The sequence below is a fragment of the Amblyraja radiata genome, chromosome 38 (assembly GCF_010909765.2).
Source record: "Amblyraja radiata isolate CabotCenter1 chromosome 38, sAmbRad1.1.pri, whole genome shotgun sequence".
NCBI lineage: Eukaryota > Metazoa > Chordata > Chondrichthyes > Rajiformes > Rajidae > Amblyraja > Amblyraja radiata.
This window is the reverse complement of record NC_045993.1, coordinates 12,450,974-12,508,339: the sequence shown is the minus strand read 5'-3', so window position 1 is coordinate 12,508,339 and position 57,366 is coordinate 12,450,974. Positions and strand designations below refer to the sequence as shown.

At 50.8% G+C, this 57,366-nt stretch overlaps 3 protein-coding genes and 1 non-coding gene across 4 annotated transcripts; 1 reads left to right on the top strand and 3 right to left on the bottom strand.

Moving 5' to 3' along the window:
- Positions 1-3,259: 3,259 nt before the first annotated feature.
- adsl (adenylosuccinate lyase) lies at positions 3,260-25,650 on the bottom strand. The gene is made up of 13 exons (XM_033013455.1): positions 25,380-25,650; positions 22,561-22,764; positions 19,652-19,696; positions 19,479-19,558; positions 18,362-18,533; positions 16,087-16,133; positions 13,633-13,723; positions 13,304-13,373; positions 11,785-11,932; positions 11,100-11,190; positions 8,878-8,967; positions 8,251-8,427; positions 3,260-3,858 (listed from the first exon to the last, which is right to left on the bottom strand). The coding sequence occupies exons 1-13, from the start codon at positions 25,551-25,553 to the stop codon at positions 3,772-3,774; spliced, it is 1,476 nt and encodes a 491-aa protein (XP_032869346.1). The 5' UTR covers positions 25,554-25,650; the 3' UTR covers positions 3,260-3,771.
- A 3,361-nt stretch (positions 25,651-29,011) lies between these two features.
- On the bottom strand, positions 29,012-34,572 carry tomm22 (translocase of outer mitochondrial membrane 22). The gene is made up of 4 exons (XM_033013179.1): positions 34,486-34,572; positions 32,165-32,283; positions 31,136-31,253; positions 29,012-29,326 (listed from the first exon to the last, which is right to left on the bottom strand). Exons 1-4 carry the CDS (start codon positions 34,549-34,551, stop codon positions 29,249-29,251), a joined length of 381 nt encoding a protein of 126 aa, XP_032869070.1. The 5' UTR covers positions 34,552-34,572; the 3' UTR covers positions 29,012-29,248.
- Positions 34,573-36,390: 1,818 nt separating this feature from the next.
- On the top strand, positions 36,391-36,541 carry LOC116967133. Its single transcript, XR_004410151.1, has one exon. It is a non-coding gene; the product is annotated as a U12 minor spliceosomal RNA (small nuclear RNA).
- Positions 36,542-40,157: 3,616 nt separating this feature from the next.
- Positions 40,158-50,031, bottom strand: rrp7a (ribosomal RNA processing 7 homolog A). The gene is made up of 7 exons (XM_033013222.1): positions 49,925-50,031; positions 49,659-49,798; positions 46,618-46,743; positions 44,462-44,579; positions 43,358-43,455; positions 41,583-41,781; positions 40,158-40,441 (listed from the first exon to the last, which is right to left on the bottom strand). Exons 1-7 carry the CDS (start codon positions 49,974-49,976, stop codon positions 40,356-40,358), a joined length of 819 nt encoding a protein of 272 aa, XP_032869113.1. The 5' UTR covers positions 49,977-50,031; the 3' UTR covers positions 40,158-40,355.
- Between the last annotated feature and the right edge of the window lie 7,335 nt (positions 50,032-57,366).

Here is a 57,366-nt window from a genome sequence, read left to right as displayed (position 1 = left end):
GATCCAATTTTGTGATTCCAGCTACAAAGACAGATGTGTACAGCAATTCGTTCTTCCCGCGCACAATTAAAGCACGGAATAATCTCCACCCAACTATAGTTACCCAACCAGATGCAACTAAATTTAAAGTAGCACTTTCTTCCCAATAACCCTTTCTGGCTTAACCCCTCCCTTCACCACCTCCAGTTTAAATTCCAGTTGGAATATTTTGGAGGACCAAGTAACCAAGAACCAAGAACTTTTCTCCAAGTTGAATTCGTAACACGAGGGCTGGCGGCGTTATGGCCGTATTGTCCCAGACAGAACAAAAACATTCTTACTTGCAGCAGCAAACCAGAATATGTAAACATTGTACTCTGTATATTTATTAATAATAAGAGGAAAGAAACAAAATCCAGTGTGTGCATATTTATATATGCACCTTAAAAGCTGGAGTAACTCAGCGGCGACGTTTCGGGTCGAGACCCTTCTACAGTGTGTATGTATATAATATACATATACACACACACACATATATATATTCAGGTAGAAGGTACAGGAGCCTGAAGACTGCAACAACCAGGTTCAGGAATAGCTACTTCCCCACAGCATCAGGTTATCATCCTGCGGGCATGAACATTGAATTCTCCCAATTTTGTTAGCCCTTGCTGTCTCCACCCCTTCCCCAGCCCTCGGGCTGTCTCCTCCCATCCCTCAGCCCTCGGGCTCCTCCTCCTTTTTCCTTTCTTCTCCCCGCCACTCCCCATCAGCCTGAAGAAGGGTTTCGGCCCGAAACGTTGCCTATTTTCTTCGCTCCATAGATGCTGCTGCACCCGCTGAGTTTCTCCAGCATTTTTGTGTAACATCAGGTGATTAAAATTGGCCCGGACAAAACTCTGAACATTAATAGCCCATTATCTGTTATTTGGACTTTATCAGTTTATTTATTCATGTGTGTATATATTTATATAATGGTATATGGACACACTGATCTGTTCTGTAGTCATTCCTACTATGTTCTGTTGTGCTGAAGCAAAGCAAGAATTTCATTGTCCTATCAGGGACACATGACAATAAACTCTCTTGAATCTTGAATATACATACACACACACACACAAAATGCTGAGGTTTCTCTGGTTTCCTCCCGCACTCCAAAGGCATACAGGTTTGTAGGCTAATCGGTTTGGTAAATTTGTACATTCCCCCCAGTATGGGTGTAGGATCGCCGGTCGGCACGGACTCGATGGGCCTGTTTCCGCGCTCGATCTCTAAACTAAACCTGGCGTGACAGGCAGCATCCCCGGAGAGAAGGAATGGGTGATGTTTCGGGTCGAGACCCTCTTCTTAGGATGATCTTCTGAAGAGTCTTGAGCCTTCATGCAGGTCCCTGTGACCCGCCACATACCTCCACCTCCCTAACAGTTCTAACCACCTTCATCAGCAAACATCTTGTTTGCCTGCTGTGCTGCTGCAAGCAAGAATTTCATTTTTTCCTTTCAGGATATATGACAATAAAACACACTTACCTTGGCTGACGTATTGAGTACTGAGTGGGTACTGAGTATACACCTGCAATTTCCATGGTTCACTTACCTGACAGAGTTTAACTGCCCCATAATACGCCATTTCGCTGTCATAGACATTGTCCCACCCATTACACTCTCCTACCTTCTCTGCAACCTAGTTTTCTCTCAGTTCTGATGAAAGGACTTTGACATGAAATATTAACCATTTCTCTTTCTACAGATTATGCCTGACTTTACTAAGTTTTTCTGTTTTATTTCAGATTGCTGGCATCTGCATTCTTTATTGTATTTATTTCTATTCTACTTGTATCCGCTGCGGTGAAGATTGAAGCAAGATCCTTTCTACTCATCTACCATCGCCTCGTTTCTGATTATTAACATAGAAAATAGGTGCAGGAGTAGGTCATTCGGCCCTTCGAAGCTGCATCGCCATTCAATATGATCATGGCTGATCATCCAACTCAGTATCCTGTCTTCTCTCCATACCCCCTGATCCCTTTAGCCACGAGGGCCACATCTAACTCCCTCTTAAATATAGCCAATGAACTGGCCTCAACTACCTTCTGTGGCAGAGAATTCCACAGATTCACCACTCTCTGTGTGAAAAATGATTTTCTCATCTCGGTCCTAAAAGACTTCCCTCTTATCCTTAAACTGTGATCCCTAGTTCTGGACTTCCCCAACATCGGGAACAATCTTCCTGCATCTAGCCTGTCCAACCCCTTAAGAATTTTGTACGTTTCTATAAGATCCCCCCTCAATCTTCTAAATTCTAGCGAGTACAAGCCGAGTCTATCCAGTCTTTCTTCATATGAAAGTCCTATTAATTCCCTAAGGTTCAATGCAGCGGTAGAGTTGTTGTCTTACAGCGCCAGAGACCCATGGTCGATCCGGACTATGGGTGCTGTCTGTATGGTGTTTGTACGTTTTCCCTGTGACCTGCGTGTTGCAAAACATACTTGGCTAATAAAGTATGATTATGATTCCATAGATGGAGAACGCTAGATTTTTGTAGGTGAAATGAAGAAGGTTTTATTGAATCTTTAGCTCTTTACAATAGTTATTCAAATGAGGATTAAACACTCAAAGCTGTTCTGTATACAAAATTCCAAGAGGCCTTTATTTAAAAGAGACAGAATCTCTCAGCTGCACAGAACTACCCTGAGCACCAGCATGGGCAGTGATCTCCCAACTGGAATAAATTGGCACAAGGGCATGAAGTGCAGCCAGACTACAACTCCCACAGAGATCATGCTGCAGGCTGGAACCCCCACTGTTAGTCCGGCTGGAGTCACCTGTGGTTTTGAGCGGTGCTTGGTGGTGGGGTTTGGAGAAGATGCCTCTTCAATCACATTTCCACACGAGCTGGGAAACAGCCTCATGGACTGCGGCTGACATGAGGATTTCTATCCAGAGTAACACTGCAGCTTCAGCGGCCCTGACTAACACTTCCAATCATCAACACCCTGCCATGGACAGATACAGATCCTCCCAGGTTACAACAGGGCTCCATTCCTGACTATTGTGCATAACCCAAGTTTCCACCATTAAGAAAAAAGACAAAGTGCAGGTCAGACAGAATTCTCTAACTTCAAGTAACCCTTGCTTTCCCTCTCTCTGTCTCTCCCCCACCCTAGTTCTCCAACCAGCTTAACTGTTAATTTTACTGTTTGTAGGCCTCGTTGTCACCTTCCCCTCAACCAACAATGGACCATTTTACATTTCTTTGATCAACGTCAGATCCTACACATCTCTGGAGAACATGGATAGATGATGCTTCAGCTTGAGATGCTTTTACACTCTCCCAACCCGAAACATCACCTATCCATGTTCTCCAGAGATGCTGCCTGGCTCACTGAGTAACTCCAGCACTTTGCTCCATTTTTTTTGGTAAACCAGCACCTGCAGTTCCTTGTTTCTAATATATTAAAAAAGCGTTGGCCTATTAAGGCCATTGTGTAGTTAAAACTAGGGGGTTTAACTCAGCTAGATTTCTCTGCAAGATGCAATGATGTTACCGGGAACTGAGTTCCCACACAGCAGAATCTTTCTGTAATCCACCTTGCCGTCCCCAGCACTCGTTCCTATGTGTGGGATCTCTGTATCGTGAGCTCTCGTAAACCTTGGGAGAACCTGTACACATTAACACTCTCTAGTCAAGCAGAACACAAATCAAAAGCATGATTCCCACCCGTGCCTTGCCCCGCATGTCTTGAATGAACGGCAACACCGAGGTGCGGGGACCACTACTGTTCTTCGCCGTTTCTCACAGCTCCAGCTCCACCTTTCCCTCCATCTGGCTGGCGTACCGGACCAGCATCGGCCGCACCTCTTGCTCCAGGAATCGGACAACCTGCCAGGGCAGAAATCAGCTTCAGTTAATCCCAACGCATTTTATCGGCAGTCTTTGATGTTCACGCAGTCGCTTGGGGTTGTGTACATTGAGAGGTTGCTTCACGGCCAGGTTCAGCAACTCGAACGCCCGGGAACGAAGGAGATCATAGGGTTGGATCCTGACTACTGGTGCTGTCTGTGTGGAGTTTGCGCATTCTCCCTGTGACAGCGGGTGCTCCAGTTCCCTCCTGAATTCCAAAAATGTGCAGGTCCTAGGTCCGTCACAGAGACTGACCTCCGCCTCAAAATGGCAGGCAATATCATTTAAAAACCCTGGCCACGCTCTCATTTTCTTTCTTTTCTCATTCACTGTTCTTTTTACAATCCATGTTCTCGGGGTATCTAAATCAATATTTTATTAGTTATTTATGTTATGACATCGGATGGAAGCTGCATACCAAATCTCGTTGCGCTTATGTGTAATGACAATAAAAGATATTATTATTATTATTATTTTGCTCCTACCATGAGGAAGGAGGTACAGGAGTCTGAAAACAGTGACCAGCACAGTGGAGCTGGGGTAGAGTTGTTGCCCTACAGCACCAAAGACCCAGGTTCCATCCTGATTACAGGTGCTATCTGTGTAGATATTGCACGTTCTCCATGACTGCATGGGTTTTCTCCGGGTGCTCCGATTTCCACTACATTACAAAAATATGCAGGTTCTAGGTTAATTTGCCTCGATAAAATTGTCCCCAGCGCCAACCAAAGAGATGGTGGTTAACTTTGGCAGGTCCAAGCTCCCCCTTCAGCCGGTCAACGCTGCAGGGGCTGACATTGAGGTGGTGCAGACATATAAATACCTTGGAGTGCACCTTGATAACAAACTGGACTGGTCTGTCAACTCTGACTCCCTCTACAAAAAAGGCCAGAGCAGACTCTTTTTCCTCAGAAGGCTCAAATCCTTCAATGTGTGTAATGAAATGCTGCACATGTTTTACAACACTGTGGTTGCAAGTGTTATTTTCTACGCTGTTGTCTGCTGGGGCAACAGCATTAGTGCAAAAAACAACAAGAAGCTGGTCAAACTGGTTAAACGAGCTAGCTCAGTGCTGGAGGGGAGAGTAGACTCTGGGATGGATGTGCTTGAGAGGCGTATGAGGCACAAGGTGCAGGTCATCCAGAAAAACCCCGGGTATCCCCTCCATGTAATTCTGGAGTCAAAAGAGCACTCGGAACAACAACCGGCTCCTCTCCCTGCCCTGTAGAACGGAGCGGTTCAGGAGATCCTTCACCCCTGCAGCCATTAGATTTTATAATTCGGACCGCTAGGCTGTAGGGGGATGCATTTTGCAATTTTTAATTGTTAATTATTGGTCTTTTTAAGTATTTATTGCTCTCAGGTAGTGTCCACATTGTATTCTAGGTATTTTCTGTCTGCGTTCGTTTTGAATCTGTGGGTTTGTTGGTTGGGGGCTTCTGGACATCTAAATTTCCCTGAGAGGATCAATAAAGTATTTATTATTATTATTATTATTATTTTATCGTATGGGTGATCATAGATCGGTGTGGGCCGAAGGGCCTTTCTCCACACTGTAGCTCTAAACTAAACCATCAGGCTTTTGAAAACTACACGATACTAACCCCAGCGATGAAGTTCATGAACTATCTTTGGTTGCACTAAGGATTTATTTTTGCACTAGTAGAGTGTTTATAGTGAGTCCGAAGAAGGGTCTCGACCCAAAACGTCACCTATTCCTTCGCTCCATAGATGCTGCCTCACCCGCTGAGTTTCTACAGCATTTTTGTCTACCTTAGTGTTTTACTTTGTTTATTATATGTGATGGGATAGAACTTTATTTATCCCAAGAGGGAAAGAGGGAAATGTTCCCGATGTTGGGGGAGTCCAGAACCAGGGGCCACAGTTTAAGAATAAGGAGTAAGCCATTTAGAACGGAGACGAGGAAACACTTTTTCTCACAGAGAGTGGTGAGTCTGTGGAATTCTCTGCCTCAGAGGGCGGTGGAGGCAGGTTCTCTGGATGCTTTCAAGAGAGAGCTAGATAGGGCTCTTAAAAATAGCGGAGTCAGGGGATATGGGGAGAAGAATGGAGTGGGGTACTGATTGGGGATGATCAGCCATGATCACATTGAATAGCGGTGCTGGCTCGAAGGGCCGAATGGCCTACTCCTGCACCTATTGTCTATTGATCTGCCAACAATCATAAAACACAAAATACATGAAACGTGTGATTAAAGTGACGAGTGGAATGGATTGAGGATGTGCAGGGGGGGGGGGGGGTGGGGAGAGTCAGTTTACCCGACGACTGAAGGGGTAGTTGTACAGTTTGATAGCCACAGAGAAGAAGGATCTCCTGTGGCGTTCCGTACTGTGCCGTATATATGAATAATCTATGTGGACTGAGTTTACAAGCCTGTTAAGTTACTGCAATTTAATTGTTGCATTGTTGGATTGTATTACAATGAAATACTCTTGACTTGAGGTTCAATTTATGGCAGTGTGCCTCACCTCAGACAAGATTAACCACCAGAATATTACAGGCAGACCAGGGGAGAGGGGCATGATCAGAGTGCCGGACGGAGGAACGGTCTCAAATCTCCCATTAGGACCGCATTGAAACGTACAGAATAGTGAAAGGCTTGGATGTGGAGAGGATGTTTCCACTAGTGAGAGAGTCTAGGACTAGAGGTCACAGCCTCAGAATAAAAGGACGTTCCTTTAGGAAGGAGATGAGGAGAAATGTCTTTAGTCAGAGGATGGTGAATCTGTGGAATTCTTTGCCACAGGAGGCTGTGGAGGCCAAGTCAATGGATATTTTTAAAGCAGAGATACAGTAGATAGATTCTTGATTAGTACGGGTGTCAGAGGTTATGGGGAGAAAACAGGAGAATGGGGTTAGGATGGAGATAGGTTATCCATGATTGAATGGCAGAATAGACTTGATGGGCTGAATGTCCTAATTCTACTCCTATCACTGATGACCTTATGACTCAGTACATAATGCGCGATGCTGATACAATATGCAAGGTTTGCGTTTCGTCAAGAGCTCAAGGACGTTCTATCTGTCGATGGTTCCGCCTCTTTGATTACATATGCAGCAACATTAAGGAGTCTCGACCTCTTGACTGGCAACGGAGATGGCATGATGCTGCTGAAGTCAGCGGCAGGACAGGCAGTGAAGGCGAGGGAGAGAGGGGACAGGGTCCCCCAGGTACAGCAGTGAAGATGGTAGCTGGGGACATGGAGGAGTCTGGTCTCAGCACCTTGCTCCGTATGTGAAATGTGTGGTGTTCTTGAAATGATATTGCAACCTAGCGTGTCAGAGCGTAGCTGGTGTACACGTGCTCGAGCGAGAGCTGTGGTCCATGTCTGTGTGTCAGTGAGAGTTGTGGCCTGTGTCACACAGCAAGCCCACATGCAAGATGAAGAGTGGTGGGCTGCCTCTGTGTGTCCCCGCAGTGTCACACCCAGAGCCGTTCAAGGTCCACGTGTCACAACCAGGGCCGTATCCAGGTGTTAGAGCGAGAACACGTGCCGTGCCCGCCACGTGTTACCGTGTGGCCCCAGTGTGGCAGTGAGAGCAGGGGGCCTTGCCAGTGTGTTACCGCATGGCTTCAGTGTCACAATGAGAGCCCCAGGCTGTGTTACTACATGGCCCCTGTGTTACAGTGAGAGCCCCAGGCTGTGTTTCTGCATTGCCCCTGTGTTACAGTGAGAGGCCAGGCTGTGTTTCTGCATTGCCCCTGTGTTAGTGAGAGGCCCAGGCTGTGTTTCTGCATTGCCCCTGTGTTACAGTGAGAGGCCCAGGCTGTGTTACTGCATGGGCCCCAGTGTTACAGTTAAAGCCCCAGGCTGTGTTACTACATGGCTTCAGTGTCACAGTGAGAGCCCCAGGCTGTGTTACTGCATGGCTTCAGTGTTACAGAGATCACCAGGCTGTGTTACTGCATGGCCCCCATGATAGAAAGATCACCAGGCTGTGTTACTACTGCATGGCCCCCGTGTTACAGTGAGAGGCCCTGGCTGTGTTACTACTGCATAGCCCTTGTGTTACAGTGAGACCCTCAGGCTGTGTTACTGCATGGCCCTTGTGTTACAGTGAGATCACCAGGCTGTGTTACTGCATGGCCCTTGTGTTACAGTGAGAGCCCCAGGCTGTGTTACTGCATGGCCTGTGTTACAGTGAGATCACCAGGCTGTGTTACTGCATGGCCCCCATGATAGAGAGATCACCAGGCTGTGTTACTACTGCATGGCCCCTGTGTTACAGTGAGATCACCAGGCTGTGTTACTGCATGGCCCTTGTGTTACAGTGAGAGCCCCAGGCTGTGTTATTCGGACAGTGAGCGTTTACGGTGCGGATTGCTGCTGCCTGCCTGCCTGCCCTCACCTGCTGTGGGGCGCGGCCGATGAAGGAGCTGGGGCGGAGCAGCAGCTGCAGCTGCCCGTGGATGGGGCTGAAGTAGGGGTCGCTGCGTATCCTGCTCATCAGGTCGTTGTCGCCCCCCTCCTGCTTGACCACGGCCGCCGCCTGCTGGGAGAGGACGCGGATCCGCTCGTGGCAATCCTGCGGCGGGGAGAGAGAGCGGAATCAGTGACGCACCAGGGTGACCCCGCCACAGGGAAAACAAACCGCACACGCCACCACCCCCTGCATCCCCACAACCCAGTGCTGTGTTTGCAGAATGAATCATGGCCACTCATCTCTCATTCACAGGAAATGCACACAAGCCCAGAAGGGTGTAGGAAGGACCCTACGGGTTTGCCCCTACCCGCCTCACCACTGACCCCATGCCCAATGACCCCTGCCACCACCTAAGATCCTCGCCCTCTGACCTTCCTCACCCTCTGACCCCCGCCACCACTGACCGGTCCCCGCGACCTATGACCCCCGCCACCACTGACCGGTCCCAACGACCTATGACCCCCGCCACCACTGACCGGTCCCTGCGACCTCTGACCTCCCACCACCACTGACCGGTCCCCGCGACCTCCGACTCCCGCCACCACCACTGACCTGCCGGTTCCCCCCGGCCTTCACCATGGCCATGATGATGTTCTCGGTCGCCATGAAGGGCAGCTCCTGAAGGATGTGACGCTCAATCACCTGAAACAGAGGATTAAACGGTGAAGGGAGGCCAGTGGGGGGTGTGGGTGGGGGAGTGAACACTGAGGAGCTGACGATGAGCACGGGGCTGAGAATGACGACTCTAGGATCACGGGCAAAAGGAGGAGAAGATAGACAGAAGGTGAAGGGCAGGAGGTTACATCTTACTCGTTACTCTCAGCTGTTCCAGAGATGCACAGCCTTGAACGTGGATCCTGTTGATAAGCCCAGGCAGGCCACCCGCAGCCTACTAACAGGACACTAGTTCTCCTATGAACTACCCTACAAACTCCAACTAAACTGGCAGAACTACAAACATGGTGGACACAAAAAGCTGCAGTAGCTCAGGCAGCATCTCTGGATAAAAGGAATAGGTGAAGTTTCGGGGCTAGACCTTTCTTCAGACAGAGTCAGGGGGAGACGGAAACGAGAGACATAGAAGTACATAGAACAAATGAATGAAAGGTGTGCAAAAAGGACAAATCAAAGCCATGAACGATGATCAAGGAAAGGTGGAGCCCACAATGCTCCATTGTTGGCTGTGGAGAAGGTGATAATGAGTGAAACAAACCATGAAACTCAGCAGGACAACTTGGGTGGGGGGGGGGAGGGATGGAGAGAGAGAGAGAGTGAGAGAGAGGGAGAGAGAGAGAGAGAGAGAGAGAGAGAGAGCGGATGCAAGGGGTACTTGAAGTTAGAGAAATACTGCTGGCTTGTAAGCTGCCCAAGTGAAATATCGGATGTTGTTCCTCCAATTTTCACCGTAGCTCGGTGTACGTGACAATAAACGGAACTAAATTGAAACTGAAACCAAGCTGCGTTTGGCTTCACTCTGACAGTGGAAGAGTCCTGGGACAGAAATGTCAGTATGGGAATAGGAAGGGAAGTAGAACTACAAACTGCCTCGTGACTTGGGGCTTTGCACTAGGGACTTTTGGTTTTGTTTTTGTTCCTTTTTAAATTTATTGAACTTTTTTTGTTTTATTATATTTTCTATTGAGCACTAAATATTTTCTATTGAGTACAACGTGTTGTGCTGCTGCAAGTAAGAGTTTCATTGTTCCGTTTTGACAGTAAAACACTCTTGACACAATTGAAACATCCAGCCAGCACCCTTTGTGTACACAAGTCACTGCATATCAATTTTATACAAATATCTCATGGTGAAAATGGCTCCATTACCACCCACTTCACTTTATTCTTTGCAAATCACAAGATACCTGATTTACTTCTAAGAAATACTTAGGGTCAAAATTTTTATAGTTAACACCTATTAATCGTGGGGAAAGAAACATTTTATATTGTCACATTTCTTCAAGTTCAAGTTCAACTTCGTGAGTTTATTGTCACATCTCCTCAGTTCTGTTTTAAGATTACAATCCATTGCCTTCAAACAAAAGTCCCCCATTTCCTTAAAAAAAATTAAAAGCCTTCCCATTCTGTAGACTAAAGAGATATAGCAAGGAAACAGGCCCTTCAGCCCACCGAGTCCACACCGTACACCTACACACAAGGGACAATTTATAATTTTTTTTACCGAAGCCAATTAACATACAAACTTGTACGACTTTGGGATGTGGGAGGAAACCAGAGAAAACCCACGCAGTTACGGGGATAACGTGTACATTTATGGTCAGGATCGAACCCGGGTCTCTGGCACGGTAAGGCAGCAACTCTAGTAAGGGAGCAGTTCCACTCTGCTGCCATTTTGACCCTTATTCCAATCTCCCAAACTCTTTCCCAGGTGCCTGGGATTCAATCCTTTGGGGCTCTTGATTTTAAGCTATTATAGCCTTTGTCGACTTATTTGGCTTCAGTAAAAATTGTAAATTGCCCCTAGAGTGCAGGATAGTTTGAGCTGATTGCTGGTTGGTGTGGACTCGGTGGGCCGAAGGGCCTGTTTCCACACTCTATCTCTAAACTAGCAAGGTTAGGTTCAACGATCTCTCCTGTCCAAGGAGCTGAAGAGAGTTTACTGGACTGGAAGCCATGAGCAGCACCAGTTGCACGTGCAGCGTGGAAAGGCAGGCTCACGTTACGTTACTCCGGCCTGTCAGCTCTGGCTGCAGACTCAATCCCACCACGTTATACAGACGTTAGCCCACGGCCCAGCTCCCTCACTGCCAGCCTACCTTTGGGTAAACGACCAGCCCCTCCGTGATGTTCTGCAGTGTGCTCAGGATCACGTCTGCCGTGAGGAACGCCTCGGGCAGACAGATGCGCCTGAAGAGAGAGAGAGAGAGAGAGAGAGAGATGGGGGAGGTGTCGGCCAGAGGATGGGGGACGAGGTGTCCCAGCGGGCGGTGAGGTGTCAGACGGAGGGTAGGTAGGGGAGAGAGGAACTGAGAGACGGGACACACACACACATGAGTTATCTCGCAGGCAGTGAGGTGTTGGCCAAAGGGGTGAAGTGGGAGGAAAGGGAGGGAGTGAGAAGGAGGAGGGGAACACGATCTCGGCAGGCAGTGAAGTGCCAGCCCGAGGGGGGTGGAGAGTGTTTGGGGGTGGGGGGGGGGGGGGGGGCGAAGTGTCTTGGCAGGTGATGGCGTGTCAGCTGGGGGGGGTAAGGATGGGGGGGGGGGGGTAAGGATGGGGGGGGGGGGGGGGTAAGGATGGGGGAGGAGGGTAAGGATGGGGGAGGAGGGTAAGGATGGGGGGGGGAAGGTAAGGATGGGAGGAACGGTATGGATGGGGAGGGGGGTAAGGATGGGGGGGAGGGTAAGGATGGGGGGGGGGGGGGAAACGGTGGGCGGTGAGGTGTTGGCCAGAGGTGCAAGTGTTGTGAGTTTCCCCGAGGGGGGTGGGTGCGACGCCGACCTGTTGGCGCTGTCGTCCAGCGTGCGCTCGAACCACTGCACGGCTGCGGTCTGCAGCGGGTCCAGGACCAGCATCATGAGGTGGCGGGCCAGGCTGCAGCAGCGCTCACTGCGCATCGGGTTCCTCTTGTAGGGCATGGCGCTGGAGCCTGCAGACAGTGGCACAGGTGAACAGGGGCTCCCTCCACACGGGGATGTCCCCCACCCCCAATCCATGCAGGATGCCCCTCATCCCACGCCCCCTTGCCCTTTTGCCCGCACGGGATGCCCATTGCCTGTCCCCATTACGTGCACGATATCCTCATACCAGGGGGCACCCATCAGAATCCCCTCAAATCCACGCAGAACAGGGACAACACTCGCCCTCCAGCCACACCCCCCAATACGCATGGAACACCCTTCACGACCCACACACCGCACCACCTCCCTCCCCCCCCAACCACAACAACCTTCACCCTGCACCCAAACCAGGGACACCCCTCGCCCTCTGCCTGCCCCTCCATTCCCCCCATCAACCTCCACCCACTGTTGAGTGGTGGGTGCCTGGAACACGTTGACAGGGGTGGTGGTGGAGGCAGGTGCGATGGTGGTGTTTGAGGGGCTTTTAGATGGGCACGTGGACGTGCGGGGGAATGGAGTGATGTGGATGTTCAAGAAGGAACTGAAGATGCTGGAGAATAGAAGGTAGACAAATTTCCTTAGTTCCATAGATGCTGCCGCACCCGCTGAGTTTCTCCAGCAATTTTGCTACCTTGGAGTGATGTGGAACACGTGCGGGCATTTGATGCAGCCACATGAGAACACCTCACGCAGGGAACTACACTCCAGCATTTTAAATTGAGCCGACTGGTGGAAAGCCATCCATTCGCCCACAGTAGGGCGAGCTTGACACGCACCTCCAGGGTCAGGAACAATTGCTCCCCAGCTGTTATCAATGGACCTTTCATTGGTTAGAGATAGACACAAAGTGCTGGAGCAACTCAGCGGGTCAGTAGGTATCCCTGTAACAAAATGGATGGGTGACGTTTCGGGTCAGGATCCTTTTTCAGACCCAACCTGACACATCACCCATCCTTTTTCTCCAGAGATGCTGCCTAACACGCTGAGTTACTCCAGCACTTTGTATCCATCTTCGGTATAAACCAGCATCTGTAGTTTTTTGTTTCTTCCATAATCTAGGGTGCAGTCCCCATCTCCCAACCCACCTCATTACAGCGCTTACACTTTTTTATCTCTGCACTTTCTCTGTAGTTGGAACACGGGAACACTATACTCTGCACTCTGGCATTTTTCTCTTTGCACTATTTTGTAGTACGTGTGAATGGCTAGCTGTCCAGTGTGAGTGGAATGGGTCGCACACGACCAACTGTTACCCACTGTACGGTACAGGCGCCAATGATAAACCAATGATCAGCAAAGGCCCCCAGCCCCCACCCAGTGGAGTACGAGCCTGCCCCCCCCCCCCCCCCCCCCCCACCCACACAGGGGAGCTGCTCCCCTCCGCCCACTGCCTTGCTCACCGATCTGTTCTTTCTCAAAGGGCTCCTCCATCTCCTTCAGATTTGCCAGCAGGCGGATATCAGTGCAGATCTGTAAAGATGCAGGGGGTTACCGGGCACTCCGCACTCGGTCAAACACCTCCCCGTGGTCCCACTGACACTCCTCCCCCCCCCCCCCTGGTCTAGAACAGATGAACCTCCCCCGTGGCCCAACACACATATTCCCCACAATTACACGCTTCCCTCCCTCCCTTCCAGGCAGGCACACCCTTGCTCCTGTCCTCCCCCACCCACCCTGACACAGCATCCAACCCCCTCCCCAGTACACACTGACTGGACACTCCTCTGACCTTGTGCACTGAGGCTCCAAGGCTGGAGAGTACGGCCACAGAGTCGATGTCCACCTTGCGACTGTACGTCTGTCCCGTCACCATGTAGGTCCTGCGGGTACAAAACGGCAACGCTGATTGTTTCCCCCCCCTCTCACGGTTTGTGCAAACCCGACGTTGGCAGACCGGTCTGGAGCCGGCAGCAGCGAGGAGGGTTCCTGCTGCTCTCTGACCCCACCAGAGAGGGGGGGCGGGATGAGAAAGGCCCAAAGGGAGCAACCATGGGGGAGTGGGAGAGGCAGGAGGAGGGGAGAACGAGGATGGGGATACGGATCGGCGACGGGATGGAGGGGGGAGAGAGGACGGGCCAGTGGTGCGGGCACAGAGAGCACATACTCACACACACACACACACACACAGAGTTTAATCCACGCTGGTGTGAGGTGTCGGGAGGTTGAATGTACGGGGAAAGTGGACAGCTAACGACAAGACTGTGGCGCCGTTGGTTTTGCTTTCTGCTGGTTACCGCCGGCAATTCGCGAGTAGCCTCACGAGTGGCCCAGCCACAAGAGCTCAATCACAATTCCAAGGTAGAGAAAAATGCTGGAGAAACTCAGCGGGTGAGGCAGCATCTATGGCGTGAAGGAATAGGTGACGTTTCCGGTCTCTGAGTGCTAGATAGGGCTCTTAAAGATAGTGGAGTCAGGGGATATGGGGAGAAGTGGGGTACTGATTGAAGATGATCAGCCATGATCACATTGAATGGCGGTGCTGGCTCGAAGGGTCGAATGGCCTACTCCTGCACCTATTGTCTATTGTCCTTCGCTCCATAGATGCTGCCTCACCCGCTTAGTTTCTCCAACATTTTTGTCTACCTTCGATTTTTCAAGCATCCGCAGTTCCTTCTTAAAAAAAACAACTCCAAGGTCAGACGCACTAATCAGCCTTATCTGCACACGGGTTATGATTAGTGAGATTGTGGGTAAAAGAAGCTCTGGAATAAACAAGACACGTGATGTCTGGCTCAGCTACGTGTCGACTGTCCTTGGCTTTCTGTGGTGAGATTCAGCAGATTCTACCACTGGTGACCCCGTTGCCACACGCAATCTTCCGCTCACTCGCGGATATGACGATAAAAGTGACACGGTGGCAGTCGACCAAGTAAACCTGTGGCGCCTGCACGCCCGCGTTGGTTTTGCACACAGCCCGTTACTGCAGGCGAGTCGCCAGCTGCAACCGGCTGCATGCAACACCAACGTGTGGGTGGGAAGGCGCCACAAGAACTTTAACAGCATTGATGAGCAGAGGGCTCTTGCGGCCCAAGTCCATCGCTTCCCGACATTGGCAACACAAGTAGACAAAGCGGTAAAGAAGGCGTATGGCACGCTCCTCTTCATTTGTTGGCGCACTGAGTATAAGAGTCAGGAAGTCATGATGCAGCTTTAGAAGGGTCTCGACCCGAAACATCGCCTACTCCTTTTCTCCATAGATGCTGCCTCACCCGCTAAGTAACCCCAGCATTTTTTGTGTACAGTTCTGGTCGCCTTATTGCTGACAATATGTGGAGGCTTTGAAGAAGGTGCAGAGGATGCTGCCTGGATTGGAGGGCGTTACCTATAAGGCAGGCACGTGCCGTGAGTAATTATTCAGGGTAGGCAGTTAGTCGGCTTTAAAAAAAATCTTAAACCGCCCATGCGCAGATTGTTCTCCTCTCCGTAAACATAAAGAATAAAAATAAAGAAAGTAACAATTCAATTTGCCCAAGGCTTCTAAATCTCCTTCATTCTGAATTACTGAATGGGTGGGGGGGGGGGGGGGGGGGGGGGGGGGGGGAGGGTGACGGCAGGTGGAGAGATGGTGGGAAAAACGGGAGCACACCGGGACAAGTTGAATCAGTTGTTATCTTATTGAATGACAATAATGAATGAATGAATAAGTTTATACTAATACTAGTTCAAGGGACCAATTGGGGGGAGTGTCCCTTTCACAACGTGTGGTGAGTCTGGCCAGGGGTAAAGTTGCGAGGAGGGCAGGAGCGTTGAGAAGGAAGGGGTCGGTAGAAGCAAAGTCAGTCGCAGATCACAGTTTTGTTTATCTATTGTCACGAGTACAGTGAAAAGCTTTCGTTGTGTGCTAACCAGTCAGCGGAAAGACAAAACATGATTACAATTGAGCCATTTACAGTGTATAGATACATAATAAGGGAACAACGTTTAATGAAAGGTAAAGCCAGTGAAGTCCAATCAAAGATAGTCCGAGGGTATCACAGTTAAAGTAAGAAATGTTGCTGTAGGAGTAGTTTTAAAAGCGTGGAGCGATTGTAATGTGTGATTGCGTCTGTGGCTAGCACGCAAATAGTCGCCTGGGTTGGACGCTACCAGGGAGTGTCGGGCTGAGGACAGAGACCTGCCAGTGTGAACGGGAGCACTGACCGCCGGTGGTCGACATGCCGTGTGGTGACGGCTGATAACTCACTGTTGAAATCCGGCCATCTCCGTCACCAGGCGATCGAGCTCCTCGACCTGAAAGAGAGGGAGCCGGGGGGGGGAGAGAGAGCGTTAGAACCAGAGCGGGTCACTGAACACCGATCTCCCGTAGTACCGCAGGCAGACGCAGTGGCCAGGACTGCCTGTCACGGTATCACACTGTGTAACTCAACAACACTGTATTAGTAACTCAGCAACACTGGGCAGAGCTGGGAGGGCTGGAGGAGTCAGAGGAACACTGGGAAGCTCAGGGAGTAGCAGCACTGACACACCGAGCAGCTGGCTGGGCCGAATGCCCTGTGTCCACTCTGCATGGTTTCAGCATTCGGATGATTAGACAATGAAAAAAACTACAGAAAATGGGGAAGATTTAGGAAAGATGCAGATATATATTTTATAGAAAAGCAAAGACATGCATCTTATACACTGTCTTTGCACAAACAGATCGTCTCAGAGGACTTCACAACTAATATAGTGTTGTTGAGTTACACAGTGTGATACCGTGACAATGTGCACATTAACACGGTACTGAGAGCGGCCACTCAGGTTCAATGTTTCAAGGAGTAAATCCTGGCGTGGGGTTGTGGGAGAACCAGCCTGCTATTCAGCAGAGTAATGCAGGGGTGGGAGATTGCAACCTTCATGTGGTCCGCCCTGTTTCGACGAATGCAATCAACCTGGCGTGAACAATCGAGTAAGGTCAAATAGAACAAGTTGTCCTACAACTTTAGGCTGTGCACCCCATACGCAAGAAGAAGAAGCAGAGTAATGCAGTGTGATTGTCCAACAGTCAGTGGCAGAGTTTCTGAGTTGGTCTACTCAGGCATCTACATCGGGACCTCTAGCTTCCTTCTTCAGAGGGAAGTTCCTATCCTGGTGATCAACTATGGATACAGGAATGTGAAGCCATACGTTGCGCTGAGGGTGTTGAACCAGAGTCCATGCCAACAGTGAACAGATCAGATAGGCCAACATCCAATTCAGCCATAAAGCAACTGGAAGGAATTAAAACACTGTTGCAACTAATCAGCTCGTTGTGTATTCTTGCTGCATCTGCAACGGCCAGGTTCAGGAGCAGTTTCTTCCCTATAATCATGAGGCTATTAACCACTATAACCTTCAAATAAAGCTCTGAACTACATGGACTTGGGCATTGTTTAGTTTAGATTAGAGATACAGCGCAGAAACAGGCCCTTCAGCTGAGTCCCCGCCGACCAGCCATCCTCATAGACTAACGCTATCCTAATCACACTGGGGACTCCAGCTGCTCCTCGACCTACGATGGGGTTACGCTCCGGTAAACCCATCGTAAATCAAAAATATCATAAGTGGAAAACGCATTTAATACAATTTGACCACGTGACCGGAAGTGAGCTGCGGCTCGCTGCCGTTTTGCCCAGCATCGTAAAGTCGAAGTATTGTAAGTCGAAGCATCGTACATCGGGGAGCATTTGTATTTAGAATTTTTTTTACAAAGCCAATTAACCTACAAACCTGTACGCTTTTGGAGTGTTGGAGGAAACCGGAGAAAACCCAAGTGGTCAGCAGGAGAACGTACAAATGCCGTACAGACAGCACCCGTGGTGGATCGATCCCGGGTCTCTTGCGCTGCAAGGCAGCAACTCTACTGCTGCGCCACCGTGCCGCGCCCCCACACGTGCATTGGTTTTGTCTTTACGCATTTTGATTGCGTGTCTGTGTGCGCGCACACGTGCGTATACTGAAGTTTTCGTTTATTACATTGTTTACACAGTACTATGTTTACATATTCTGTTGTGTGGCTGAAAGTAAGAATTTCATTGTTCTGTTGGGGACATATGAGAATAAAACACTCTTGACTCTTTGCTTGGAGTACTGCTGAAGGAATTAAGTGATTCAGCTCACTGCCCGGCAAAGCTCGGTCCATAGGCAGGCCAGCTGGATCGGGCAAATGCTCATGGAGCAGAAACCCACTGCTATTTACAATCAACCTGGGAGAGCACTACCCCTGTCTGCGTTGAGTTTGCATGTTCTTCCTGTGACCGTGTGGGTTTCCTCCGGGTGCTCCGGTTTCCTCCCACATCCCAAAGACGTGTGGGTTTGTAGGTGAATTGGCCTTTGTAGATTGCCCCGAGTGTGCGGGGAGTGGATGAGAAAGTGAAGATAACACAGAACCAGTGTGAACGGGTGTCGGGCGGTCGGAGTGGACGGTGGGCCTGTTTCTACGCTGTATCGTTCAATTGTTCAATCAACCCCCACGGCCCGGGGCAGCCGCCACCATTCACCTTGCAGTGGTCTCCCTCGAAGAGCTGCAGGAAGCTGGCCTGGGTGCCCGTGGTTCCCTTCACCCCCCGGAAACGCAGCTCGGAACGGGCGCGCTCCAGGTTCCTCAGGTCCATGCACAGGTCCTGGATCCAGAGGCAGCAGCGCTTCCCCACCGTGGTCAGCTGGGCCGGCCTGGACAACGACAGCGCACACACACACACACACAAGTTATGTGGAGACTCCCCCCACAGTGGCTGAACCAGTCTGACCCTGACGGACCCCCACCGCACACCTTCACCAGTGATAGGAGCAGAATTAGGCCATTCGGCCCATCAAGTCTACTCCGCCATTCAATCATGGCTGATCTCTCTCTCCCTCCTAACCACATTCTCCTGCCTTCTCCCTGACACCTATACTAATCAAGAAACTATCTATCTCTGCCTGAAAAATCCTTATAGGATAGTGTTAACATGCGGGGATCGCTGGTCGGCGCGAATACAATGGGCCGAAGGGCCTGTGTTTGAGCAGTATTTAACCTCGAGAACATCCCACAGATCAGGAGGTCTTTGACCCTGTGGAGTGACCTCCCAAACCATTCACTGGTGGAACATTTGGGGATGAAACATTAGTGACGTTTAGCTTAGTTTATTGTTACATGTACCGAGGTACAGAGAAAAGCGTTTCATTCCGTGCTCTCCAGTCAGCGGAAAGACTATATGTGATCACTATTGAGCCATCAACAGTGTGCGATATAGGAGAGTCGAGGACTAGCGGGCATAGCATCCGAATTCCTTTAGGAAGGAGATGAGGAGGAATTTCTTTAGTCAGAGGGTGGCAAATCTGTGGAATTCTTTGCCACAGAAGGCTGTGGAGGCCAAGTCAGTGGATATTTTTAAGGCAGAGAAAGATTCTTGATTAGTACAGGTGTCAGGGATTACGGGGAGAAGGCAGGAGAATGGGGTTAGGAGGGAGAGATAGATCAGCCATGATTGAATGGCGGAGTAGGTTTGATGGGCCGAATGGCCTAATTCTACTCCTATTTCTTATGACCTTAGGTCCATGTGACACGAGTGTATCATTCAAAGTTTCACACATTCGATCTTTGGGGTGTGTTTGTAAGTTTTCCTTCACACTTACTGGTAGTGGGTGAAGCCGAGGGTTGGGAGAGTGGCGTGCTCCTGGGCAAAGTCCGCCAGACGGCTGATGACTCGCGCCAGCTGCAGCAGAGGGATAGAGGGAGATAGTCAGTCAAAGCGGCTCAAGGACAGTGGCAGGGGAAATGCAGCCGCCGCCAACAGCGAGAGTCTCACCTTGGGCAGGAGGATGTCGAAACCATCGCGGAGAACGATCAGATCCTGCCGACGAAAAAATCAATCATTAACGATAAAGTACCAAGGCGTGGAGGTGGGGGGAGCAGTTGAATCATCAGTCTGAAGAAGGGTCTCGACCTTTAGTATTCTGTTGTGCTGAAGCAAAGCAAGAATTTCATTGCCCTATCTGGGACACATGACACTTGAATCTTGAAACGTCAACCATTCCTTCTCTCCAGAGATGCTGCCTGTCCTGCTCGCTGAGTTACTCCAGCATCTTCGATTTAAACCAGCATCTGCAGTTCCTGACTACACAAGAACCAGCACGCTGCTTGTGAGGCTGCAGCAGGGGGAAAGGTCAGGGAACTATGTTTAGAAAGAATGCTGCAACACTAAACCAGCCAGCACAGAATGAACAGCTACAAGCTCAGATTAGTTCAGAGATACACCCATGGAAAAAGGCCATTCGGCCCACTGAGTCCAAGCTGACTATCATTTACCTGTCTACAAGAAAGAACTGCAGATGCTGGTAAAATGGAAGGTAGAAACAAAATGCAGGAGTAACTCAGCGGGTGAGGCAGCATCTATGGAGAGAAGGAATTGACTCCAGCATTTTGTGTCTACCATCATTCACCTGTCTGTTGCTGGTCTGTGGTGCGGCGGTCTCACCTGTCCGCAGCTGGTCTCTGGGTCGGCGCGGAGGTCGATGAGAGCACTTGTGGTAGAGGTTGGCGGGCATCGACGGTCGAGGATGGGCCACGTGGGAGCCGGAGGGTGCGGTGTGGGGGAACCGCTGTGGGGCGGGTGGGGGTTAAAGATCAAAGGAGGACCCGGCGTGGAGTACTTTGTAACTTGGTCGGTGTCCTTCATGTAACGACTATTTGCATTCCTTGGGTATGCAAAATAAAGAATTTCACTGTGACTTGACACATGTGACAATAAAGTCATTCATTCATTCATTCCTGGTCAATTGTGCTTTTTATTGTCACATCAACACAGTGAAATTCCTGTCCTTCAAAACAGTCTAGTAGAGCATCACCCCACCCCCGAGCAGTAAGTGTACAGGAATAATCTACTGAGGTGCCACTTTCAAAGTCCACCCTTCAGATTTTACAAGCGGTGCCCATACCAGCACTAGTTCTATGTTATCCTACTTTTTCATCCACAATCTGGAGGCCAATTAACTTACAAACCCATACGCATTTGGGAGGTGGGAGGAAACCCGCGTGGTCACACGGAGAATGTGCAATCTCCACACTGACAGCATTTCGAGGTCAGGATGAAACCCCGGTCTCCGGGGCTGTGAGGCAGTGGCTCTACCCGCTGTGCCACCCTTTCAGCATCTTAGAAAACAATTTAGGGTGCACGTTCGTACGGCAACATCAACGCAGCATTAGAAGCTTGCATCTTGTGCATCTTATACACACTGTACATGCCATTTCTACCCCTGCAGTTGAGATCCCTGCCATACGACAGCTGGAGCTGTACGAGTAGAGGCAGTCGCGGTGGCCCAGCGGTAGAGTTGCCGCCTTACAGTGAATGCAGCGCCAGCGACCCGTGTTCGATCCCGACTACGGGTGCTGTTTGTACATTCTCCCCGTGGCCTGCGTGGGTTTTCTCCGCGATCTTCAGTTTCCTCCCACACTCCAAAGACGTACAGGTTTGTAGGTTAATTGGCTTGGTAAAAGTGAAAATTGTCCCTAGTGGTTGTAGGATAGTGTTAATGTGCGGGGATCGCTGGTCGGCACGGACCCGGTGGGCCGAAGGGCCTGTTTCTGCGCTGTACCTCTAAACTAAACTAAGAGGATCCATTATTATCCACTACAATAGTTTCTCTTTTACTTCTGTATGAGTGTATTCATGTATAGAATGATTTGACTGGACAGCACGCAAAACTAAGTTCTTCATTGTATCTCGGCACACATGACAATAATAAACTACTCTAATTAAATTAAACAATTAAGTGCCCCATTTACTTATAACCTCTCAGAAACTTCCTATCTGCATTTGTCTACAAGGGAGGGCTTCCCAACACCGCCGTGTTTGGTCACCCCAGGCACATCATTGCACCTGTGGTTAGTGTAGTTCAGAGTTACAAAATGGCAGCAGGCCCTTCGGCCCACCGAGTCCACGTCGACCATCGATCACCTGTTCACACTAGTTCTATGTGATCCCATTTTCTCAATGTTTTCTCGATAATGTTTTATTATTGTTTAATATTTTATGTGTCATTTCTCATGGTCACTGTATGTCATGTTGTCACTTAATAGAAAAAAAACATAGAAAATAGGTGCAGGAGGAGGTAATTCGGCCCTTCGAGCCAGCACCGCCATTCACTTGCGGGCGGAGCACCAAGGCAAATTCCTTGTATGTGAATACTTGGCCAATAAACGTATTCATTTATTCATCCACTCCCTACACACGAGGGGTAATTTTACAGCGGTCAATTAACGTACAAACCCGCACGTCATTTATGAAGTGGGAGGAAACCGGAGCACCCGGAGGAAATCCACGCATCCACAGGGAGAACGTACAAACTCCACACACAGACGGCACCCGAGGTCAGGATCGAACCGGGGTCTGTGGCACTGTGGCTCTACCAGCTGTGCCGCTGTTCCGCCCCAATGCACCCGACTCATATTCCCGAAGGATAGATGGGAGAATGTCTGGAATAAGCTGCTTGAGGGTAATGGAGCAGATACCTCCACAACATTAAAGCAGCACCCAGACTTTTATCAGCAAGACACAGCAAGGTGGATGCAGGTGAACGGGTTTAGTGGGATTAGGTACAGTGGTGGCATGGACATGGTGGGCTGAAGGGGGGTATTAGTGTGCTGTACAACAGTGTGTGTCAGGTTTGGAGGGTGGGGGGTGCAGTAGGGGTTAGTGAGTGCGTCACATCATCTCACCGTGTTGTCCCCGACGTAGCAGGAGGTGGCTCCAAGGTGGATGATGGCAGCGGCCTTGGGGCAGCAGTGGGCAAACGTGTGGACGTGGGCCATCACATCGTGACGCAGCTTCTTCTCCTCCTCGACAGCCATCTTGTAATCAATGTTTTCCAGATTTGACTCCATTTCCTGGAGCTGCTCCTCGGTGATCGGCAATCCCAACATCTGCAGAGAGAGGCAAGCGAGAACTGGAGTGAGGATTAATCCGCACACCATCCAAGAGGATGCACATGGTCACAGGCAGAAGGTGCAATAGTTCAGAGAGGGGTCAGAACAGATGGACTTTCCAAACTATCAAAGAGTTCGACAATGCGCCCAGGATGAAACTATTTCCAAAGATAGACACAAATGGCTGGAGTAACTCAGCGGGACAGGCAGCATCTCTGGAGAGAAGATATGGGTGACACTTCGGGTCAATCTGAGGAAGGTTCTCGCCCCGAAACGTCACCCATTCCTTCTCTCCAGAGATGCTTCCTGTCCTGCTGAGTTACTCCAGCAATTTGTGTCTTCCTTCTATTTAAACCAGCATCTGCTGTTCCTTCCTACACATGAAATTATTTCCTCTAAAAAGTGGACCAGAAGCCAAATATTTAAACAATGGGCCAAGAACTAAAGAGACAGAAGGAAAACTTTCTGCAAGGATCACAAGACACGGAAGAAGGTCATTCCTAGTAGATGAATAAAACCTGGGACTCAACATTTGAAAGGGCTGGAGAATTGATTTTCAGAAACGTTCAAAAGTCAGTTTGGACAATGGAACAAACACACTGGGGATCATTATGAAGATCGCTTTCAAAGAGCCAGCACACACACAACGGGCCGAAAGGCCTCCCGTGCTATTGTCAGACATTGTCCATCGTACCTTTTCGAATAGTTAACAGGTATTGGTCCGCAGCCTACACATATCTATCAATTTTGCTCCTTGATAACATTAACATTTACAACAAAAAATCTCACATATCCCTACACCTACCCAGAGTCTGTATCTCGTGGGGGGGGAGAGTTTAAAATCATCATGCCCATTGTGTAAATGCTGTCTGACATTACAACTTTCCCCTATTTTCAGGATGTGCTCCCTAACCTGTCCATAACTCCCTCTCACTGCTAAACCAGAGGAAAGTTTCTCCAAATGAACTGCAATAAATTCTTTAATCATCTGAAGTTCAATTAGCTAATTCTTCAATCGTTTTAAATTAAGGGAATATGAACCCAATCTTCACCACATCAGCACATGTTAACCATGTTAGTCTGAGGATTGTTATGGTAAATTGGTGTCATAAGAGATAGGAGCAGAATTAGGCCATTGTGGCCCATCAAGTGTGCTCTGCCATTCAATCATGGCTGATCTATTTTTCCTTCTCAACCCCAATCTCCTGCCTTCTCCCCGTAATCTTTGACGTCATTGTGGGCTGGAGGGCTTGTTCCTACGGTGTTTTGTTCTACGACCCTTCGAGGACAATACATCTTGAGACAATCAAAGCTTTACTCCTTGTCCAAAAAGGACACAAAGTGCTGGAGTAACTCAGCGGATCAGGCAGCATCTCTGGAAAACATGGATAGGTGACGTTTTGGCTCAAGGCACTTCATCAGACTCCATGACCAACACAAAGACGACCTGCACTAGTTAGTATTGTCAAAAAGGAGGGGAGCACCGGTCTGAATGTTTTGGACGACTACGCAAATACAGTGACACAGGCAGGTGGGACTTGTGTAGATGGGGCATGTTGGTCGGTATGGGAAGGTTGGGCCGAAGGGCCTCTTTCCAGGCTGTATGCCTCTATGACTGCCATTCCTGGCTGGACATGCTCACAATTAGGCCCTTGTCAATCTATTAACTGGATTACAGAAAACATCACAAGACAGGAAATTAAATTAAAACATTATAGAGGGCATTCAGGGCAAGCAGCGCAGAACACGTTGACACAAGGGCACGTGCTTTAAAACAAAAAGCACCCCGAGTTTAAAGAAAATTATGGTGCATGGGGATGGGGATAGTGGTGACATCAAAGATCTAGCCAGTAAAGCAAGGCGATCAAACATTTCCTAATATTTTTTCTCCTAGGGTAGACACTCCATCAATTTCCACCACCTTTGCTAACAAATCCTATAAATTCTATCCAAACTTAGTTTCCCAACCTTCTGCTCCTCACTCCATGCCTCCTATTTGCGCAGTCGTCCAAAACATTCAGACCGGTGCTCCCTCTCCTTTCATTGCCCCTCCTCCCACTCCCCTGCTGCTCCCCACCCTAATCCTCCCTCCCCCAGTCTTCTCTCCCCACCACCCATCCCCCTGCTCTCCACCCCTGTCCCCAACCAACCTTTCCCCTCCTCCCTCCTCCCTCCTCCCCTCTCCCCTCTCCCCTCTCCCAGTGTCCCTGCTCTCGCTCGCTCTGATACCAAATAGTGAAAGGCTTAAATAGAGTGGATGTGGAGAGGATGTTTCCACTAGTCGGAGAGTCCAGGACTAGAGGTCACAGCCTCAGAATTAATGGACATTCCTTTAGGAAAGAGATGTGGAGGAATTTCTTACTCAGGGAGTGTGGTGAATCTGTGGAATTTATTACCTGTGAAGGCCAAGTCAGTGGATATTTTTAAGGCAGAGATAGATAGATTCTTGATTAGTACAGGTTATGGGGAGAAGGCAGGAGAATGGGGTTGGGAGGGAGATAGATCAGCATTGATTGAATGGCGGAGTAGATGGGCCGAATGGCCTAATTCTGCTCCTATCACTTGTGACCTTATCACCTTCGCCCCTCACCCAGACCCAGCCGGCCTCTCACCCTCTCGCCCCTGGCCAGGTACAGCCAGAGCCGGCGCCACGTGTTGAACTTCTTGGCCTCGCTGAAGTTGAAGGCCATCTCCGGGGACGAGTACCGGCTGACCAGGGGCGAACGGTAGCGCCCGAGGTCCGCGTCTCCGCCGCCCCCCGCTTCTCCTCCTGCAGGCAGCGCCATGACACCCGCTAGCAAAGATCGTAGTGTCTTTGCCCACTAGCCCGCCCTGGCCCTCCAACGCGCGCCTCCGCCACACCGGGCACGTCACCGCCCCCAAATGCGCGTCCCCGCCACACCGGGCACGTCACCGCCCCCAAATGCGCGTCCCCGCCACACCGGGCACGTCACCGCCCCCTCCATCTGCCCCTTCCAAGTGAGCCCCGCCCCTCCGTGCGTCATCAACCCCGCCTCCAACGCCAATCCCCGCCCCCTCCATGCGTCGTAAACCCGCCCCCATCGTGCGTCACCATCCCCGCCCTCAACTCTAATCCCCGCCCCTCCACGCGTCATCAACCACACCCCCTCCGCGCGTCACTACCCCGCCCCCACCGCCAATCCCCGCCCCCCTTCCCGCGTCTCCCACTCCGCGTGCGCGGCTCCTCGCCTCTCAATATTGGTCACCGCCCCCGCCTGCGCGTCACCACCTCACCCCGCCTCTTTTCACCTCACCGCCCCGCCCCCTCCGACCTGCTGTTTCACTGTTTGCACCCATTCGTTACCTACTTCCCCACAGCCAACAATGGACCCTTGTGCTCTCTACCTTTCATTGATCATCATGAGTTGTTATTTTCATTCATTCGTCTGTTCTTTGTACCTTTTCACATCTCTAGTTTCCCTCTCCCCTCACGCTTAGTCTGAAGAAAGGCCCCGACCCCAAACATCACCTATCTCCTTTTCTCCAGAGATGCTGCCTGACCTACTCCAGCATTTTGTGTCTATCTTCTGAGACATCCTGGGTGAAAACCTGGCAATAGTGCATGAAGATGTCTCTCTTGGCAAAATCTGTGTGCTCCTCACATTCACAGATTGTGTTTACACATCAGTTACATAGGGCAGTTCTGCGCAAGAGTTTAAGGCTGCATCATAAATTCCCAGGTCACTTGTAATCTCTACATATCCACTTTCCATGTGTGTGCATGGAATATGTGAAATTGCAGCCAGCTTTGAATAGTTGAAGGACAACTCAAGTTCTGAATGCACATCAGGCTCATTCTCCCAATCTCTAGCATTTGGTGGTGGGGGGGTGGGGGGTGGAGGAGTAGGTCAGCTCTTTGTTGTTCTGCTCCTGGGTCCAGTCCAGGTGGCTTTTTCATCCTCAGACACAATGTGGGCGGCACAGTCGCGCAGCAATAGAGTTGCTGCCTTACAGCGCCACGGACCTAGGATCGATCCTGACTCCAGGTGCTGTCTGTACAGAGTTTGTACATTCGCCCTGTGACCACGTGGGTTTTCTCTGGGTGCTCCACAGTTTGTTTCACATTCCAAAAACGTACAGGATTCAAGGCTAATTGACTTTGGTAAGTAAAATTGTCCCTAGCCTGTATGTGTGTCTGTGTATGTGTTGGCACGGACTAGGTGGGCTGAAGGGCCTGTTTCCTTGCTGTATCTCTAAAGTCTATGCTTGAGTCTAGAGAGGGGGCACAGGTTTACTGGAGGCCACACAATTGGAATCTGCTGGGGGTTGAGTGCATCCTCAACACTAAAGTCAATATTATTAACTAATGCTGTTGTTTCTAATAGTTATTTAATTTTAAAAAAGTGGAAAAGGGTTAGAGAGCAAAGCTCTGCAGTCCCAGCACACCCAGGACAAGGACAGACAAACTAGATACAGGGTTAAAATTCCTCTCGGCTGTCAGTTAGGATCAACGTCATGATTGGGAGTTGGTGAAGGTGGTGTCGTTTTGGTGCTGGAGCTTCAGTTGCAGGTGTACCAGCAGAGTTGAACGAACCTTCAATGCAGCCCATTTCAGTTGAGATACCTATCTGAACATTGCTACCAGCTACAGTATCCATCTGCATGGAATTGAATAGTCAAACCAGACCAGAGTAGCTTTTAGTTTCCACACTATGTTAGTGAGCAAGTGGGAAAGGGCAGGCCAAGACCTTTTGGCCTCTCTCGGCCCTGTGCAGTTGCTCAGCCTTAGTGCGACTGCTTTAAGTGCCAGACCAGTCACTCCTGTGAGAGAATGTGAGTGTGTGTGTGTGCACCCTCTTTCAATTAGAAAAGTTAACTCTTTCACAATCCAGCACCAGAGCTTTATTACAATACAAATCAATCAGTTCCACGTCAACTTATCGCCAGTCTGCATGCAGTTCAGGCTGGTCTCTGAAATATTGTCCAGAGTCATGTATCAGCAATGAAATACAACCTGCCCCATCTCTTTCACCCTGCACATCTCCAGTGACACCATTCTGTCAGCCTGGTTGCCCAGCAATTAGTCAGGGAGGCACTAGGCTACAGGAAGCAGTTGGATCCCTCTTTGTCTCTCGAATATCTTCGAGAGACACAAAATGCTGGAACTCAGCAGAACAGACAGTCTCTCTGGAGAGAGGGAATGGCCTCGTCAGTCTGAAGAAGGGCCTTGACTCAAAACATCATCCATTCCTTCTCTCCAGTGATGCTGCCTGTCCCGTTGAGTTACTCCAGTATTTTGTGTCTATCTTTGGTGTAAACCAACATCGGCAGATCCTTCCTACGCCTGTCTCGTTTATCAGTGTTGGCACCCTGACTGTACACGAGTCACGTACGCCATGCTCTAACTGTGCCTGTCTTTGCTGCAACCAGCACATATCAGTAGCCTTGCCCTGCTTGTCACATCGAGGCAGACAGATGCAAGCTGATTAGTACGGGTGTCAGAGGTTATGGGTGGAAGGCAGGTGAATGGGGTTCGGAGGGAGAGATAGATCAGCCATGATTAAACGGAGGTACACAAACATGCTGGAGAAACTCAGAGGGTGCAGCAGCATCTATGGAGCAAAAGAAATAGGCAACATTTCGGCACGAAACGTTGCCTATTTCCTTCGATCCATAGATGCTGCTGCACCCGCTGAGTTTCTCCAGCATTTTTGTGTACCTTTGATTTTCCAGCATCTGCAGTTCCTTCTTAAACAACATGATTAAACGGAGAAGCAGACTTGATGGCCCGAATGGTCTAATTCTGCTCCTATCACTTATGAACATATGAGCTGTTCTCTGCTACGAGAGTTCTGAACTGGTACCTCTGCTCCTTACACCCCTCTGCTGACCCCCCACCTCCCCCTCCCCGGCTGAACTTGGTGAACACGGCAATTTCATTCATGAATGACTGGTGCCCGAAGCTGCTGAAGAATAGCTTGTACACCTGCTGATGAAGCTGCTACGGACGATCAGATTGCAGATCACGGGTGAGAGGGCAGGAGCACTCGCTGAGTTGTCTCCACCCCCTGCCATGAACTAGCCGGCAGATATTGGTACGGATATCCCCCAAACCTCCCCCATCCCGAGAGACTGGCAGTGCCTGCAGACCGGGCGCTCAATGTGTTGGATGTGGTTAGACACAAAAAGCTGGAGTAACTCAGCGGGTCAGACAGCATCTCTGAAAAGAGATAGGTGGCGTTTCGGGTCGAGACCCTTCTTAAGACTTGTCTCGAGCCGAAACGTCAGCCATTTCTTCTCTCCAGAGATGCTCTCTGTCCCGCTGAGTTACTCCAACTTTTTGTGTCTATCTTCGGTGTAAACCAGCATCTGCAGTTCCTTCCTGCAGGTTGGGTGCGGTTGGTGGGTCCAGAGCTGGACGGCCGGGACCAACGCAACGCTCCCTGGCGACGGGCCGCGGGTCCCGCGTCTGCACGTGCTGTCAGATCCCCAGCGCTTCCCGCTCCGAGGGTCAGCTCCGTTATATTTTCCCTGGAAGCGGAGGCGGCAGCAATCCCGCCATTCCACCCGACATCCCCGTGTTCGGGCCCAACAGAATCTGGGAACGAGAAACACCCAGTGAGGAGAGATCAGGAAACGATGCAGATCACATTCATGAACAAAACGACAGACCCATTGCCCACCCCGACCCGAATCCCGTGTCTAACCTGACCCGACCTGACCCACATCCCGTGCCCAAAACCACAGCACCATTCCCAATCCCTACCACCCTCCCTACACGGGTTTCATTCCATTTCGGGAAGGAACGCCCTTTATGTGGCGACTATTTGCATACCTTGGGTACGCAAGCAAAGAATTTCACTGTGACTTGGCACATGTGACAATAAAGTTTTCATTCATTCATTGTCCGCACTGAACTTCCTGCAACCAACACGAAAGCTGCTTGCCTTCTACGCCCTGGTGATAAGGGGATGACACTTTCCCCTTAACATCAACAGGCATATCTGTACACTGTAAAAGGCTCGATTGTAATCATGTATTATCTTTCCGCTGACTGGTTAGCCCGCAACAAAAGCTTTTCACTGTATCTCGGTACACGTGACAATAAACTAAACAGAAACTGAGGCTGTGTGGGTAGAGGGGTCAGGGCCAGGAGTCTCCACGGTCGTCATTGGAAGGGGAGACCGGGGGGGGAGGGGGTGATCGCCACCCAGTTTACTCCAAGGCTGTCTATGGTGAGAGGGGCTGTGAAGGTTGACTGTGGAGGCTGTGGCTGAGGAAGAGGCAAATTAACCTGCCTGCCTGCCCACCTGATCACTGGGCCCTATGGGTGGAACCAGCAGGGACAGGCAGGTCTGCCAGTGGCGCTAAACGCTATTTGGATGGTTACCAACTATGGCAGCACCACGGTGCAGTGATAGAGTTGCTGCCTTACAGCGCCAGAGACCCGGGTTCGATTCAGACCACGGGTGCTGTCTTTACAGAGTTTGTACGTTCTCCCTGTGACTTGCGTGGGGTATTTTCCAAGATCTTTGGTTTCTTCCCACACTTACAGATTTGCAGGTTAATTGGCTTGGTACGAATATAAATTGTCCCTAGTGTGTGTAGGATAGTGTTGGTGTGCGGGGATCGCTGGTCGGTGCGGACTCAGTGGGCTGAAGGGCCTGTTTCTCTAAACGCTCCTTTGAGACAGGCACTCGAGTTAAAGAGAGGATTCCCAAACGAAAATCATACTGTGAAGGCCAGTGAGTGCAGGGAGGGTACGGAGTGGAAATAGTCCAACTTCCTGACTTAATGGGAAATGTTTGCTCTCTAACATTTTTAAGTCGACGGCTGACTTTTCGGGGAAAAAAACGTGGTGATTTTTATGTAAATATAATTAAAGCCCAGGAGAGAAGCACAACTCGTTTGAACGTTGACCAGCGGATTCAGTAAAAGCTACAAAGTGCTGGAGTAACTCAGCGTGTCATGCAGCATCTCTGGAGATTGTTGTGGACAGCTTTGTTTCGTTGTGGATGTTTCTGGTCGGGACACTTATTCAAAATGTCACCAGTCCATGGTCTCCATAGATGCTGCCTGGTCCAAGCTACTCCAGCACTTTGTGATTTTGCTCAAAGTTCCAGCGTCTGTCAGCAGAGTCAGTACGAGCTTCCCTTCCTCAGTCACTCATTGCTCGAACGCCTCCAGTTACAAGACACATGTCGCGCAACAGAGCTTCAGCTCCACTTTCTGACGGGGGCACATGCCTCAGGCTCACCCTTCAGGTGGGCAAACACTGGCCACTCCACACCCTGCACCGAGCTCTTGCATCTCCTCTGGCCCCAATCCCACTCCCCAAGGCCATGCCTCACACCGCAGGCCCAGCTTCTGTTCCCTTCTCCCCACCGTATCAGAGCCCAGTACTGACCTGTCTCTGTTGCTGGATCTGTTGCTGTTCCAGCTGCAGCTTCTCCGTTTCAAACACCACCGGCAGCACCAGGATCATGAAGGACGTGGTGCCCACCCACAGGGCCGAGCGAGTGAAGCTGCAACACAGGTCCCGAGCTCAGTGTCATGGCCTGGTAGACACTGTCTCTAGCCCCGCGCAGCGTCTGGCAGACAGTCTCCCCCACGCACCACCGGCAAACAGCGTCTCCACCTGCACCCCTCCCCCCCACCCCCGTACAGCATCTGGCAGACAGTCTCCCACACACACCACCGGCAAACAACGTCTCCACTCCACACAGCATCTGCCAGACACTCTCCCTCACATACCACATGGTAAATAGCAGACCCCTCCCCCCCCCACACACAGCACCCACTGTCTCACCCTCTCCCCACACACTGCACCCAGCATACAGCGTCTCTCTATCCCCCCCCCCCCCCCCCCACTCCAAAATTCCCCCTACACGCAGCCAGGGCAAGGGGCCTTTAAGGTCATAAGGAATAGTAGAAATAAGCCATTTGGCCCATCAAGTCTACTCCGCCATTCAATCATGGCAGATCTATCTCTCCCTCTCAACCTCATTCCTCTGCCTTCTCCCCATAACCCCTGACACCCGTACTAATCAAGAATCTATTATCTCAGCTTTGAAAATAACCAAAGACTTGGCCTCCACCATCGTCTGTGGCAATGAATTCCACAGATTCACCACCCTCTGGCTAATGAAATTCCTCCTCCCCTCCTTTCTAAAGGTACGTCCTTTTATTCTAAGGCTGTGCCCTCTGGTCCTACACTCTCTCACTTGTGGAAACATCCCATTAGTGTTTAGTGGGCTGTGCGCCAAATGGGTCGATGGTTGGCATGGAATAGTGGGGGCCAAAGGGCCTGTGTTCTGTGCTGCAAAACTCCATCACCCTCTCCTGTACCCTTCACTCTGCTACTGTCTCTGTTAGCACTAGGGTGGTTGATGTCCCCGCCATCTCCAGGAACCACGTTGCACTGCCTGCTTCACACCTGTAAAGCTTCTTGGCTATCGTCAGCGAGCAGCTTGCGGCTACCCCGGAGGCATTCCGCATTCCCTCTGGGAACATCTCTGACAACCCCCACAGTCTCTCTGCCAGGGACTCGTCGAGCTGCAATCACAAGAAAATTGGCAGAGTTAATCCTTTATCCGCGTGTGGTGGTGGCCCGTGGTAGACGATAGCATAATTGTGCAGTCTCTTGTCTTGTGTGATCGAGTGTGGTTCTCTAGTCCGATGCACGAGCCACACGCGGGAGCAGTGGGGGCACATGGAGGCCGCTGTGGGAGGATTTAGGGTTGCAGCCTTCCTCCTGTCTCTGACACTAACGAGTTGGCTTCGGTGACCATGTTCCTAGTGCTGGTGCGCCAGCCAGTCCTGTCACTGGCACGGGTTTCCAGTTCTTTATCAGCAGTGCCGTGCTAAGCTTGTATCAGTGATAAATCTCAGAGCCAAGATGAAAAACTGGTGGGTTGTGCTCAGGCTCAGGTTCTGGTAGGTTGGTGAGAACATTATGGGAAATTAGAGAGGAAATTGCGGGAGCCCTGGTTGAAATTTATGAGTCGTCTTTAAATACAGGAGAGGTGCCGGAAGACAGGAGGGTGGCAAATGTTGTGCCTCTATTCAAGAAGGGCTGCAGGGAAAATGCTGGGAACTATAGGCCAGTGAGCTTAACATCTGTAGTCGGAAAGTTACTAGACAGTATTCTGAGGGATAGGTTGTACAGGCATTTGGATGGACAAGGGCTGATTAGAGATAGTCAGCATGGTTTTGTACGTGGGGGGTTGTGTCTCAAAAATCTGATTGAGTTTTTTGAAGACTTAACCAAAAAGGTCGATGAGGGTAGAGCTGTTGATGTTATATACATGGATTTCAGTAAGGCATTTAACATGGTAGGCTGCTCTGGAAGGTTAGATCGCAGAGGATCCAATGAGAGATAGCTGAATGGATAGAAAATTGGCTAATGAAAGGAAGCAGAGAGTGAAAGGTTGCTTCTCGGAATGGAAGAATGTGACTAGTGGTCAGGGTTCGATGCTGCTCCTGTAACTGTTTGTCATCTACATCAATGATTTGGATGAGAACATACATGGCAAGATTAGCAAGTTTGATGATATAAAAGTGGGCGGTTTTGCACATAGTGAAGACGGTTGTGAAAAAATTGCAGCAGTACCTTGATCGATTGGCCAGGTGGGCCGATGAAAGGTTGGGGAAAATTAATACAGAAATGTGAGGTATTGCATTTTGAGAAGTCTAACGTGAGCAGGACCTATACAGTGAATTGTAGGCCTCTTGGGAGTGTTGTAGAGCAGAGCGATCTAGGAGTGCAGGTGCATGGTTCCTTGAAGGTCGAGTCACAGGTAGATAAGGTCGTCAAAATGGCTTTTGGCACATTGGCCATCATCAGGCAGCATATTGAGTATAAAAATTGGGAGATCATGTTACAGTTGTAAAAGACGTTTGTGAGACTGCATTTAGAGTATTGTGTTCAGTTCTGGGCACCATGTTATAGGAAATATATTGTCAAACTGGAAAGGGTACAACGAAGATTTACTAGGATGTTGCCATGACTAGAGGGTCTGAGCTATAAGGGAGAGGTTGAGTAGGCTGGGACTATATTCCTTGGAGTACTGGAGGATGAGGGGAGATCTTATAGAGGTTTATAAATATGATGAGAGGAATAGATCGGGTAGATTGCACAGACTCTCTTGCCCAGAGTAGGTGAATCAAGGACCAGAGGGCATAGGTTTAAGGTGATGGGGAAAATATTTAATTGGAATCGGAGAGGTAACTTTTCCACACAAAGGGCGTTGGATGTATGGAACAAGTTGCCAGAGGAGGTAGTTGAGGCTGGGACTTTTAAAAACAGTCAGACAGGTACATGGATAGGACAGGTTAGGAGGGCCAAACGTGGGACTAATGTTGCTGGGACATGTTGGCCGATGTGGTCAAGTTGGGACGAAGAGCCTGTTTCCACGCTGTATCACTCTATGACTCGATAATATTATGCTCCTGGTTCTGCATTCTCCTGGTTCTGAGATCACGGAACGGGGTTGGGGGAGATGGGACAGGGAAGGGAGGTGGAGAAATGGGACGGAGTGGGGGAGATACGGAACAAGGAAGGGTGGGATATGCAACGGGGAGGTGGGGGAGACGAAATAGGGAGGGTGGTAGCAGGAAGGGGGTGGGTGAGGGAGGTAGCGTTCCCGTGGTGGGGCTCAATGAGGGAGCGGGAGCAGAGACCACGAGTTAGATCCAGGCTGCGGCCTCCTTCCAGACCTCGCTCCACCCTCCTCCTCCACCCTCCCGGCTCCTTACATTATCGTCGTCCTCGATCTCATCTTCGACCTCGAGAAGCCGCTCTGCACTCGCGTCCGCCGCCATGACACTTCCGCCGCGCCTGCGCACGGCGGACAGCGGCGCCGCATGTCGGCCGGGAGGCGCTGCCGTGCACTCCTCCGCCCTGCTGGTGGCGCTGCCGTGCAGTCCTCCGCCCGGCTGGTGGCGCTGCCGTGCAGTCCTCCGCCCTGCTGGTGGCGCTGCCGTGCAGTCCTCCGCCCGGCTGGTGGCGCTGCCGTGCACTCCTCCGCCCGGTTGGTGGCGCTGCGGTGCAGTCCTCCGACCGGCGGGGTCACTGCTGCGCACTCTTCCGACTGACTGCTGGCACAGCTATGCGGTTTTCTAACCGGTGGGTGGCGCTGTCGTGCACTCCTCCAAGCTGCCCTCGATGTTCAAGGCCGCTAAAGGATCTTTGGTTCAAGGGCATGAAACAAAAGTAGGCCAGCCCTTCCAGCATTAATCCTTTAGACCTCAATTCCCTCAATAATCCAAAAATATATCAACTTCATGAGTGAGCCTACATTGCTTTCTTACACAGGGAATTCCTCTGGATCAAAACATTTCATGCCGTCTCACTGAACTAAACGTAGGCAGGACCGCAAACCCACACTGACCAGTGATCACCCATGCACACTCGTTCTGTGTTATCCCACTTTTTCACCTTCACACTAGGGGCAATTTACTGAGACAAACTAACCTACAAACAGAGGTGAGAGGTTCACCTGCACCTCCTCCAGCCTCATCTATTGCATCCGCTGCTCTAGGTGTCAGCTGCTCTACATCGGTGAGACCAAGCGCAAGCTTGGCGATCGCTTCGCCCAACACCTCCGCTCAGTTCGCAATAACCAATCTGATCTCCCGGTGGCTCAGCACTTCAACTTCCCCTCCCATTCCGAATCCGACCTTTCTGTCCTGGGCCTCCTCCATGGCCAGAGTGAGGCCCACCATAAATTGGAGGAGCAGCACCTCATATTTCGCTTGGGTAGTTTACACCCCAGCGGTATGAACATTGACTTCTCCAATTTTAGGTAGTCTCTGCTTTCTCCTTCTTTCCTCTCCCCTTTCCAGCTCTCCCACAGTCCACTGTCTCCACCTCTTCCTTACTTCTTCCTGCCCCCCCCCCCCACCCCCACATCAGTCTGATGAAGGGGCTCGACCCGAAACATCGCCTATTTCCTTCGCTCCATAGATGCTACCTCGCCCGCTTAGTTTCTCCAGCATTTTTGTCTACCTACAAACCCGCACGTCTTTGGGATGCGGGAGGAAACGTGAGCACCTTGGAGGAAACCCACGCGATCACAGAGACAACATGTAAACTCCACACAGAAAACACCTGAAGACAGACACAAACCCAGGTGTCGGAAACTGTGACCAGCAGCTCTGTCAGCGCATGTCTAAACTAAACATGCACAAAATTCAAACAGCAAGTAATGCAAATAATGATAATAATACATTTTATTATGTTGCTGAAAGTGAAGATATATGGCGATAAGACATGTGGATGGTGTTAGGATGTAACTCAGCGAATCGGAACTAGGATCTCGGTGGGCCGAATGGCCTCATTTATTGGAGATTCACTAAATGCAAAGCCTTGATCTATTGGGAGGCCCAGCATTAAACTACAAATCCCACAACCCCCTCCGGTATCGCCGCTCGGCTGCACAGTCGCTCCCATAATACCCCGGGAATTATTATTTTACATAAGGAATTTTTATGTTCAATTTTATCATATGAGGTGTTTTGGGTGAAAGTTATCGAACCCTGAGTGGAAAATCAATGCTGCCCGGCATAGATTGTGACATTCTGAGTGAGCTGATGATGGTCTCACCCTGATCCAGAGCGGGTCTGCCAGAGTCCTCTTTGCCGCTGCGAGGTTTAGTCCTTATGCCTTAAACTAATGAGTAAGGAAAATAACGGTCCGGGGTGACGCCCGGGTCCTCGCCGCATAGTGCGAGAGGAATTTTTGAGCGGGTAAAGGTCGCCCTAGTGGTGACCTGCCTACTTTGTGGGATGCCGCAGTGCAGCGATCTGCCCGGTATTCCACTGCCGCAAATATAAAAGAAGGTGATTCACAAATACCTTTGTCCTCAGCAAGAGGCGCCTGAGGAAATCAGCGCGTCAGGCAGTATATGAGTTCTTTGTTTTCTGTCTTCGTGTGTAATACTACGCTAGTCCGACCTGCCCGCGTTTGGCCAAAATCTCTCTAAACCTTTCCTATCCATGTCCCTAACGGCGGCGCCGAAATAGAGACGGTTGAAAGCAAAGATACGAGAGGAGCTCATCTAGTATCTTTGGTTGAAAGCTTCATGATCCGAGTAAATATCACCAGCAACTTGTCCTGGACTAGCCATATCGAAGCAAAGGCCATGAAAGCACACCGATGCCTCTATTTCCTTGGAAGACTTAGGAAGTTTGGCATGTCCCCAAAACCTCTCACCAACTTCTACAGGTGTGCCACAGAAAGGGTTTCATTCATTCATTCTTTGCAGCTTATTCCCAATGGCACCCCTGGTTTAGCTTATCAACCCCCCCCCCCCGGCCGCCGCCGCTGAATGTGTCCTTTCCTGTTCAGATGGAGGGTTGACTTGGAATGTTATCTGTTTTTCTTCCCTCCATATGACATCGCCCAGGCTTGCATCCGACCACACATCACCTGCTGCTCCAGCCGAGGTTTGGCGCAAGCAGCCAACAAGTAGGATGCATCACCCATGGTCAGTCATGACCGGGGGGGGGGGGGGGCTACATATTTATCTTGAACAAACAGACTGACATATCAGGGTCATCACTCCTCCAACTTCACAATTCAGAACTCTCTAATCCTTTTGTCTCACACTTTGTGCGTGTTCTTCTCTTGCCTCTGTCCTCCCATCCGCCTATCAACACCCCCCCCCCCCCCCCCCCCCGCAGGTTAATTGGTTCTGCAAATTATCCTCAGTGTGTAAGATTGTGCTAGTGTATGGGGACTCGCCGACTAAAGTCTAAACATCTTGAAATACATCAACAACACGTTTGAGATTATTACATTTACTTCTACCGGCAGTTCACATCTGGAAAGGGTTGCAAATTCTCATATCCTGTCAAGTTTCAATTATATATCGGAGCAGAATCCAATTTTCACAAATGAAAGTCCCAATCTGCAGCTGCCACCATTTATTTCCCTTTATCATTGGGTCATTGACGACTGAGGACCTCTGTTGGACTAATGTGAAACTGCAAGCACAGCAGACATATCTCCTCACAGCAGGGTGAGGAGATATGTTGACGCATGTGCCCAGCTGGTGGAAAGATTGGCATACTTCCCAGGAAGATCATTCCATACATGAGTACACAAGGTTGTACAAAAGAGAAAATAAACAGCAGTCTGTAGAAAGTGCAGATTAAATAAATGCGAACCCGCTGAGTTTCTCCAGCATTTTTATCTACCTTTGATTGTCCAGCATCTGCAGGTCCTTCTTTAAAAAATGCGATGTGAGTTTGAAGGCTCGCGACCAAAAATATCACCTATCCACGTTATCCAGAGATGCTGCCTGAGCTGCTGACTCTAGCACTGTGTGTCTTTATTTTGTAACCCAGCACCTGCAGCTCCTTGTATCCATGAGGTAGATTCGAAGAATTGGGAATTCACTTCCAGCAGGAGGTCTGTTCAAGAGTCTGATGAGAGCAGAGAAGAAGCTGTTCCTGAATCAGATGGGGCGTACTCTCCAGCTTTCGCATCTTCAGGTGTGGAGAGAACAGGGGATGACCAGGGTGTAAGTGGCTATTGTTACATTTGCTGCTCTCTGGAGGCAGTGTGAAGTCCGTAGGGAAGGAGAGGAAGAGGCTGGTTTGCGTGATGGATCGGGCTGAGTCCATCACTCTTTCCTGTGGTCATGGGTAGAGCAGTTACTATTATCGAGTAGTTGTTACACCCAAATAGGAAGCTTTCTCTGGTGCATCGGTAGAAATCGTAAGAATTATTGGGGACATGCTGAATTTCCTTCATCTCCTGAGCGCTTTCTCAGCAGTATGGTGGATGTGGGTGGATTCACAGCAGCACTGGAAGGCCACAGAACACTGGGGGCATCGTGATGGGCTTGAGGCCAGGAAGGACACCCTCCTCTCCCTTTACCCCACCCACACCGTTACCCAACCCCCCTCCCTTTACGCCACCCCCGTGACAACTAACCCCAGGCTCCTGAGATTTACACCCAAGTTTCCTGATCTGCTACTGGACTAGATCAGTGAGTGAAGCTGCATGGTCACGTCTTCCCCCAGTCCCAGAGCCGTGAAACACTTCAGCAGAACCCGAGACCCTCACAGGGGGCAGAAAGTGGCTCTGTGTTGCCTTCATCTCTCAAAGAAAAACAATGCTGGAGGAACTCAGAAGGTCAGCCCGCATCTGCACAAGCAGAGGGATGGGTGATGTTTTGGGTAGAGATTGTATAAGGAGACTGTGCAAGGGCAACTGAGCCAGGAGGGAGAGGAGAGGTGGGAGTGAGGGAGGTGGCGAGGAATACATGACAGGTGGAACCAAGTGATGATGAGGATGTAGACAACACAATGGTATGAACATTGAATTTTCCGATTCTAGCTAACTCCCTTCCCCCAGTCCCTCCCTTCGTTCACCTGCTCCATTCCCCCGTCCCCATTAACTGGATTTGTCCCCCTACCCCAGCTGGTTCCATTCACCCATCATCCAGACGCCCATCTATCTGGGGTTCCCCTCCCTCCCCCTCCACCACCAGATTCCATCTGATCATCACCCCTCCCATATCTGGTTCCACATCACCTCCAGCCTCCATCTCTACCTCCCCTCCCTCCACCTGGCTCCATTTGATGTTCTTTTTTTCATCTGAAGAAGGGTCCCGACTCAAAACCTCACCCACCCTTTTTCTTTGGAGATGCTGCCCGAGCCGCTGAGTTACTCCAGCACTTCGTGCCTATCATTGGCATACACCAGCATCTGCAGTTCCTTTCTACACTTCTTTTCCCATGTCATTGACTTCTCCAATTTCAGGTAGCCTCTTCCTTTCTTCTTCCCCCCCCCCCCACCCCATCAGTCTGAAGAAGGGTCTCGACCCAAAACGTTACCTATTTCCTTCACTCCATAGATGCTGCCTCACCCGCTGAGTTTCTCCAGCATTTTTGTCTACCTTTGATTTTTCCAGCATCTGCAGTTCTTTCTTAACCATCTTTTCCCATATCGTTCAGTTTCCACCTACCATCCAACAAACCCGTCTCCAAATTCTCCTCTGCCCATTGCACCTGGTTGGACTCGTGCCTCACCCCTCCCTACCGACCCACCCCGGCCATCTCTCCTCTACACTAAGTCCTGGTGCAAGGTCTCCACCTGCAATGTGTAGGAAGGAACTGCAGATGCCGCTTTACATCGAAGATAGACACAAAATGCTGGAGTAACTCAGCGGGACAGACAGAAGCCTGAAGAAGTGTTTTGACCCAAAACGTCACCTATTCCTTGTCCAGAGATGCTGCCTGTCCCGCTGAGTTACTCCAGCATTTTGTGTCTACCTCCACTTGAAACTTTGACCATCCCTTTGCCTCCACAGATGTCGAGCTCCTCCAGCAGCTTGTCTTTTGCTCCAGATTCCAGCATCTGCAGCCCGTCTCCATCTCTCTGTTTTCCTTGCTTCTGGTCAGCAAATGACACAGTATTCAAGAGGTTATCTGTTTATTTACAAATTTCTCGAGAGTATGGAACACATTTCCAAGAATGAAAATGAAATATTCTAAATCCAATAAATAGTGTGAAAATAAACTGAATCTGCAACCACTGAGCAGTTGCCACCCCAGCCTCACCCCTCCCCAAACCCACCCCGACACCCACTGCCCCCACCCCTCCCCGCTGGGCCTCAGTAAGGCTTGAATTTCCGCTCCGCCCTCATCAGAGCAATCTTCTGTTTGTCCTCTTCAAACTTCTTCCGAAGCTGAGCGATATCTGGAAACAGAACAGACAAGCCTGAGTTGGGGGAAGGGCCAGAGACGCCGGCACATGGGGAGACCCAGAGTCAGTGGAATCTCGGGCAAGTGGTGAGGAGTGGGAGGCTTTGACATGTGGAAGTGAGGGGGGGAGAACTGAACAGGTGCTTGTGGTTTCTCACAGTAGTGGTGGGAAGTCAGACCCCAGAGCGTTGTGGTAACTCAGGGAAGTGGTGAGGTGTGGAGGGAGCAGAGATGCCAGGGCATGGGGAGGTGAGGAGGAGGGGGATCCCATGGACATCAGGGCATAGTGGTATCTCAGAGGAGGGGTGGGAACGAGGGACGTCAGCAGGGTCAGTTGTACCTCGGGGAAGTGGGCTGAACGGCAGGACACGGGGAGGTGAGATAGTGAGGGCGGGAGACCCAGGGGTTTGTGGCATCTCAGGGACGTGGTGGGAGCAAAGACGCAAGGACATGGGGAGGTGAGAAGGGGAGCCAGGGGGTTGCAGTTTCTTGGAGTAGTGGTGGGAGGTGGGACCCAGAAACCAAGACCCCGAGTACTGTGGTATCTCAGGGGATGTGAGGGAACAAGAGACGCCTGCATCCTGTGGCACCACGGTAGGGGGGAGAAGGGGTGGAGACGCCGGGCTGCAGGACCTGGTTATGGTGGAACTCAAGCAGTCGCCTGTGGCAGCATCAACTGTGGCCACACCTAGCACGTGGGGTGAGGGAAGGAGGGTGGATGGAGCTGCCCTCCAGTGATCTGTAGCCAGGGCTCAGTCCTGGGGAAGGCTGCAGCAACGCACCCCCTCCCACTGTAGAGGCCTCTGCAGGCCAATGCTGGCCTTGGAAATGAGTGAGTGCACCTTCCCCCTCCCCCTAATCCACCGCCCCTCCCCCAAGTCCACCGCCCCTCCCCCTAGTCCACCGCCCCTCCCCCAAGTCCACCGCCCTCCCCCTAGTCCACCGCCCCTCCCCCTGGGATCTCCGCCTCACCCCCTTCCTTCCATGGGATGACTGCTCCCTGCCATTCCCACTCCAGACCATCACACCCCCCCCATACCCCTACACCCTCCCGATACTCTTCTCCCCCCAGACCATTCACTCTTCCCCCCTCTCTCCTCTGCCCCCCTCGCACACCCCACCCCAGGAAGACTCACGTTCTCGCTTGGCGTCCTGCTGCTGCCAGCTGTAGAAGTTGAGCAGCTCCCGCTGTTGCCGCTTGCGTTTCTCGCGCTGCACGGCCTGCAGATTGCGTGCCTCGGTGCGCGGGACCCCCGGGCGCCGCCCCTTCCTCGTCACCTTCACCCAGCCCTCCTCGTCCGGGACCCCGTCCTCCGCTCCGGCCCGAGCCTCCATCTGTGGGCAGACGGAGCAGTCAGACCCGCACTGACCCCCCCCCCCCCCCCAGTACACAGGTACAGAGAAAGCAGTGGCATCGCGCGCTATCCCGACTGCTCACATAACACTGGATATTAGACAAGCGGCACTGTGGTGCAGCGGTAGAGTTCTGGGTACAATCCTGACTACGGGTGCTGTCTGGATGGTGTTCATTCCTTCTCCCTGTGACCTGCGTGGGTTTTCCCCGGGTGCCCCAGGTTTCCTCCCACACTCCAAAGACCTACAGGTTTTCAGGTTTGGTAACATTGCAAATTGTCCCTAGTGTGTAGGATAGTGCTAGTGTATGAGGCGATCGCTGGTCGGTGTGGATTCGGTGGGCTGAAGGGCCTGTTTCCGTTCTGTATCACTAAAGCCTAAATACAATCAAGCCAAAGTGTAACGGGTAGAGCAACGGGGAAGATACCAAACAAAGAACATAGTTCTCAGCATTGTAGCGCACCAGTTCCAGAGACAAAGTCCCAAGTCCACAATGGGGTAGAGGTGAATCAGACAGTACCCTAGCTTATGGAAGGACAGTTCAGAAGCCTGATAACAGAGGGGATGAAGCTGTTCCTGTGTCTGGTGGTGCACACTTTTAAGCTTCTGTATCATCTGCTGGATGGGAGCAGGGAGGAGGTGGAATGACTGGGTGGGAAGGTCTTTGATGACGGTGGGTGTTTGTCTAAGGCAGCGTGAAGTGTAGAAGGAGTTGGCTGTGGGGAGTCTGGTCTGTGTGATGGGAGTGGGTGACGTGCACAACTCTTGCTCTGAGCTCATCCGTTCAGACCGGAGCCGCCTTCAATTCCCTCCCACCCTCAGCAGGGAACTGAGTGGAGCGCCCGCACCAGGGTCTCTCTCAGGACCGCAGTGGAAGATGGATGTGGGGCAGAGAGAGGCCTGACCATGTGGGGCGGCACAGCAGCACTGGACCTGCCCCTTCCTGCCATCCTGGGTGACCTCCCTGCCCCCAATAAACCTCATCGCCACTCAGACCAGATCTCAGGCACACTGCACCTTGAACCCACCCACCCACCACACGGATGAGATCAGCCAATCGACCCCCCCCCCCCCCCAAACCGTGCCCCCACCTCCCTGCCACCAAGACAGGGGCCCACACTGATCTCTCCCCACCCCCCAAACCCTGCCCCCACCTCCGGGACAGGGGCCCACACCTCCCAGACCCTGCTGCCACCACTAAAAGACAGGGGCCCATACTCACCCCCTCCCCTCCCAAACCCTGTCCCCAACACGGACAGAGGGGCCAAAACTGACCCCCCCCCCCAAACCCAGCCTGTCAGCTGGCACTAACACATAGGGTCCCCCACCGACACCCCCCCCAAAAACCCTGCCCCCACCTCACCGTCACAGACATAGGGGCCGAAACTGACCCCACACCAGCCTCTGACACACGGTTCCCCACCGACCCCCCCAGCCCCGCCCCAAAAACCCTGCCCCCACCTCTCCGCCATAGACATAGGGCCAAAACTGACCCCCACCCTAGACCCAGCCTCTGCCAGCCACCACTGAGACAGGGACCCACACAGACTGCCCTCACCGCTGCCACACGCTGGTCGTGTTTCTTCATGAAGTCGTCCACTTCTTTCTGCAGAGCCTCGGTGTCTGTGATGTTGCAGCGATAGTCCTGGATCCACTCTGGGAAAAGGAGGAAGGGTTGGAGTAGGGAGCAGCAGCGACCAGCCTGGGTTCCCACTGACCTCCCTCCCGTCATCGCCAGTAGCCTCGCCACTGCGTCTACTCTCTGATCCTCCCAAACAGGCAGCCACCACAGCACATGTGTCCTCCATCAGTGCCCCCCCCTTCATGCCCCATTGGCAAACCCAAGCTCACATCCCAAGCCCACCCGCGTTGCACATCTCTGATCCCCACCCCACGCCCACTATCACTGGGCGGCACGGTGGCGCAGCGGTAGAGTTGCTGCCTTACAGCACTTGCAGCGCCGGAGGCCCGGGCTCAATCCCAACTACAATAGACAATAGGTGCAGGAGTAGGCCATTCGGCCCTTCAAGCCAACACCGCCATTCAATGTGATCACGGCTGATCACCCCAATCAGTACCCCGTTCCTGCCTTCTCCCCATATACCCTGACTCCGCTATCTTTAAGAGCCCTGTCTAGCTCTCTCTTGAAAGTATCCATAGAACCAGCCTCCACCGCCCTCTGAGGCAGTGAATTCCACAGACTCACAACTCTGTGTGAAAACGTGTTTCCTCATCTCCGTTCTAAATGGTTTACCCCTTATTCTTAAACTGTGGCCGGTTCCCGACTCCCCCAACATCAGGAATATGTTTCCTGCCTCTAGAATGTCCAAACACTTAATAATCGTATGTTTCAATAAGATTCCCTCTCATCCTTCTAAATTCTAGAGACTACGGGTGCTGTCTGTACGGAGCTTGTACGTTCTCCGCGTGACCTGCGTGGGTTTTCTCCGAGATCTTTGGGTTCCTCCCACACTCCAAAGACCTACGGTTATGTATGTAAATTGGCTTGGTAAATTGAAAAAATTGTCGCTGGTGGGTGTAGGATTGTGTTAGTGTGCGGGGATCGCTGGTCGGCACGGACCCGGTGGGCCGAAGGGCCTGCTTCCGCGCTGTATCTCTAAACTAAACTAAATGACCGTTAGCAACTGGACGAGGCACTCACTCTGAAGGCCAGTGGTGACCGGGTGCTCGCTGGGAGACAGGATCCAGGGGGTTTGGGGTTTCAGGGCAGATTTCATGTCGGCCGGGCTCTTGAAGACGACGTAGCCCACGCGGTAACCCTGTGGGGATGCAGAGGTTAGTCACACAACAGCAAGCAGTGCCACGGGGAACAGGGCGGCTCCAGCAGTGGGCCACAGATGCAAAGACCCAGTCTGAATCCATGCAGTCCTGTCGGTCACATTGCCTTAACCAACGGTGCCACGAATATTATTACATATTTGATCAATTAGAGAGCGCAATACCTACCTCATTGGAGACCCTCGGACTATCTCTAATCAGATTTTACTTTGCACTAAACATCATCCCCTTTATCCTATATCGCACACTGTTGATGGCTCAATAGTGATCACATATAGTCTTTCCGCTGACTGGAGAGCACGGAATGAAAAGCTTTTCTCTGTACCTCGGTACACGTAACAATAAACTAAGCTAAACGTCACTAATATTTCATCCCCAAATGTTCCACCAGTGAATGGTTTGGGAGGTCACTCCACAGGGCCAAAGACCTCCTGATCTGTGGGATACTCTCAGGGTTAAACACTGCTCAAACACAGGCACTTCGGCCCAACGGGTCCGACCAGCGATCCCCGCATGTTAACACTATCCTATAAGGATTTTTAAGGCAGGGATAGATAAATTCTTGATTAGTATACGTGTCAGGGGATATGGGGAGAAGGCAGGAGAATGTGGTTAGGAGGGAGAGAGAGATCAGCCATTATTCAATGGCGGAGTAAACTTGATGGGCCGAATGGCCTAATTCTACTCCTATTTCTTATCACCTTGTGACATGTTGGCCGGTGTGGGCAAGTTGGGCCAAAGTGCCTGTTTCCACACTGTATCACTCTATGACTTCTGCACACAATTATACCCACGGCCTTTGTGTTGGCTGCACCGAGCTTCAGCGCATCCCTCAGCACGTACGGCTGCATCCTGGAGTGTTCCAATCAGCAGCAGTGTTTAACCCCGACAACATCCCAGAGATCGGGATGACAAGGAACTGCAGAGGCTGGTTGATTTTTTTTTTAAAACACACAAAGTGCTGGAATAGCTCAGTAGGTCAGGCAGCATCTCTGGAGGACATGGATAGGTAACGTTTCATGTCGGGAACTTTCTTCAGCCACATCACGAAAGGTCGCCTATGCATGTCTTCCAGTGATGCTGTCTGACCCGTTGAGTCACTCCAGCATTTTGTATCCACAGATCAGGGTCCTGAGCATGACGTAGCTTCTCGCAATTAACCCCAACAAAGTGTATCTGCATCAATTAACAGTTTGCCTGGCAAAATGTAGAGTCCAGAAGGAGAACAACCATGCTTATGGATATTAAGGGGAACTAGATCCTAGTGGGGGCCAAAATGGCAAGGTGCATGTGGAACCAGAGGATGTAGATGAGATCTTAAATAACTACTTCTCAATTGTGTTTACTGAGGTGTCAGATACCTGGCGGAGCACAACTATGGAACCCTTATTTAAGGAGGACAGCAGTAATAATCCAGGTAAGTCAAACCTCAATGGTAGGTGAATACAGTAAAACATGCTGAGCGAGAGGACGTAGTTGAGGCAGGTAATATCACAATGTTTGTACATGGATAGGACAGGTTTAGGATATGCGCGAGACAGGTGGGGCTTGTGTAAATGGGGCATGTTGGTCGGCGCGGGCAAGTTGGGTTGAAGGGTCTGTTTCCACGCCGTACGACTGTCTGACGGGATTCATTAATACACGGGAAGAAAGTAATCAAGAATAGACAACATTATCTTTTTACGTTGTGATCCTGGGACTTGGTTCCTCTTCTTCGTTGTTCTTGAATGCAGCAGCACAGGTAGATGAGATGAAGGCACAACATGGGATACTAGCTGATACACAGAATAAAATGGCTGGGATATTCGCTAATACCTGAAACCAGACCAGTTACCCAACCACACTCACTCACGACTTTTATAGGGACCAAAGTCAGTCAGAGCAAGTCATGAAACTCATTCACAGATCTTTGATCTGCAGCCATTTTCTTCGCAACTCACGCAGTCTTTTACTCCACTTCTCAAAACATGTCCGAAGGACCGCTGACTTCTAATGCCAGTCACACCGTGCACTGATTACCTCCGCAGGTTTCCTGGAGAAGAACTTTGATTTCTTTGCCTCGGATTTGGGTCCTGGGCCTGGCTTATCCTGCAGTTCCACGGAGATGACAGTGCCACACTGTGAAAAAAGCCTGTGCACACTCTCCTAGCACGACACAGAAAGCAACACCTCTTTATACCATTTCAGTATAACAAAACCAACATTTAAAATATGTACAAAGACAGTTTTTCACAGTTTTGCCCATCCAACACCCTTCTGAATGGAGTACACACCACACTACCATGTGCAGCTCTGCTCATTCTGCTGTAGGACGCATGTTTTTAAGTTGGAATAGATTCACCAGTATATTACATGGACTTGTGTGCTTGAGTTATAGGAAGAGACAAAAAGCTGGAGTAACTCCGTGGAACAGGCAACATCTCCGGAGAGAAGTAATGGGCGACGTTTCGGGTCGAGACCCTTCTTCAGCCTAGACCCAAAATGTCACCCATTCCTTCTCTCAAGAGATGCTGCTTGTCCCGCTGAGTTACTCCAGCTTTTCGTGTGTATCTACGGTTTAAACCAGCATCTGCGGTTCCTTCCTACACAGTTATAGGAAGAGGTCAGGTAGACAGGGTGGTCATGCAGGCTTTCAGCACATTTGCCATCTTCAGGCAGGGTATTGAGTATAAAGTCGGGATGTCGTGAGGCCATATTTGGAGGATTGTGTTCAGTTTTGCTCACCCTACTATAGGAAGGATATCATTAAGTTGGAAAGCACAAAGACTTACTAGGATATTGCCAGGACCTGAGGGCCTGAGCAACAGGGAGGAGGGTGGGCAGGCTAGGACTTTACTCCTTGCAGTGCAGGAGGATGAGGGGCGATCTTATGAAGGTGTACAAGGATCATAAGGGGAATAGATAGGATAGATGCACAGTCTTTAACCCAGTGTAGAGGAATCAAGAACCAGAGGAGATAGGTTTAAGGTGAGGGGAATAATTTAATAGAAAAGCCAGAGGCAATTTTTTTCACAGAGATTGATGGGGATATAGAACTGCCAGAGGAAGCAGTTAAGGCAGAAACTATAACAACATTTAAAAGGCATTTGGACAGGTACATGTACAGGAAAGGTTTGGATGGATACGAGTCAAACACTGGTGGGTGGGACTAATGTAGATGGGGCTGCTTAGTCAGCAAGGCAAGTTGGGCCAGAGGGCTCTGAATAGGCTGGAACATTTGTCTTTAGAGCATGGGAAGCTGAGGTGTGACATTAAATTGAGGGGCATAGTTAAGGTGGATGCTTGCTGTCTTTCACCTAGAGTAGAGATTTCTAAAACTGGAGGGCATTGGCTCATGGGGAGAGGGAAAAGATTTAGAACAGACCTCAATGGCATTTTTTTTTTGCTCTGTATCTGAGATAATTACGACTTTTAAAAGACATTTTGACAAATATATGGATAGGAAGGATTGAGGGACATGGGCCAAATGTAGGCAAATGGGACTGGACCAGAACTTGGCCAGCATAGGCAGGTTGGCCTTAAGGATCTGTTTCCATGCTGTGTAGCTCGAGAACTCCAAGGCTCACTCATTTTCTCCCTACACATATCACTGATATACACCTGTGTGCATCATTGTTTAGAGATGGTTTGCAAGATTAATAAGAGCATGGATTAGCTTTTGGGTAAAGGTTGCAGCACAGTGGCGCAGCGGTAGAGTTGCCACCTTACAGCGTTTGAAGTGCCGGAGACCCAGGTTCGATCCCGACTACGGGTGCTGTCGGTACAGAGTTTATACGTTCTCCCCGTGGGGTTTCTCCGAGATCTTCTGTTTCCTCCCACACTCCAAAAACGTACAGGTTTGTAGGTTAATTGGCTTGGTGCATGTGTAAATTGTCCCTAATGCGCAGGATAGTGTTAATGTGCGGGAGCGCTGGTCGACGCAGACTCGGTGGGCCGAATGGGCTGTTTCCGCGCTGTATCTCTAAACTAAACTTGGGTGGGAGGGGCGATTTTATTTGTCCTCATGGCCCTGGATTTGAAGGTAACATTAGATCCTAAGGCATCTCGGCAGACTTTGTGGGAGAATCCAGAACCAAAGGGTCACCTGTTTAAGACAGAGATGAAGAGAACATTTCTGTCAGAGTTGTAAATTTTTATAATTGCCATCCCCAAAGAATGCTCGAAACAGAATATTTTCTCTGAAAATGTTGGCAGATTCTTGTTAAGTGAGGGACTGAAAGGTTTCTGGGTAAGACGGTAATGGAGATATAGTTGGATCAATCTTATTAAATGACTGAGTAAACTTAAGGAGCGGAGTGGCCTTTCCGGTTCCGAATGTTCACCGGGGGATTCCCCCCTCAGTCCCTAAACCCTCCCCTATCATCATAACCCTCCCATCCCATCCCCTTCTCTCCATCATCCCAGTCACCTCCCCCAATCCCCCTCCCACTTTTCCTCACCACAGTCTCCCCCCCCCTCCCTCGCTTTCCTCACCCCCTTCCCCATCCTGACACGTCCCCACTCTTCCCCTTCTCTCCCACTGGACCTCCCTCCCCTCTCCCCCCTTACCCTCTCCCACCCCTTTACCTTCTCCCTCCCTTTAGCCTTTCTCTCCTCCTCACCCTTTCCCTCTCTCCCCCTCACCCTTCACCTCCCCCTTCTCCCCTAAACCTCCCCCTTCACCCTCACTCCTTAACCTCCCCCACCCCTTTACCTTCTCCCTCCCTTTACCCTTTCTCTCCCCCTCACCCTTTCCCACACCCCTTAACCTCTCTCTCCTTCACCCTCTCTCTCCCCTTCACCCTCTCTCTCCCCTTTCACCCTCACCCCTTAACCTCTCTCTCCCCATCTCACTCCCCCCTCTGTCTCTCCCCTTCATCCTCTCACTCTCCCCTTCACCCTCACTCTCCCCTTCATCCTCTCTCCCTCCCCCTTCACCCTCACTCTCCCCCTTCACCCTCACTCTCTCCCCTTCACCCTCACTCTCCCCTTCACCCTCACTCTCCCCCTTCATCCTCCCCTTCACCCTCACTCTCCCCCTTCTCCCCCCTCTCCCTCTATCTCCCCCCCCCCCCCGGTACCTGTGTGCAGTAGGGCGGCAGGTTGAGCACGAACAGGGTTCGCTCCTGTGGCCGGCGGGCGGCCGCTTCTCGGGCCCGGTGCGGTTTCACCAGCAGCTGCCGCGCGGCGCCGCCGCTCCCCGAGAGCAGCGCGGGAATCACTGGGGGGGGGGGGGGGAGACAGTCGGTCAGTCACGCTCCCTGCTCCCTGCCCCACCCGCCTCTCCCTCCCTCCCCCCGGCAGCCTGGCCCGTATTGTCTTGTCTTGTCTCCCCGCCGGCCGTTACCTGTGAATCCCGCCGTGTCCGCTCGCGCTCCATCCTCCCCGCGCGGCGCCATCTTCCCCACCAGGCGGCCACGCGCACACCGCGCCTGCGCGCCCACACCAGGCAGGGGCCGGGCACGTGACATGCGAGGGGCGTGGTCAACGGGGACTGATTTACATATGGCGGGGGGCGGGGCCAGATGACTATTACTTTCCCTTGAACCCTCCGTAAAGTGGGCTGTCCCACTGCGGCGACCTAATTGGCGAGTTTAGAAGAGTTTAAGAGTTTGACAAAGTGTCATGTTGAAGACCTCCTTCTTCGTCCACTGAACGAGGGTTGTATGTATATATGTATGTAGTTTGTTTGTCTATATGCCTTCCCCCATAATGGGAACCATTGTGGGGGGATGTTTTTATGTTAAAGCTATTTATTATTGTTATGTTTGTATTCTTTTTTATGTGCTGCATTGGCAAAAGGAATTTCACAACATTTATGTGTATGTGACAATAAATCAACCTTTGAACCTTTGAACCTATACTATTCTTATAACAAATGTAAAGCACTTTGGCCAACGAGAGTTGTTTTTTAAATGTGCTATATAAATAAATGTGACTTGACTTGACTATGTTGAAGACTAGCTCCGACTAGCTTCGGGAAAATTGGACACCGAGTAGTGGAGAGTGAAGACGACCTTGTTCGATCTCCTTCGACCTCCCTTCGACTATGATGAAGACTATCTACGACTACCTTCGACTACCCTCGATTACCTACGACTAACATGCTACTACAACCTACCTCGACTAAACCTGCGAGTAAAAAAAATATCGATTTTTTTCCATGGCGACTTTTTTTACTCACGGGCATTTTTCGGCATGTAAAAATACGGCGCGACCTAGCTGAGGCCTCGAGTACGCGGAGAGTACTCTCGAGCATGAAGGAGAGTTACAAAGACCTCCTCATGTCGACCATGCTGCGAGTGTGAGTCGAGGGCAAACTCTTCTGAACTCGCGGATTAGGTCGCCGCAGTGGGACAGCCCCTTAACTCCCTGGTCAATTCGTCCCTTCCCACCCGAACCATCCCCTCCCCTGTACTTTCCCTTGCAACCGAAGGAAATGCCACACTTGTCATTTTACCTCCCCTCTTGACTCCATCCAAGCAGTCTTTCCAGGTGAGGCAGAGGTTCACCTGCATCTCCTCCAACCTCATCTATTGCATCCGCTGCTCTAGATGTCAGCTGCTCATCATCGGTGAGACCACGCGTAGGCTTGGCGATCGCTTCGCCCGACACCTCCGCATAGTTCTTTTTTTAAATTTCAAAATAGACTTTATTCGAGAAATAAATATATATAATACATGATCCTTACAAAACTCCATCCGCCATTCTCGGAGACTATACATACATACAATACAGTTTCCCCAAATCACAATTTTTACCCCCCACCCTTGCCACTCATGTGGCCCACTGGCGTGGAATCCCTTCCCTTATTTTGAGGGGGCGTCTCCACCACACCCTGCCCCATGTCCAGCAGCGGAAGGAATCTAGACTGTTGTCCTCCCCCACCGAGCCTTGGCGTTGGCTGCACCAAGCTTCAGTGCGTCCCTCAGCACGTACTCCTGCAGTCTGCAGCGGGCCAGTCGGCAACATTCCCCGATGGACACCTCGCTCCGCTGGGTGGTGAACAACGCTCGGGCAGACCAAAGAGCATCTTTCACCGAGTTGATGACCTTCCAGCAGCACTCGATGTCAGTCTCCGAATGCGTCTCTGGAAACAGTCCGTAAATCACAGAGTCCTCTGTGACGGAGCTGTTCGGAATAAACCGTGACAGGGACCCTTGAATACTTCTCCAGACTCTTTTTGCGAATCCACACTCTGCAAAGAGGTGGGCAACCGTCTCCTCTCCATAGCAGCCGTCCCGAGGGCAGCGTGCACTGGCAGTGAGGTTCCGACAGTGCAGTAAGGATCTGACTGGGAGGGCTCCCCTCACCGCCAGCCAAGCCAGGTCTTGGTGCTTGTTGGTGAGTTCTGGTGATGAGGCATTTTGCCAGACAAACTGGGCAGTCTGCTCTGGGAACCACGCCACCAGATCCATGGAGTCCTTTCCCTGCAGTGCCTGCAGGACAATCCATGCTGACCACTGCCCGATGGACTTGTGGTCAAAGGTGTTGGTCCGGAAGAACCTTTCCACAGACGACAGATGGGGCGGCAATGTCCAGCTGACTGGCACATTGCGTGGCATCTGCGCCAGGCCCATCCTCTGCAACACCGGGGACAGGTAGAACCTCAGCAGGTAGTGACACTTGGTGCCCACGTGCCTTGGCTCTACGCTCCGCCTGATGCAGCCACACACGAAGGTGCCCATCAGGGTGAGGGCGACGTTGGGCACGCTTTTACCCCCGTTGTCTGCCGACTTGTACATTGTGGCCCGTCGCACCCGGTCCATCCTCGACCCCCAGATGAACTGGAAGACGGCCCGGGTGATCCCTGTGGCGTAGGAGGGAGGGACAGGCCACACTTGCGGCAAGTACAGCAGCCCCGAGAGCACCTCACACCTACGCCTCACCCGCTGAGTTTCCTCTGAGACAGTGGCTGATCTATCCTCAGTGCTAGATCCCCATGGACCTCAATTCCCCAATTGTTTCACTAATTGCCTATCTCCACTTTAAATACATCTAATGAGTTTGTCTCCCCGGGCAGGGACTCCCCGAGATGGGCCATCCTCTGTGAGAAGAAATCCTCACATACCTTCGTTTTAAATGACGAGTTATTTTACTTTCAACTAAAGTCTCTTTGTCCAAGATTCTCCCACTGGTGGAAATATCCCATTCATGCACTGACCTTTCTGTCCTGAGCCGCCTCCGTTGTCAGAGTGGGGCCACATGCAAACTGGAGGAACTGCACCTCATATTCTGCTTGGGTAGCTTGCAGCCCAGTGGCAGGCAGGTGGGACTAGTGTAGCTGGGACATGCTGGCCGGTGTGGGCAAGCTGGGCCGAAGGGCCTGTTTCTACACTGTTTCACTCTCTGAACATTGAATTCTTCAAATTTCGGTAACCTCTAACTAATTCTCCCACCCCCTTTCCTGCCCCACACTCCTCTCCTCCCCCCATTCCCCTCCCTCGGGCCCCATCTGGACTCCCATCTATTTCTGCACTCCCCCCCAGTACTTTGCTCCCCCTGGCTTCACAATCTGCAACTCTTAAAACCTGTCTCACACCTGTTATCCTTATCTCTGGTCTGGGTTCCGTATCAGAAAGGGGGAGGTCAGGGGGATGGTCAGAGTCCCTCCGCTCAGTCCGTCTTAACCTACCTGATCTCCCGGTGGCTCAGCACTTCAACTCCCCCTCCCATTCCCAATCTGACCTTTCTGTCCTGGGCCTCCTCCATTGTCAGAATGAGGCCCAGCGCAAATTGGAGGAACAGCACCTCATATTTCGCTTGGGTAGTGGTATGAACATTGACTTCTCCCACTTCAGATAGCCCTTGCTTTCCCTTCTCTCCATCCCCTTCCCCTTCCCAATTCTCACAGTCTCCGCCTCCATTCTATCTTTGTCCGGCACGCTCCCTCTCCTGATATCAGTCTGAAGAAGGGTCTCGACCCGAAACGTCACTCATTCCTTCGCTCCAGAGATGCTGCCTCACCCGCTGAGTTACTCCAGGATTTTGTGTCTACAATCTTATCTGGGGCCTTTGTTCCATCCATCTACTGATGCACTCCTTAGGATTTCATGATTCAGTAAATCTTGCCTCAATCTTCTAAACACCAAGGAATGCAGACCCAAGTTGTCTCACCTCTCTTGAAAGAACACCCTCTCCCATTCCAGGAGTGAACCTGGTGAATCTGCAGTGGCTTTACCCCTATGCTGTTGCATCCTTTCTTGGGTAAGAGACCAAAACCATACAAGGGGGCGCCGGAGGAGGGCGATGGCAGCCCTGCCGGAAGTCTGTTCGTTTTTTTCATTCTTTGTGTTATTTTTAGCGTTAGTTAGGGGCGCGGACTTACCATCGGAGTGGATCCCTTGCCTGGGATCGCTCCCACCGCGGCCTGCGGACTTACCATTTAGGGCTCACAGTCTCGGGAGAGGCTAGTTGGGAGCTCCAACGCCGCAGAAGGTTCGACCAGCCCTGACGCGAGGATTGATCGCCCGAAGTGGGGGAGCTGACACCCACCCCCGATGCGGGAGGGTGCATGAGGTTCACCAAAACCACCTGGATTAGAGTCCATTATTTATGAAGAGAGTCTGGACAATTCCGATTGTTTTATCTGGAACTGAGGTTAAGGTTGACCCGATTGGAGTATGTAAAATTATGAGGGGCATAGAGAGACGGACAGTCAGAACCTTTATTCCAGGGTGGAATTGTCAAAGACCAGAGGGCATAGCTTTAATATGTAGGAAGGAACTGCAGATGCTGGCTTAAAGCGAAGATAGACACAAAAAGCTGAAGTAACTCAGCAGGTCGGACAGCATCTCTGGAGTAAAGCAATGGGTGACGTTTCCAACCCGAAACGTCACCCATTCCTTTCCACCGGAGATGCTGTCTGACCTGCTGAGTTACTCCGGCTTTATGTGTCTATCTTCGGCGTAGCTTTAAGGTGAGACGGGTAAAGTATACAGGAGAATGTGCAGGACAGTTTTCTTCTTGTAGAGCAGAATGGGTCTGGAACACTCTGCCAGGTGTGGTGGTGTAAACAGATACGACAGTGGGGGTTCAAGATATATTTAGATAGGCAAGTGGCTATGTGGGGAATGGAGGGATATGGATCACGCTCAGGTGGAGGAGATCATTTTAACTTGACATTATGGGCCAAACATTATGTTCTTGTGCTGTACATTCCAACTTCAAGTGCTGCACATCAACTTTAGCATGCATTGATCTGCGATGTGAACTGCTGTTTGTGGAAGATGAGTGGACACAGCCACTCCCAAACATGGGTTTCGACCCAAAACGTTGCCAGTCTGAAGAAGGGTTTCGACCCGAAACGTCGCCTATTTCCTTCGCTCCATAGATGCTGAACCATGGTCATTAGTCATCGGCAAGCCGCAGATGCTGGCAATCTGAAATAAAAACACTCGCTGAGTTTCCCCAGCATTTTTGTCTACTCCCAAACAGGACCTGGATAGGTTATGAAATGGAATATTTGGTCGGGCTGTTGGGAAAGGAATGTCAGTATGTCAGACGTGATAGGAGCAGAATTAGGCCATTCAGCCCATCAAGTCTACTCCACCATTCAATCTTGGTTTCATGGTGCTCCAAAATATTCCAAATGGAATTTAAACTGGAGGTGGTGAAGGGAGGGCTTAAACCAGAAAGGGTTATTGGGAAGAAAGAGCTACTTTAAATCTAGTTGCATCTGGTTGGGTAACTATAGTTGGGTGGAGATTATTCCATGCTTTAATTGTGCGGGGGAAGAACGAATTGCTGTACAACACATCTGTCTTTGTAGCTGGGATCACAAATTGGATCGAATGCCCTCGTCTGCTCCTAATTGGTTTGGGTTTGGTGTGGGTCTTGTAGTCTATGTCGAGCTGACCATTTAACATTTTATAAAAACAGGTCAAATGGTGAGCTTCACGTCTGTCTTGGAGAGGGTTCCACCCCAGAGAATTCAGAAGTTTGGTGACACTCGCTTCTCTCTCATAGGTGTTAGTAACAAATCGAGCTGCCTGTCTTTGGACACGTTCGATGGAAGAAATGTTTTTATTTGTGTATGGGTCCCATGCTGCAACTGTGTAGTCCAAATGAGGTCTAATGAGGGTGAAGTATAGCTTCTCCTTGAACAATGATGAAAGTTGCACCTCAGAAAGTTTAGGCTGATCTCTCTCCCCCCTCCTAACCCCATTCTCCTGACTGCTCCCCATAACCCCCGACACCCGTAGGGTGTAACCGAGTGTTTGTCATGATGGGCCAGGCATGATGGTTGCGTTGGAGCACTGAGACTCATCCACGAGGAACAGCTACAGGTGGATAATGTAAAGCCAGGTTTGAATTTATATAGTGCCTTTCACATCCTTGCAAGATGTCCCAAACTGATCGACAGCAAATAAGGGCATGAGGAACTGCAGATGGTGCAATCCTCAGCAAATCACAAAGGGTTGGAGGAACACAGCGGGTCAGGCAGCATCTGGGGAGGGAATAGACAGGCAACAACCCCCCCCCCCCCCCCCCCCCCAAAACATAATCTGTCCATGCCCTCCACAGATGCTGCCTGCACCGCTAGCACGCTTACAGAGAGAGGAAGCGGGAGAGTTATGATACTATTATCCATATTCTGCAGCCACAGGTCACGGTTTAGGAAGGGCTTCATGTTGAGTAGATTTGGCTCAGATCAAGTTACCAGGTAATTGGAGAATGGGGGAGAAAGCTGTAGGAGAATTCTGCAGAAGGGTCTCGACTAGAAAAGTCACCCATTCCTTCTCGCCAGAGACGCTGCCTGCCCCACTGAGTTACTCCAGCATTTTGTGTCTACCTTCGATTTAAACCAGCATCTGTAGTTCCTTCCGACACAAGCTGTAAGAGAGGTGGGAAGCAGTACAAAGCCTGGCAAGTGATAGGTGGATACAGGTGAGGTGGGGGGGAATTAGCAGATGAGTGGAGATAGTGACAAAGGCTAGAGATGAAAAAGAGACCAAAGTGTGTCAGAGGAAGAGATACAGGGAGCAAGATGTAAAGCCAGAGGGAAGAATATGGGTGGAAGGGCAGGGTGGTGAGAGTATGAAAGGTGGGACAAAATGCACTGGTGTGGTTGCACAGATAAAGGAGGGTTGGAGGGATATTTTACATTAAATTGGTGAATTCAATGTTCATACCATTCGGTTGTAAATACCCAAGCGGAATACGAGGTGTTGTTCCCTCCGGTTTGTGTGGGGCCTCACTCTGGCATTGGAGCGGACCCAGGACAGAAACGTTAGCGATTATATGCAGTCCATCCCACACTCGATGCAGCAGGGTGAACAGAATGCTGTCCCTCTGCCCAACAACCCTACAACCACTTCATTGAGCGCTTGCTTAAGACTGGTCTTTGAAAGAAAGACAAGACAGCTATTTTCTGTACAATATCTATTTGGGTTGTATTGTAAATATAAGAAACAGAACACACTGTTTGAAGATAAACGTATGTACACAACCTGTCCGACTGCCATTGCTGGTCTGTACAGACATGCCCCTCGACTGGGGTACAGAGCATCATTTAAAATGGTCAAACACCAAAAGCGTGCTTACAGCGGTCACTGCCCGGACACCACATCCCGGTACAGGTTGTGAGTGAGTGAGTGGTGCTAGCCTCTCGGTGTTACATGGGAACAAAGCCCTGCCTGTGTTCAGCCCCGGCTGCCTTCACTGTGCAGCTAGCTGGCATGTGTTTGATGAGGTCTGGAGCCCGTCTTCGACGATGCCTTACATCACTGCACCTTCCCTGGGTCTACCCACGTTCAGCAACGCTGGGGGAGTCTGTGCTGGCCACGT

Bases quoted from the DNA above. Each gene is read 5' to 3' on its own strand.
- adsl (XM_033013455.1), bottom strand. From the start codon at position 25,553: ATGGCGCTGCCTGCAGGAGGAGAAGCGGGGGGCGGCGGAGACGCGGAC. The intron at 11,933-13,303 runs GTGAGCAAGGCA...CACTGTCTGCAG, and splicing joins CTTTGAGAAAGAACAGATCG to GCTCCAGCGCCATGCCCTAC. The intron at 8,428-8,877 runs GTCAGTGGTGGT...TCCCCGCCGCAG, and splicing joins AGGCCGGGGGGAACCGGCAG to GATTGCCACGAGCGGATCCG.
- tomm22 (XM_033013179.1), bottom strand. From the start codon at position 34,551: ATGGCGGCGGACGCGAGTGCAGAGCGGCTTCTCGAGGTCGAAGATGAG. The intron at 32,284-34,485 runs GTAAGGAGCCGG...TTGTGATTGCAG, and splicing joins AGATCGAGGACGACGATAAT to CTCGACGAGTCCCTGGCAGA. The intron at 31,254-32,164 runs GTGTGAAGCAGG...CCTGTGTTGCAG, and splicing joins ATAGCCAAGAAGCTTTACAG to CTTCACTCGCTCGGCCCTGT.
- rrp7a (XM_033013222.1), bottom strand. From the start codon at position 49,976: ATGGCGCCGCGCGGGGAGGATGGAGCGCGAGCGGACACGGCGGGATTC. The intron at 49,799-49,924 runs GTAACGGCCGGC...CCCCCCCCCCAG, and splicing joins GGACACGGCGGGATTCACAG to TGATTCCCGCGCTGCTCTCG. The intron at 44,580-46,617 runs GTAATCAGTGCA...GCATCCCCACAG, and splicing joins TCTCCAGGAAACCTGCGGAG to GGTTACCGCGTGGGCTACGT.